We start from the raw sequence: 72089 nt of genomic DNA, 5'->3' as shown, positions 1-72089 counted from the left end.
TACAATACAGTTTATTTTTGTATAGCCCAAAATCACACAAGAAGTGCCGCAATGGGCTTTAACAGGCCCTGCCTCTTGACAGCCCCCCAGCCTTGACTCTCTAAGAAGAGAAGGAAAAACTCACAAAAAAAAAACGTTGTAGGGAAAAAATTGAAAGAAACCTCGGGAAAGGCAATTCACAACGAGACCCCTTTCCAGGTAAGTTGGGTGTGCAGTGGGTGTCAAAAAGAAGGGGGTCAATACAATACAATACACAGAACAGAACACAAGTAATCCTCAATACGATACAATAGTGCAATAGAAATATTACAAGTACAGAGCAGAATTCAACAGGAGATGATATTCCATAACACGATTTGGATTTGTTCAGAGAGTCCTGGAGAACTTGGCCATCAAGCTGCCTCCCCCCACTGGCCATTCCATAGCTGGGATAGCACTGGGCCAGCTAATCCGATGAAAGGGCCCCTCTGTGATCCCCCATCAGGGATGACTTTACCTTAGGCAGGCAGAACAACTTGGCAGGTGGGCCGCGGGCACCAAGTGTTACATTTGAGTACCGAGAAGAGACACAGAATAGGTGAGGGTTAGTAACAAATTCTGACTCTCATGTTACTTATGTTTTAGTGCTAATGACTGACAACAGAGATGCAGTCTGTACAGTTAATCAGCAGCTCTAGTCAGGGTGTGCTAAACTGAAGTAGTGAGGATTTAAAAGCTGAGACCGAAGGGGCATCTCTTATACTAGCAGGCAGACCATTCCACAGTTTAGGGGGTCCTGTAACTAAAAGCTTGACCTCCCACTGTTATTTTATTAATCCTTGGAATCACAAGCAGACTGGCATCTTGAGATCTTAACGTGCACTCTGGTTTGTAAGTCATGATAAGTTCAGACAAGTAAGCCGGACCTTTGCCATTTAAGGCTTTATATGTTAAAAGGAGGAAGTGATAGAAACAAAATAAATAAAGTGCATACCTTGATAGATGTGTAAACGATCTGATCACATTCGGTATCGGAAACGGTCGCCTTCTTCTTGCAAACGCACATCGACACGCCACTCCATATTGGCCAATGGGTTATTCCACACGCACGCGTCGTAGGGGTGTAGGGCTACAATTTCCTCTTCAGTGTTTCGCTGTAATTGTTCCAGTGTGCGGGGCTTGCTTTTGTACACGCTCCCCAAAGGACGAAAGGGAGAATAAACATTGTCGTGCTTCCTACGTGAATATAAACAGGTTCGGGGTCTCACAGTGTCAGAAGTGCTCAGATCTGTCGAAGGCCTAAAACTGCGGGATACTTTTCCAAATGTGGCCCTTACGCCAAGTTCACTTTCACCCTTTACTTACTGATTGGCATGTTTCTAAATCTATAAATCAGCAAACACGAAGCCTTATCGTGCCAATGAGCTTTAACTCAACAGGTGGATCGTGTACGTGAAAACATCCAAAAGGAGGTGAACGCTCTTTACAGACAGCTGTAGCAGCTCCTTCTTTTCCTTATCCTTGCGTTTGATTCCCTGAATTATTCTGTTGATTTATGTCACTTTCTGTTTCTTTTTCAGCCACTGAAGAAGATGGCAGACAGGATCAGAAAGTACCAAATTTTAAACAACGAGATCTTTGCCATCCTGAACAAGTACATGAAAGCGGTGGAGACGGACAGCTCGACGGTGGAGCACGTGCGTTGCTTCCAGCCTCCGATTCACCAGTCGCTGGCCACCACCTGCTGAGACGTGGCACCGAGCACCCAGCGCTCCTGTGGATCATCGACTGACTGCACCGGGTTTTTCTGAAAGCTGGCATCGGAGTTCTGCATTTGCCCTGCGCACACCGGCTGACGACGTGGGCCTGTTTGACTTGCGCGGTCGATCAAGACGTTTAGTTTGAATTACGCATGCACCTGTTAAATACATTCCAAAAGTTTACACTGGATCTGGAGGCGGTGGGCAAAAAATCGGGCATAAAAAGTCAACGCTAAGTCACCTCTTTGTTTTGGATGTTACCTGCTGGTGGGCCTGCAGTCGATTCAGGGCGGCGTGGTAAAGTCTGTTCATTCCTAAGTTGACTTGTGCGCCGCCTCGTTTCTTTACCCCCACATTGACTCGAGTTTACATCGATGTACACAAGTATCGATGCTGTTATCAACTGCTCCACCATTTCAAAGTCTTTTGTTTTAAGACAAGCATTATAGGAGAACGCAAGCACCTTGTCCTTCCCGCTCTGCACTCGTCTCATGCTGCCTTAAAAATGCCTTTAGCGGCCAGTTTCCTGTATACAGACGCGTGTTGATTAGCGTATGGTTTGGCATTTATATGCAGTAAAAAATGTTTCCACTTCCCTCAAAATATGCAGGTGAGAATAAAACGTAGTCTTAGATGTATGTTGAAATGTGAAAACTGATGTTACCTTGAGCTGGGATAGTCACCTAATTCGACTGAAAGCAATTTTCATTTTTAAAATTACGGTTAGGTGTCTACCGGTCTGTACAATTCCTACATTTGCACGTCTCCCACACACTCGTGTACCACACATGAGACACAAGATATTAAGCATGCCCTCCCATGGAGATGGCGGCAACGGCTTTCATTTGTCAACCTTGATGGAAAGAGTATTGTCTTGGGAGGATCAGAAGGTAAGACCCCCCCCCCCCCCCCCCCCACTTGTCTGTTGCCGATGGTGGTATCAATAGCACATTTAATGATGGAGGCCGGTCAAACAAGGACTACCACAGGGGGACCGATGGGTGCAGAGTCAATTTCTGCCAGGTGCCCGCTGAGTGACCATGCTCATGCGAGATTGAAGACCATTTTCTCAATGGTTGGACGCGTCTTTGAGTTCACCCTGTGACATTTGGCTTTGTTTCCTGCCCTCCACCCTGGTACTGGTGGGCCAGACACTCTAAATTGGCAATGCCTGTGCATTTGTGTGTCACGGTGGGTTTTTCTTCCAAGCTCTCCAGTTTCGTTTCACATCCCAAAGACAATCGGATTTGACGCCCGGCTTGGTGTACGTCTTCATCAAGTGTGAAGAACTGGTGTCCTGTTCCTGTGGCGTTCCCATCAGCTTGTGCTTCCGCTCCGTTTAACTCTCTACTGATAATAACCGTAGAAAACTGATGTATCGATCGTTCACACTGCTTTTCTCCCACATTTAAATTTTTAGATCAGGGCGGCGTAGTGAGGTTGTGGGATCAGATCCCACTACTGACACCAGTGTCAGTGTGTGATCGTGTGCAAGTCACTTGACCTGCCTGTGCTCCCACAAAAGAAATGGACCCAGTCGTATCTCAGATGTCGTAACTCTCCTTGGATGAAGGTGTCAGCCCGATAAATGATCATAGATCAATGTGACATCTTTAAAGGCTTACTGTTCAAATGAATCCTTCCTCCGTTTTGTAACTCACTTGCAGCATTGCAGGGTTGATGAGAGGTTTATCCCACAATGCAAGAGCCAGCACTTGGTGGGCCACCAGAATGGCAGAAGGCATGCAGACCACAATCCAATGTAAAGTCACCACAAACGTGAGATGAAGGAAGAAACTGAAGGTACCTGGATGAACCCCCCGACTCACACACACACCCACAGGGAGAACATTCAAGCTGTACATCCTTAGTGAGCAGGCTGGGAATTGAACCAGTGTCCTCAGAGCTGTCAGGCAGCAGCACTCACCTCTGTACCCCGTGTCACCCCATTGACATATCCAGCAGCTTAAAATTAGTAGGTCAGGGGAAAGAAAAGAAAGATGGCATTGTTGGATTTTTCAAGTGTGGTGTAGATGGCACAGCAAATGAAGACAAGCGGCCATTAATTCAATACTCCACCCAGAAATGATATTTTTTTGTTTTATGTTTTTTACTCCATGTAGTTTGTAGTGATAGCTGAGAAACATTTTTAATATTATGTTTCCACTGGCTGCACAACCTGTCTAAGATGAGCTGAAGCCCAAGTAGTCAACATGGACCTCAACATTAACATTAGCAGTGCACCATGCAATGCCCTGTGTCTTTGTAATATACCATTTGGTGTGGGATTCATAAAAACAGTGCTAAAGTTTGTGATGCGCCATCTGTTGAAATGGAAAATGCAATGTGCCTCTCTCTGTTATATGCCACTTGGCATGGGATTTGAATATCTCTCTGTTATATGCCATTTGGCATGGGATTCCTAAAAGAGGTGTTAATGTTTGTGATGCGGCATCTGTTGGAATGACAAATGCAATGTGCATCTCCCTGTTATATGCCACTTGGCATGGGATTTGCATATCTCTCTGTTTCTAAAAGCAATGTTATTGTTTGTAATGCACCATCTGTTGGAATGACAAATGCAGTGCATATGTATCTGTTGTATGCCGTTTGGTATGGGATGTGTAAAAGCAGTTAGTATTGGAATGAAAACTGTCGTGTGTATCACTTTTATATATTCAGTTTTGCAATGGATGCATAAAAGCAGTGTTAATGTTTGGGATGCGCCATCTGTTGGAATGAAAACTGCAATGCATTTTGCTAGTCAAACAGTTTATTGTGCGCCATCTTTTGGAATGACAGAGGCATAGCAACCAGATGGATACACAGACAGACACTTATCTTTTTATTAATTTGTATGAAGAAAGGAGATAACAAAGTTTCTAATCATTGGACTCTTGACCAGTGAATGAGGGATGAGACAGATCTTCAATTCCAAAATACATTCCAGTGTAAAAAATTTCTACACGGGCGTTTTTATGTGTTTGCTGTTAGTCTCCATAGGCACCCATTCTATCATAAACTTCATTATGTCTATTCTGCATGATAATAGAGGTTATACTATAAACAACATATAAAAAATATAATTCTGGGAGGAGTATTCCTTAAAGCAATTCATATAGAAGCAGATTCTTCTAAAATTTGTTCTTGATTAGCATAATTAAAAGTTCTTATGACTTAGGGACATGTCACTCACTGTTTTGTCAAACCAAATAACAAAGGTAGTATTATTAATAATGTATATGTATATACTGGAGGTGCACCATTGATGCCATAAACAACCATAGCCTGCTCTAAGTGAACGGTCCTGAAAGTGAATAATTTAGATTAGTAAAATGTCCCCTTTTTCTTTTTATGCATTCTTTATTATTGTCACTAATTGCAGTGATTGATCAGCTTGGCCAGGTCATCACATAAGACGTGGGCATTGTACGTACTCCTGATATGCTGCTAAATGGTGGAGCCCCAGCGGCCCACCCTTTGTGCTGACAGATTATGATGTAAACGTTCCCACATTTCAAATGACAAAGCCAATACCGGTTTTACCTCATTTTGGTGACACACTAAAGACTGCAATCAGCCTGATCAGTTTTCCCCCCATGGATTCCTAACTTCTGACAGAAGGTGAAAGGTTCTCTGAAGTGAGATGCCTTCACTGTTTCATCATGCTTTTAAAATCTCGTTTCTGTGTGTTAGAGGCCTTTGACATGAAAACATTCAAACAAAGGGGGGCAGTGAGAGAAGATGGGCCCCTCCAGGACAGTACAAGCTGCTGCTGCCGCCGCCATGTTCAGAATCAAAGTGGTAATTGAATTTACCACTTTGTTTACTTTATATATGTGCATTTTAAACACAAGTACACTTGTATAAGATGAGGAAATGTGTGAGTACAATATATTTATATTAATATATATAGTTTTACTGTCAAATAATGCAAAGAGTATGCGACATATGCTTCGCCCTAATTCTGGGCTCATCAGGCGTACACACTCACTGCACCCCCATACAATCAGATTGTGGTTCAGACTACGAATGTGACTTTATGTATATATGTTTATATATATATATATATATATATATTCGGGGTGAGTCAAAATTATGTTAACACTAATGGTACTGCTACTGTATATATAGACTTATATACAATTTTTGTGCCACATATGAAGTATTGAGACATTCCTGTAAATCAACTTGCACATATCAAGTATGTTGAGTGAATAAATTGTTTCTGCCATTCAAATGTTAACATAATTTTCACTCACCCTGTGTGTGTATATATATATATATATATATATATATATATATATATATATATATATATATATATATATGCAGTATATATATATATTTATATTTATATATATATATATATATATATATACTGCTGCGGTGGGTTGGCACCCTGCCCAGGATTGGTTCCTGCCTTGTGCCCTGTGTTGGCTGGGATTGGCTCCAGCAGACCCCCGTGACCCTGTAGTTAGGATTCAGCGGGTTGGAAAATGGATGGATGGATATATATATTGTATATATACAGATACACATGAGTATATATATATATATATATATATATATATATATATATACACAGGGTGGGCCATAAGTTTCCATACATAGGAAAATAAACATTTTTTTCATGAAAATCCATTTTTATTTTTATAATATGCTCTATATGACTGCCGTTGTTTTGAAAACACATTTCAATACGTGTCTGCCACTGCTGATGAACACGTGTTAGCACAGCTGGAGTTATGCTTGTAATGGCGTTGGTGATATGTTTGTTCCCTAAGATGATTTATGTTTCGTATCTTTTCCTGATACACCATGGCCTTCAAATGCCCCAAAGATAAAAATCAAGTAGGCCAACAGTATGATTTCAATTTGTTGCTCTTTATTCAAACGCATTTTTTAGGGCATCTGAAATATAAAAAATAAAATGTTAAAAACCATATGTATGGAAACTTTAGGCTCACTATATATATATATTATTGCAATTGAAAGAGGGCACTGTGGCAGACCAACCACAAGCGTTACCTGGACCACACAATTCAGGTCGTTGAGACTCAGACTATGAATGCAATGAATATATATATATATATATATATATATATATATATATATATATATATATATATATATATATATATATATATTTATATATATATATATATATATATATATATATATCATGTCATTTTCTAACCCACTTAATCCAGACCAGGGTTGCTTGGAGAGCTGGAGCCTATCCCTGCTGGCATAGGGCACAAAGCAAGGAACAAACCCCAGTCTATTGCAGGGTGAACACACATCCACACACCAAAAACACACTAGGGCCAATTTAGCAAGGAAGACTCGGGACACAAACCCTGGGCTTGTAATTTTAAGGCAGAAGTGTGTGTATGTATATATATATATATATATATATATATACAGTATATATATAGGGTGGCACGGTGCCACAGTGGGTAGCTCTGCTGCCTCAAAGGAGACCTGGGTTTGCATCCCGGATCCCCCCTGTGTGGAGTTGGCATGTTCTCCCCGTGTCTGCGTGGGTTTCCTCCCACAGTCCAAAGACATGCAGTTTAGGTGGATTGACAATCCAAAATCACAAAAGCAGACACCACAGACATCAAAAAAGGTTTGGGGCAGCCACCCGTATATTGTGCCCACAAATGGGTTAAATTGGTAGTGATGTTCACAGGTTTGAGTCCAAAACAGAACTGATTGTAAAATGAAAAGATGGCGGCTTTAAAGCCCGATACAGGAAGTGATGTCATCACTGGTGCCAGGACCTAGTGAGATTTCGTGTGGATGGTCTGCAGAAGATTGAGAAAGAGAGTTGGTGCAGCTTGCCACCCCCTGGTCTGGCGTGGTAGTACTTTTCTTAAGGCCTTTCAGCTGTCTCCCAATCGCATGTGTGTGACAAGATATATATATATATATATATACACACATACAGTATATACTGTTTATATATACATATCCAGATGGATAGAATTGCATGACTCACTTTAAAATGTTGGGTCACTGTGCCCAATTAATAGGCTTAATCAAACAAACAAAATCTGTGCTCGATGGCATCAGTTAGTTGGCAAGTTCAACCAAAAAGAGTCCTTAGCGAGGTTCAGAACTAGAGTAGGAGTTGGCAGCAGGGTCCAAAAAGCCGTTGACCTCATTTGGGGGCTGTCGTCTTTTTTTTTTTTTTTTTAGTATAGCATCCTTCCAGAAGGGCACGGAGGTCCAGCTCTGAGCATTTCGGTCAGATCAGTTGCCCTCTCCTGGTGGCTTCTAGGAACTGCGATTAGAAAGGGAGAGACAGCTACACAGTGAGTGCCCCCTTTGGTCTTATCATGGTACTAATTTATCACAGCAGAGACAGGAAGGTGATCTCCAGGCACACATGCGTGACATTGTATTGTATTTATATTGTAAAATAAATGAAGCATTAAATTAAGAAATCCTGGTTTAGTGTCCCATTTGTAGAAAGGAATTTTTGAAATTGGCACGATGGGCCAGTCTTGAGTTACAAGAATTCAGAAGTTCAGGAGCAAAGTGTCCTTCTTTGACGCTGGCTCTCAGTAGGGCATCCGTTTTAATGGACCCCCTAAAAGGGTGGGGCTTGTCAAATATGGGTCGAAGTGATCAGGGGTCTTCCTGTGGCTTCTCCTCCATTCTAAACAAAAAGCCTGGTTATGTTGCATTCATTCACATGCTAGCCTTGAGTTGTGCTGCTTTCGTCCTGGTTGGACTATTCAGAGAAGCGTGAGGTTGCTGTGAACTTATTAGACAATCTGCAAAAAAAATAAAATAAAAAAGCATTAATCATGTTATCCTGGTTCTGGGAGCAATGCACCAAACCTAAGAAATCCTTCCTTCTGTATGACATAGGTGGTCACCGATATTGGGGATTGTCTGGAAAGAAGCTTTCATAAGTTGACACAGCGAATATCCTAGCTGATGGGTGTGCCATGATGGGTGGGCATATATTCTTTGTGTGCCAGCAGTAAATATAATATCTTATGTATAAAACACTGAATATGGATTCTTGTGTGCGTCGGTCAACAACTGTGCCACCCAGCTCTCGGTTTCCTACATCAGCAGAACATTGAAAATTCTCCCTTGACATGTTCTATAGAATGCCAAAAATGGGATGTCAAAGTATGAAACGATTAAAACTGCAAACATTTCCTAGGTATTCTATGCAATGTCAAAAGGCAAACCGGAAAGTCATTCTGTATAATGCCTAATTCTATAGAATGCCTGCTTTTTACACATTGTCGGTAACATATAGGGTGGCCCAGATCTAATTATACAATTTTCATTGCGCTATAACGTATTAAGTTTATTACATAGAGAATTCACAGCACCTGCCCTGCACATGGAGATTTCACTTAAAATTCGTTTTGTTGCCGATAGATGGCAGCACCTGCCCTGCATTCCAAAATGGCGGGGAGACGGTTGTCAGTCGAACAGTTGCATAATTAGATCTGGACCACCCTGTATGTACAGCATATGGTGCCCCGTACAATGCCACTGTCACACACTTTCAGACTCTGGGCATCCTGGACCCATAACCGAACAACTAGGGGATGGCACCATGAGTGCTGCACTTGGTTTACTCCTCCTTAAATCTGTGTGAATTGACACTGTAGGTTCCTGATCCATCCGCTGCTCGTTTGCCTCCTGGGCAGAGATAAACAGCCTCAAAAGTGCTTCCCTGGTACTGGTGGCATCACCTCTGGGTGGGACTGCACCTGTGTCGACTCCCTGTAAGGGACTACAAGTTGTCTTTTAAGGGCCATACTGTACGAGAAAGAAATTTTGTCTTTGTGCTCAAAATAAAACAATGTGCATTTCTCTCTCCCCAGCTTGAGATCCCACTGCTGCCACCAATTAGCAGTATATATACTACAAGTTGTCTTTTAAGGGCCATACTGTACAAGAAAAGAAATTCTGTCTGTCTGTGCTCAAAATAAAACAATGCGCATCTCTCTCTCCCCAGCTTTAGATCCCACCGCTGCCACCAATTAGCAGTATATATACTACAAGTTGTCTGTTAAGGGCCATGCTGTACAAGAAAGAAATTCTGTCTTTGTGCTCAAAATAAAACAATGCACATCTCTCTCCCCAGCTTCAGATCCCACTGCCGCCACCAATTAGCAGTATATATACTACAAGTTGTCTTTTAAGAGCCATACTGTACAAGAAAGAAATTCTGTCTTTCTCTGTGCTCAAAATAAAACAATGCACATCTCTCTCTCCCCAGCTTTAGATCCCACCGCTGCCACCATTTAGCAGTATATATACTACAAGTTGTCTTTTAAGGGCCATACTGTACAAGAAAGAAATTCTGTCTTTGTCTGTGCTCAAAATAAAACAATGTGCATTTCTCTCTCCCCAGCTTGAGATCCCACCTCTGCCACCATTTAGCAGTATATATACTACAAGTTGTCTTTTAAGGGCCATACTGTACAAGAAAGAAATTCTGTCTTTGTCTGTGCTCAAAATAAAACAATGTGCATTTCTCTCTCCCCAGCTTGAGATCTCACCGCTGCCACCAATTAGCAATATATATACTACAAGTTGTCTTTTAAGGGCCATACTGTACAAGAAAGAAATTCTGTCTTTGTCTGTGCTCAAAATAAAACAATGCACATCTCTCTCTCCCCAGCTTTAGATCCCACCGCTGCCACCGTTTAGCAGTATATATACTACAAGTTTTAGATCCCACCGCTGCCACCAATTAGCAGTATAAATACTACAAGTTGTCTGTTAAGGGCCATACTGTACAAGAAAGAAATTCTGTCTTTGTCTGTGCTCAAAATAAAACAATGCGCATCTCTCTCTCTCCCCAGCTTTAGATCCCACCGCTGCCACCAATTAGCAGTATATATACTACAAGTTGTCTTTTAAGGGCCATACTGTACAAGAAAGAAATTCTGTCTTTGTCAGTGTTCAAAATAAAACAATGCGCATCTCTCTCTCCCCAGCTTTAGATCCCACCACTGCCACCATTTAGCAGTATATATACTACAAGTTTTAGATCCCACTGCTGCCACCAATTAGCAGTATATATACTACAAGTTGTCTTTTAAGGGCCATACTGTACAAGAAAGAAATTCTGTCTTTGTGCTCAAAATAAAACAATGTGCATCTCTCTCCCCTGCTTGAGATCCCACCGCTGCCACCATTTAGCAGTATATATATAGAACATAATTAAGTACCATTCATTCTAATGGGCACCATTGTATCACAGGGCTTTGGTGTGGCTGCTCCCTTGTGCTCAGACTGATTCACTTCCCTTACACCACAGCGTTGACGTTTGTCTTCATACGTTCTTTTTATTTACACCGAATTCGGTGTACAGTCTACGGTATGATCCCCCAAACCCAAATGAATGAAGGTTTCCCTGCGGTCTCCTGCTTGCTGGCAGGTCTCCTTTGTCTTCCTCAGATCGTTGCTGCTTTTGGTGCCCAACAGGAGGGATACTTCACATTGCATTCGGTAATACGGTATATCATTTATTTTATTTTTGTCATTGTTTTTATATTACGTTACAACTTACAGTGCAGATGCATGGCAATTTCTGATGTCGAGGCTTGTTTTTGTTTTATATGAATGCAATTTTGTTTTTTTTGTTCTGTATATCATTTACCACTCACGTAACATCATTTTAGTTTTGAAAATATTTATTTGCTTTTGAAACTGACTGCTTATCTGAGTTTATTGTATTATGTTTCAGTAAATAGTTGTTTGAACTGTTGAAAAAATTGTATTTATTGTTACATCGATCTGCTGGATTGTGACGGGCAGGCTGGACATGTTAGTTAGCAACATGTCCCCTTAAAGGACAGCATGGCGGGCGGAATTTATTGTTACTCTGGTTCTCTCTGTGGCAAACAGTCATGTTTATGATAATGTTGTGTACGTGACTTATTTTTCTCTTTTCTTAAAATCTTCAAGGATCAAATGAAGCAAATGTCGTATTTCCGTGAAATAAATGGAATTTAATCAACGGTGGAATGATGTGGTATACTGTTGTGTCCTTTTTTCAGATGAAGGCTTTTGTCCCCATATGAGGACATTTGCACTGCTCAAAACAACTAAAGGAACTCTCTGAAAACACATCAGATCTCAATCCTGCTGGCTCTCTCTCCTGCTATGGACTGATGTGGTGATGTGTTAGGAACAAAAGGATGGAAATGAAAATGATGAACTGACAAGAGGGCTGAAGTCAAAGACAACCCGGAAATCAAAGGGAAAAAATGATCAGGCAGGCAGGTGAGTCCATTTGGCCGAAATGTCATGGCAGCAACTCCAAATCGTACTCAGTACCCACCGTGCTTGTATGTATGCCTGACGACGTCCTAATGAGACAACAAATGGTGTCCTGGAGGATCTCCTCCCAGATCTGAACCAGGGTATCACTGAGCTCCTGGATAGTCTGAGGTGTCGGATGGACTGACACATAATGTCCCACCCAGAGGTGTTCTATTGGATTGAGGTCAGGCGAGTGAGCGTGAGGGTCAGTCAATGGTATCAATGCCTTCATCCTCTCGCCACATGATGCCGGGCATTGTGGTAAACCAGGAGGAACCTAATGAGACAATGAATGGTGTCCTGAAGGATCTCTTCCCAGATCTGAACCAGGGTATCACTGAGCTCCTGGACAGTCTGAGGTATCAGATGGACTGACACATAATGTCCCACCCAGAGGTGTTCTATTGGATTGCGGTCAGGCGAGTGAGCATGGGGGCCAGTCAATGGTATCAATTCCTTCATCCTCTCGCCACAAGATGCCGGGCATTGTGGTAAACCATTAGGAACCCAGGAGCCACTGCACCAACATAAGGTCTGCCAATGGGTCCAAGGATTTCAGCCCAATACCTAATGGCAGTCAATGTGCCATTGTCTAGCCTGTAGAGGTCTGTGTGTCCCTCCATGGATATACCATCACTGACCCACCACCAAACCAGTCATGCTGAACGATGTTACAGGCAGCATAACGTTCTCCATGACTTCTCCAGACCCGTTCACGTCTGTCACATATGCTCAGGGTGAACCAGCTCTCATCTGTGAAAAGCACAGGGCGGCAAATCTGCTATTCTATGGCAAATGCCAAATCGAGCGCCATGGTGCCCACTAGAGGACGTCGGGCCCTCAGGCCACCCTCATGAAGTCTGTTTCTGATTGTACAGCAAATGATTTATGAGGATAGATAGATAGATAGATAGATAGATAGATAGATAGATAGATAGATAGATAGATAGATAGATAGATAGATAGATAGATAGATAGATAGATATGAAAGGCACTATATAATAGATAGATAGATAGATAGATAGATAGATAGATAGATAGATAGATAGATAGATAGATAGATAGATAGATAGATATGAAAGGCACTATATAATAGATAGACAGATAGATATGAAAGGCACTATATAATAGATAGATAGATAGATAGATAGATAGATAGATAGATAGATAGATAGATAGATAGATAGATAGATAGATAGATAGATAGATATGAAAGGCACTATATAATAGATAGATAGATAGATAGATAGATAGATAGATAGATAGATAGATAGATAGATAGATAGATAGATAGATAGATAGATAGATAGATAGATAGATACTTTATTAATTCCAAGGGGAAATTCACAAGAAATTCACTGAGCCTTTACAGTTTAAGCGAAAGAAGATTAAGAAGAGACCTGACTGAAGTGTTTAAAATTATGAAGGGAATTAGTCAAGTGGATCAAGACGGTGACTTTAAAATGAGTTCATTAAGAACACGGGGACACACATTGGAAACTTGTTAAGGGGAATTTCACACAACATTAGAAAATTTTTCTTTACACAAAGAACGACAGACACTTGGAATAAGCGACCAAGTAGTGTGGTAGACAGTAAGACTTTAGGGACTTTCAAAACTCGACTTGATGTCTTTTTGGAAGAAATAAGTGGAGAGGACTGGCGAGCTTTGTTGGGCTGACTGGCCTGTTCTCATCTTGAGTATTGTAATGTAATGTTTGCACAGAGACATTCACGCCAACGTTCTGCCTCCCTGCTGGAGGTCATTTTGTAGGTTCTGCTAGTGCTCATCCTGTTCTTCTTTGCCCAAAGGAGCAGACACCGGTGGGTCCTGCTGATGGTTAAGGACTTTCTACGAGGGGTCCTGTCCAGCTCTCCTAGAGTAACTGCCTGTCTGTCTCCTGGAATCTCCTCCATGCCCGTGAGACTGTGCTGGGAGACACAGCAAACCTTCTGGCAATGCCACGTATTGATGTGCCATCCTGGAGAAGTTGGTCTACCTGTACCACCTCTGTAGGGTCCAGGTATGGCCTCATTCTCCCAGCAGTGACACTGACCGTAGCTAAATGCAAAACGAGTGACAAAACAGATGAGGAGGGAAAAATGTCAGTGGCCTCCCCCCACCTGTTAAACCATTCATTCCTGTTTTGGGGGTCATCTCATTGTTGCCCCCCTAGTGCACCAAAGCAGCTGAAACTGATGAACAAGCCCCTCTGCTACTTCACTGACCAGATCAATAGCCCAGAAGTGTCATTGACTTGATGCTGTACTCTCATTAAAAAGAGTTCCTTTCATTTTTTGAGCAGTTTATAGTACCAGGGCTGGATCTGCTGTGAAACTAATGAAGCTTAAGGTGTGGGGGATCTGTAATCCCGGAAGGGCCCCAAGACGTGACTTTAGCCCACATTACTTAAACAGTTTGGGTGTCTAATGTATGAGAAGAGATTTAAAAAGTAATAATAATAATAATAATGGGAGGCACGGTGGCGCAGTGGGTAGCGCTGCTGCCTCGCAGTAAGGGGGTTCACTTCCCGGGTCCTCCCTGCATGGAGTTTGCATGTTCTCTTCGTGTCTGCGTGAGTTTCCTCCCACAGTCCAAAGACATGCAGGTAAGGTGATGTGGCGATCCTATATTGTCCCTAGTGTGTGCTTGGTGTGTGTGTGTGTGTGTGTGTGTGCCCTGCGGTGGGCTGGCGCCCTGCCCGGGGTTTGTTTTTCTGCCTTGCACCCTGTGTTGGCTGGGATTGGCTCCAGCAGACCCCCATTACCCTGTAGTTAGGATATAGCGGGTTGGATAATGGATGGATAATAATAATAATATAGCCTAATTCAGTACAGCAATTTTAATCAAAATCTGAGATGTAGTGGTTACATTTTTAAAATAATTTGTGGTGATCTGACAGGGAAGAGGATAACAGTGGTTACCAAGAATGCTTTCCTGGTTGTGATGGGGCCCCCATAACAGTTGAAGCTTCAGGGTCCCAAAAATGTAGATGTGCTACTGGCTCGATAGTAAGAATAATCATTTTATAGCCAATCAGGTCAGGTTGGGGATATGCACTGGTACAGCGCGTTGTCGCACCCAACACACTCCCAGGCAGACCCGCGATTTCCTGAATAAGACGCAGCACTGAAGGAGTCCAGTCTTCGTCTCAGGTCACTGGATAGCGTCCATGTCTCAAAACAGGGAGCACCAGGACTCTAAAGACTTGGACCTTCATCCTTTTGCAGAGATATCAGGAGCGCCACACACCCCTTTTCCAGTGACATCATGACCCCTTCATACTCCCCCCATGTATATTTACAGCAGCTCTGACCCAAACATACACAACATTTAGGAGAAACTAGGAAGTGACGACACCCTTGATCAAGTAGAGAAATGCAACCATTCCAGCCAAATAATGACTCGCACGTATAATAATTCTGATTACGGAGTCGTTATTATAATGTGCATTAATGTGACAAACATACTACACCTCAAAAATCAAATCATATCAAGAATGAATGTGATTCACAGACTTTATTTTTGTTCCCTTTTAAGAGGTCAGGTCAAGTTGGGGAGCATACACACACACCCAATACGATGAAATAGCTCAGGATCCCGGTTTGCACCCCGTCCCAGGCAGACAGGCAGTCCAGTCTCACCCCACCAGAAATGACCCTCTATCTGCCGCAGTCCAGTGTTACGTGGGCCTCCCCTTGGCCTGGTCCAGCAGCACGGGCCCTTAACAATGAGGATTCTGCGAGCCGGATCACTCTCGGGTACTCGCGCCACATGGCCGTAATGCCGTAACTGACACACCCTCGCAATTCAGGTCATGTGCCTCATTTGGGACTCTGTGAGCAACACAAAGTCTAACCAGTGGTACCCAAGGACCCTCCACAGAGACACAGCACTGATGGAGTCCAGTCTTCATCTCAGGTTACTGGATAGCGTCCAGGTCTCAAAACAGGGACTCTAAAGACTTGGACCTTCGTCCTTTTGCAGATATCAGGAGTGCCCTTTCTAGCGACATCATGACCCCTCCATACTCCCCCTATGTATATTTACGGCAGCTCTGACCCAAACATACACAACATTTAGGAGAAACTAGGAAGTGACGACACCCTTGATCAAGTAGAGAAATGCAGCCATTCCAGCTAAATAATGACTCGCGCATATAATAATTCTGATCACTGAGTCGTTATTATAATGTGCGTTAATGTGACAAACATACTACACCTCAAAAATCGAATCATATCAAAAATGAATATGTTCCCTTTTAAGAGGTCAGGTCAAGTTGGGGACCATACACACACACCCCATACGATGAAATGAACAATGAGCATACAATATAATACAATTTATTTTTGTATAGCCCAAAATCACACAAGAAGTGCCGCAATGGGCTTTAAAAGGCCCTGCCTCTTGACAGCACCCCCAGCCTTGACTCTCTAAGAAGACAAGGAAAAACTCCTAAAAAAAAACATTGTAGGGAAAAAAATGGAAGAAACCTCAGGAAAGGGCAGTTCAAAGAGAGACCCCTTTCCAGGTAGGTTGGGTGTACAGTGGGTGTCAAAAGAAGGGGGTCAATACAATACAATACAATACACAGAACAGAACAAATCCTCAATACATCCATCCATTATCCAACCCGCTATATCCTAACTACAGGGTCACGGGGGTCTGCTGGAGCCAATCCCAGCCAACACGGGGCGCAAGGCAGGAAGCAAACCCCGGGCAGGGCGCCAGCCCACCGCAGGGCACAATTTAGAATCGCCAATGCACCTAACCTGCATGTCTTTTGATTGTGGGAGGAAACCCATGCAGACACGGGGAGAACATGCAAACTCCACGCAGGGAGGACCTGGGAAATGAACCCGGGTGTCCTAACTGCGAGGCAGCAGCGCTACCCACTGCGCCACTGTGCCGCCCTTATGACACATGTAACTGTGTATAATGTTTCATGAGCCTCTACACCAGTGGTCTCCAACTCTGGTTCTGGAGGGCTGTACTGGCTGCAGGCTTTCATTCTATATCATCCATCCATCCATTATCCAACCCGCTATATCCTAACTACAGGGTCACGGGGGTCTGCTGGAGCCAATCCCAGACAACACAGGGTGCAAGGCAGGAAACAAACCCCGGGCAGGGCGCTAGCCCACTGCAGGGCATACCCACACACCAAGCAAACACTAGGGACAATTTAGGATCGCCAATGCACCTAACCTGCGTGTATTTGGACTGTGGGAGGAAACCCACGCGGACACGGGGAGAACATGCAAACTCCACGCAAGGAGGACCCGGGAAGCGAACCCAGGTCTCCTAACTGCGAGGCAGCAGTACTACCCACTGCGCCACCGTGCCACCCATCCTCAATACAGTATAAAAATAAAAATTTTAGAAGTACGGAGCAGAATTTAACAGTAGATGATATCACATAATAGGATTTGGATATATTAGGGTTAGGGTTAGGGTTAGGGTTAGGGAGTTAGAGTTCTGGAGACCTCATCCATCAAGCTGCCTCCCCCATTTGGTCATTCCACAGCTGAAACAGCACTGGGCCAGCCAATCCGATGAAAGGACCCCTCTTTCCTATGATTCCTGCGATCCTCCATCAGAGATGACTTTACCTTATGCAGGCAAAACAACTTGGCAGGTGGACCGTGGCACCAAATGCCACATTTGAGTACCGAGAAGAGAAACAGAATACGTGAGTGTTAGTATCCAGTTATAACTATCATGTTACTTATGTTTTAGTGCTAATGACCAACAACAGAGATGCAGTCTGTACAGTTAATCAGCAGCTCTAGTCTTGCAAGCCGGATCACCCTCGGGTAATCGCACCACTTGTCCATAGTAATGTGCCTCCATGAGCAACACAAAGTCAAACCAGTGGTACTGAAGGATTCTCCATAGAGACACAGTACTGAAAGAGTCGAGTCTTCATCTCAGGTCACTGGATAGCGTCCATATCTCACAACTGGGAGCACCAGGACTCTAAAGACTTGGACCTGCGTCCTTTTGCAGAGATATCAGGAGCACCACACACTCCTTTCCAGCGACTTCATGACCCCCCAACCCATCTACTGACTTCATAGGAAGAGTCACCAGAGTCATGAATGTCACCGCCGAGGTAAGTAAACCTCTCGACGAGGTCGACACTCTCTCCGCAGACAGACACAGTGCTGATGGCCGTGCTCAAGGGGTCATTTAAGGCCTGGATGTTGGTTTTTATCAGGACACTCGTAAGCCCAGACATTTTATAACGTTCCTTTAAAACATCAAGGATTAGGGTTAGAATGCAGTACAGAAAAAGCACAACAAACATACATCATTAAGTAAAAGTGCAGAAGTATGTTAACATCCTGGCTCGGCAGGAAACAGATCATTTTTTGAGTTGAACCAGGAGATGCGTGCATAAGGCAGTAACAAAACTACTAAAAAATAAACAAAGCGACTGAAATCCAGTGAGAGAGGGGCAAATATTATAGAGCCAATAACTCTAAAGAGAGAGTTTGCATTAAAGTTTTAAAGGATTTATCCATAGGTTGGATAAAGCTTGGTGCAGTCGCTGACCTTTTATCTCATCGTGCTGATGAACTCGAGGTCGCAACCCCAGAGACCACGCCCCTAGAAACGGGGGATGCAGCCCTACCGATGGTAACACAAAATCCGTGAACCTCGGGGGGGGATTGAGGTTCACACACATCACTGCAGGTCTCCGCATTTTTACAGGAGGCAGGACCAAGAAACATTAAAAACGTTGACAGACGAGAGGAGACCATTCAGCCTATCAAGCCTGTTTGTTTAGCTAATAGCTAAGCTGTCCCAACATCTCCTCCAGATTCTTCTTCAAGATTGTCAAGGTTTCTGCTTCCACTCCTTGATTTGGTATTCCATGAAGCCCCATTCATTCAGCTGCCACTCAAGCATGAAGCCCTGCCCAGTATACTGCCACTCAAATGACTAGCCCCACCCACCCCACTGTCATTGAAGTGCTTCGTCTCGTCCAGCTGCTGCTTTTCTGGAACATAAGAAATTTAACAGACAAGAGGAGACCATTCAGTCCATCAAAAGTTGTTTGTTCAGCTAATAGCTAAGCTGCCCCAACATCTCCTCCAGATTCTTCTTCAAGGTTGTCAAAGTTTCTACTTCAGCTCCATGTCCTTCCAGGTTCTGACTAATCATCCATCCATTATCCAACCTGCTATATCCTAACTACAGGGTCACGGGGGTCTGCTGGAGCCAATCCCAGCCAACACAGGGCATAAGGCAGGAAACAAACCCTGGGCAGGGCGCCAGCCCACCGCAGGGCACACCCACACAACAAGCACACACCAGGGACAATTTAGGATCGCCAATGCACCTAACCTGCATGTCTTTGGATTGTGGGAGGAAACCCACGCAGACACGGGGAGAACATACAAACTCCACACAGGGAGGACCCAGGAAGCGGGTAACTGCGAAGCAGCAATGCTACCCACTGCACCACCGTGCCGGCCCTCTGACTAATCAGTGTATACAAAATCTAATTTTTGCTGATGATATTGTAATGATAGCAGATACCCTAAAACAAAGACCAGGGATCTGTAAACATCTGGAACATGCAAAGGTGGAACAGATTGGGATGCTTATGAAAAACACATGAAAGGCAAGTGATGTTTGTAAGAAAAGAATGGATAGACTCACCCATGGAACCCAGCAGGGTCGTCTCACAGGAGATTGCCATCTAGTGTGATCAGGGAACAAATAGTCCATGCAGGTGGTCTCCAACTGTCCTTCCATTATGCTCAGGTATGGATCCTTGAACCATCCCAGACAGGATGCCAGCCAATGCTGGGTGTCAATGACAGTATGAACCAACCATAACAGCATGTCCTTCTAATCCAGTGGGGGGGAGGGGGTGCGTGAAGATGTGAAAAAAAGAAAACAAGAATCAAAAATATGAAAAATACATCTATTGAAACCAAAACGAATTAACTTAAACTACATTCTGATACTATAAAAATAAATATAGAGTTATCTATCTATCTATCTATCTATCTATCTATCTATCTATCTATCTATCTATCTATCTATCTATCTATCTATCTATTATATAGTGCCTTTCATATCTATCTATCTGTCTGTCTGTCTGTCTATCATATAGTGCCTTATCTATCTATCTATCTATCTATCTATCTATTATATAGTGCCTTTCATATCTATCTATCTGTCTGTCTGTCTGTCTATCATATAGTGCCTTATCTATCTATCTATCTATCTATCTATCTATCTATCTATCTATCTATCTATCTATCTATCTATCTATTATATAGTGCCTTTCATATCTATCTATCTATCTATCTATCTATCTATCTATCTATCTATCTATCTATCTATCTGTCTGTCTGTCTGTCTGTGTATCATATAGTGCCTTATCTATCTATCTATCTATCTATCTATCTATCTATCTATCTATCTATCTATTATACAGCAGGTTTCATATCTATCTTTTATATAGTGCCTTTCATATCTATCTATCTATCTATCTATCTATCTATCTATCTATCTATCTATCTATCTGTCTGTCTGTCTGTCTGTCTGTCTGTCTGTCTGTGTATCATATAGTGCCTTATCTATCTATCTATCTATCTATCTATCTATCTATCTATCTATCTGTCTGTCTGTCTGTCTGTGTATCATATAGTGCCTTATCTATCTATCTATCTATCTATCTATCTATCTATCTATCTATCTATCTATCTATCTATTATATAGTGCCTTTCATATCTATCTATCTATCTATCTATCTATCTATCTATCTATCTATCTATCTATCTGTCTGTCTGTCTGTGTATCATATAGTGCCTTATCTATCTATCTATCTATCTATCTATCTATCTATCTATCTATCTATCTATCTATCTATTATACAGCAGGTTTCATATCTATCTTTTATATAGTGCCTTTCATATCTATCTATCTATCTATCTATCTATCTATCTATCTATCTATCTATCTATCTATCTATCTATCTATCTATCTGTCTGTCTGTCTGTCTGTCTGTCTGTGTATCATATAGTGCCTTATCTATCTATCTATCTATCTATCTATCTATCTATCTATCTATCTATCTATCTATCTATCTATCTATCTATCTATCTATCTATTATATAGTGCCTTTCATATCTATCTATCTATCTATCTATCTATCTATCTATCTATCTATCTATCTATCTATCTATCTGTCTGTCTGTCTGTGTATCATATAGTGCCTTATCTATCTATCTATCTATCTATCTATCTATCTATCTATCTATCTATCTATCTATCTATCTATCTATTGTACAGCAGCTTTCATATCTATCTTTTATATAGTGCCTTTCATATCTATCTATCTATCTATCTATCTATCTATCTATCTATCTATCTATCTATCTATCTATCTATCTATCTATCTATTCAATACATTTGTTCTGCTTTCCACAAAGTGTTATCTTTTTTTTCAGACCAAGTAACAAATCAATATCGATTTCGTAAGTTTTCCAGATAGTCCAACCGGAAATCCACATGAACGCACTGAAGCGGGAAGGTGAAACGTCACACCTTGGAGCGCCGTATAATATTTACTTGAGGGAAATAATCCGAGAGCACGTGAACAGTGAGAGGAAGGGTGACTGGAGCAGGTGACGTCAAAACCAGTGCACACCGGGATCATTCGTGCAGTATGCGGTTCGGAAGGCAAATGCGTGGTTAATTAATTTTATGATTTCTACCCTTTTTTTATTTAATCGTTTCAAATTGCTAATAACTGAAACCGTGAACAGAGAATCTGTATGGTGTCACTGTAACTTACCATCAGAATGTCACATTCGCCTGATGTCCCTAACATTTGCCATAACTGAATTGCTTTGGAAGTCCCATTTCATAAAAATGATGACGGCTGGTGTTCTGTTGAATTGTGTTGCTTTGTCGAAATTCGCTACATGTGCAAATATTTACATATTTAAAAATCAAAACGTTAAAATAAACATTAGATTTTTATGGTATTATATTCAGCCAAGGATTATTTTCTAAGGTTACACAAACCAATCATGTTCGGCTTTCAATCACAAGACAAAAAAAAAAACATATTAAAACGTGAAAGGCGTTTCATAGATACTTTGAATACGTTTGATCCTAATTGCCTGAACGACAAATAATACTTTTAGCAGGGTCTGTTTACATTAATTTAATTTAATTGATTCATTTATTTTTTGGCGGTTGTTTTACAGTAATTGTATACTGGGCATGCGGAGGAGCACATCTCGATAGGTTGAATGATTCGATACAACACCGGACCTGCTCAAGCATTCATTACCATTTTTTTTACTTTATGTTAATTGGCCAATGCAAATAGTCTCTGGGTGTGAACATGGGGAGTGTGTGTGTGTTTGCGTGTGTTTGTGTGTATGTGTGTGTGAGAGAGTGAGAGCGGTCCCATCCTGGTCTGTTTTCAGCCTTTTGCCAGATCCTGCTGAGATAGCCGTGGACCCCCACAACCCTGAAATAGGTTGAGAAGGTTTTAGAACTCCCCTGCAGTGCCTGCACTGCCCTCAAACGCCCCTGAATGTTATGCCATGTGTATATTTTCGGACTTGTTTACAGATGGTCTTCTCTCATCCGTGTTATTGAAGTGGAGCCTCATGAGTTTTCCGACTATCCAGCTTCGATCCTTTAGGGACAATGTTTGTCCAATGATAAGCGCAACTTCTAAAGGGTGACTTCATCTTGCCTTCTGGCGCCATCACAGCCCTGCATAACTGGCTTAACTGGTCCTGTGGGGTGTGTGAGGAGAAGTGAAGAACTTGCAGGTTTTGCTCTCTAAACATCCCAGTTTAAAGTTGAACTTAACACCTCAAACTCAAGTTGTTAGGCAGGATGGCTATTTAAAGACAAATTTATTTTTTCTATTAGAATATTTCAGAAAGTATTCATGGGAGTCGGTGATGGGAACAGAGACCTGAGGGCTCATCGATATGCAAGTTGAATTAAAAACATGGGGCAGTGCTCTGGCACAGTGGCTAACATTACTGCTTCATAACCCAGAGATTTGGGTTCAATGCCAGGAGTACAGCATCCTGAAGCAATGTGAACGACACACTGGGTGTGAAAGAGCTTCGTATTTGTGAAGTGCTCTGGCACACCACACTATGTGGTAAAAAGTATGAGGACACCCCTCGAAACTGTGTTCACGTGTGTCATTGTTAAAATGAAGCACACAACTATGCAATCTCTATTGAGAAAGAGCAGCAGGCCATGCTGGAGAGCTAAGTCACTTGAAACATGCCATTGTCATAGGATGCCACCTTTGCTACAACTCAGTGCATGACATGTCTGCTCTGCTCAAGTTTTATTGTTGCAAAGTAGAAGGAACAAAGAGGAATAACAGCTCAGTCATAAAGTGGCAGACCACGCAAACTCACAAAGAGGGGCAAACAACTGCTGAAGCACAAAGTGCGTGTTACCTTCCTCCAAACTGAACACATGACTTTCTTTTAACACCTTTCTATTAAATTGGGCCTTTCATATCTATCTATCTATCTATCTATCTATCTATCTATCTATCTATCTATCTATCTATCTATCTATCTATCTATCTATCTATCTATCTATCTATCTATCTATCTTATATAGCGCCTTTCCTATCTATCTATCTATCTATCTATCTATCTATCTATCTATCTATCTATCTATCTATCTATCTATCTATCTTATATAGCGCCTTTCCTATCTATCTATCTATCTATCTATCTATCTATCTATCTATCTATCTATCTATCTATCTATCTATCTATCTATCTATTATATAGCACCTTTCATATCTATCTATCTATCTATCTATCTATCTATCTATCTATCTATTATATAGCACCTTTCCTATCTATCTATCTATCTATCTATCTATCTATCTATCTATTTTCCAACCCGCTGAATCCGAACACAGGGTCACGGGGGTCTGCTGGAGCCAATCCCAGCCAACACAGGGCACAAGGCAGGAACCAATCCCGGGCAGGGTGCCAACCCACCGCAGGACACACACAAACACACCCACACACCAAGCGCACACTAGGGCCAATTTAGCACCTTATATTATAGCACCTTTCATATCTATCTATCTATCTATCTATCTATCTATCTATCTATCTATCTATCTATCTATCTATCTATCTATCTATCGTGGACACCAGGGGGTGCTCCAGCTCCCCATACACCCAACACATGCAGGCTCAGACACAAGTTACAGTAAATGTCCAAAGAGTCTTTATTCTTGGGAAATTCTTCCCTATAAACATTTCCCATCACAACCTTAAGTATAAGTAGCACACAAGCACAATTATACTTTGTTTCTTCCTTTTCTTTTTATCACTGCCTCCTCCACTCCTCCTCTCAAGCTTCGTCGTCCTCCTCCTCCAGACTCTGGCTGTTGGACCTGAGGCAGGCAGCTCCTTTTATCTATCACCCAGAAGTACCTCCAGTGCTCTGCAGACATGATCTGAAAGCACTTCCAGGTGAAGTGCCATGAAGTAGGTCTCCCCAGTCCCTGCAGCACCCCCTGGTGGCACCCATGGTTGACAAACCCCAAATCCCACGATGCCCTGTGGGAATCCATGGCTCTGCTGCAACCCAGACGGGCTGCCATCTAATGTTCTGGGGGAGACAATGTCCTGTTTATGTTGTCTCCCCATATCTTTCCATCTTGAAGGCATCCCAGCTGGGTAAGAACGCTGGCTGTCAATCATGCTGTCTATGTTGTATGTAGTGCCTTTCATGTCTGTTTATCATCTGTCTATCCTGTATGTAACTGCAACCCCTCAGCGTCTTTCACCTCCCAACCCCCATAGTCCTTAACAGAGCACAAGGGGTTGCTGTGGCACACACTGTGTGACCTCGGTGGCAGTACACTGAGCCCAACTCTGTGCCATCCTATGGGGATTAGTAAAATAAGTGTTGCATAAATCACAAAAAGAAACTCATTCCCCTGCCCAACGTGACCTTCTCATCGAAGCAGAAAGACATTGCTAAGACAAATCCATCATATGGCGCCTTTCCTGCTGCCATCACAAGATCTGATTTCGTTTAAGCCGTGATCACAGATATCAAATGCTGCACCTCTTGAAAGTGCAGAGCTGTTGGGATTAGGTGTGGAGCCTAATGTTTATTCTCCTTTACCTTCGGCATGATTCCAGGGACTCAGTGTCTCCAAAAGTAAAAATTCCGGTTTTCTCACATTCCTGAGCCTCATTACTCACCTGACAGGCCTTTTCTTTTAGATTCAGCTGGTAGACCAACAGGATCTCAAACAACAACTAAGATCTGTCAAGGAAATGAAAAGGTGACGGGGTCAGCGGTCTCTGGAGGCAACCAGAAACACACCCCCCCCCCACACCCCCCAAGCTTCCTTTCGTAGTCTGGAATGGTGACTTGTGTTTCCTGTGGCTTTAACTTTGGGAATGTGATTCATCATCCATCCATCCATCCATCCAATGTCTAAACCCCACTTTATCATAAGCAGTGGTGTGGAGAAGCTGGAGCCTATCCTGGCACGCATAGGGGACAAGGCAGGAACGATCCCTGCAGCATTGTTAAATAAGAGTGTCCAGTTTCAGGTTGAAGTCTCATTCGGTGTGTGTGTGTGTCTCGGCTTTTCCACTTCAATGCTCGATATTCTTGAAGTGGCAACCACTACGTGCAGCTTAGCACAATATTCTACCTATTTGTTTTTCCTCCTCCTGTGTGGCTGCACTCAGGTCCCAATCTAGGGTCCTGAGGTGGTTTGTCATGTGGTGGGTTCGGCAACACGCTGTATCAGTGCATGCTCCTAACCTCCTCCTCTGTCTTCTCCTTCTTTGTCTTCATATTCTTGTTCTTCTTTCCACATTTCTATGTGGTGTACATTCCTTGTGTTTTGGGAGTGGTGCCCCAGGAGACAGGGTCACCCTGTCTTTCCTGCTGCTGCTGGATTCTTCTTCTGGTTTGATAAGTCAGCCAGAAAGAGAAACCAGCAAGGGAGCATTGAGTTAGACTACACCTTCTTCTTCTTCTTCTTCTTCTTCTTCTTCGTCTTCGTCTTCTTCTTCTCCTTCTTCATCTTCTTCTTCTTCGTCTTCTTCTTCTCCTTCTTCATCTTCTTCTTCTTCGTCTTGCTTCTTTCCACATTTCTATGTGGTGTACATTCCTTGTGTTTTGGGAGTGGTGCCCCAGGAGATGGGGTCACCCTGACTTTCCTGCTGCTGCTGGATCCTTCTTCTGGTTTGATAAGTCAGCCAAAAAGAGAAACCAGCAAGGGAGCATTGAGTTAGACTCCACCTTCTTCTTTGTCTTCTTCTTTGTCTTCTTCTTCTTCGTCTTCTTCATCTTGTTCTTCTTTCCACATTTCTATGTGGTGTACATTGCTTGTGTTTTGGGAGTTGTGGCCCAGGAGACGGGGTCACCCTGACTTTCCTGCTGCTGCTGGATTCATCTTCTGGTTTGATAAGTCAGCCAGAAAGAGAAACCAGCAAGGGAGCATTGAGTTAGACTCCACCTTCTTCGTCTTCTTCTTGTTCTCCTTCTTCGTCTTCATCTTCTTCTTCTTTGTCTTCTTCTTCTTCGTCTTCTTCTTCTCCTTCTTCGTCTTCTTCTTCTTCTCCTTCTTTGTCTTGTTCTTCTTTCCACATTTCTATGTGGTGTACATTCCTTGTGTTTTGGGAGTGGTGCCCCAGGAGACGGGGTCACCCTGACTTTCCTGCTGCTGCTGGATCCTTCTTCTGGTTTGATAAGTCAGCCAGAAAGAGAAACCAGCAAGGGAGCATTGAGTTAGACTCCACCTTCTTCTTTGTCTTCTTCTTTGTCTTCTTCTTCTTCGTCTTCTTCATCTTGTTCTTCTTTCCACATTTCTATGTGGTGTACATTGCTTGTGTTTTGGGAGTTGTGGCCCAGGAGACGGGGTCACCCTGACTTTCCTGCTGCTGCTGGATTCATCTTCTGGTTTGATAAGTCAGCCAGAAAGAGAAACCAGCAAGGGAGCATTGAGTTAGACTCCACCTTCTTCGTCTTCTTCTTGTTCTCCTTCTTCGTCTTCATCTTCTTCTTCTTTGTCTTCTTCTTCTTCGTCTTCTTCTTCTCCTTCTTCGTCTTCTTCTTCTTCTCCTTCTTTGTCTTGTTCTTCTTTCCACATTTCTATGTGGTGTACATTCCTTGTGTTTTGGGAGTGGTGCCCCAGGAGACGGGGTCACCCTGACTTTCCTGCTGCTGCTGGATCCTTCTTCTGGTTTGATAAGTCAGCCAGAAAGAGAAACCAGCAAGGGAGCATTGAGTTAGACTCCACCTTCTTCTTCTTCTTCTCCTTCTTCGTCTTCTTCTTCTTCTTCTTTTCCAACTACTTTGAATGTTACGATTATCACCACCCTTATCCCTGGGTAGTAAGATACACTGCTGTGTTCTCCAGAGGTTTGTCATGTGTTGGGTTCGGCAACACACTGTATCAGTGCATGCTCCTAACCTCCTCCTCCTCCTCCGTCTTCTCCTTCTTTGTCTTCTTCTTCTTCTTTCCACATTTCTATGTAGTGTCCATTCCTTGTGTTTTGGGAGTGGTGCCCCAGGAGGTGGGACCACCCTGAATTCCCTGCTGCTGCTGAATCCTTCTTCTGGTTTGATAAGTCAGCCAGAAAGAGAAACCAGCAAGGGAGCATTGAGTTAGACTCCACCTTCTTCGTTTTCTTCTTGTTCTCCTTCTTCGTCTTCATCTTCTTCTTCTTTGTCTTCATCTTCTTCGTCTTCTTCTTCTCCTTCTTCGTCTTCTTCTTCTTCTCCTTCTTCATCTTGTTCTTCTTTCCACATTTCTCGCACTGGAACTACTTTGAATGTTACGATTATCACCATCCTTATCCCAGGGTAGTAAGATACACTGCTGTATTCTCCAGAGGTCAACCAGACCTCTCTGGCATTGAAGTCAGCTTGTTGTTCAACTGAGGACTCTTTAAGAATGAGGGCTGCGCTGAGGACTGTGATCTCCTGGATCTCTTTTCATGTTGACTCTAAGTGGATGTTTGTCCAGCTGATCTTGGAACTCTTGCAAGTCTTGACGGTTTCCAGTGCGCCTACTACCACTGGATCCACTCCAGTCCTTGTGTTTCACATGCATCTGACTTTGATCTCAAAGTCTTTATACTTGACAGTCTTCTGCCCAGGATGTTGTTCTAATCCAGGATTAGGGCTGCCAACCGTCCTCATTTTCCCGGATGTGTCATTTAAGAGGCTTGACGTATTCAAAATTTTTAATGGCTTATTAGTTTACCAGGGACTGTGACTGTGGCCAGCTTCTTATATAATAATTATATTATAATAATAAGGGTGGAGTGGTGGCTCTGAGTCTAGGGATCTGCACTGGCAATCAGAAAGTTGCCGGTTCGAATCCCGTAAATACCAATAGGGACTCTGCTCTATTGGGCCCTTGAGCAAGGCCTTTAATCTGCAATTGCTGAGCGCTTTGAGTAGTGAGAAAAACACTTTATAAATGCAAAAAATTATTAAAAAAAAATTATTATTATTATAATACGCTACAGTTTCTGTTTGTTTGTCTGTACAGGATTTAAATCACCTGTAGCTCACAAACTGTTTGACCGATTGACCTCAAATTTGGTACACCTATACTACGTGATGTCTACTGTCTGCTTTTGGGGTGATGATTTTTATTCCTCTTTTTATTTTTATTTCATTCTATTGTAGAATCAACTCTTGGCAGCAGGGTGGCCTTGCGGCACATGCGTAAGGGCGCCGTTCTCATCCCTACCACCTTTACTGTCACTTCCTCTACCTCTTCATATCTTAAATCATTCTTGAGGCAGATTGAAGACTTAAGTGTCACAGGTGTCTGCTCACACTCACAGGTAATCTAACTTTGTCACCATTAAAACATCCAACTAAGCCACCCAGTTTTATTAGGAGACTGGGAACTCCTGAAATTTACCAATAATAGCACACAGGTTTCTTTAAATTGGGCGGTGAGTAAACACACAATGAAAGACACCACAGTAATTTCAGAAAAAAAACAACAGTAAGTTCTATTGTTCAAGACAATATAAGGTACATTAAAAAGATAAACGAACATAACAGAACCTAAACATATCAGGAATTAACTTCCTTTTTTTAAAAGGAAAATACACAGTCCACACTCTAAAAGTCCGTAAAAACAAGAATTGGAGGATACAACCTTTAGTGGTGCAGAGTCCGGTTTGGGCACTGTGTTACCCCAACACTTAATTGTTCATGGATGCACTCTGTTCCCCGGCAGAAGTTGTGTCAAATTGTTGACTCCCTGTCAGCATCTCTTGGTTGTTCCTTTTTCTTCCACTCTGGGCTCCTTGTGTTGCTGGGACCTAGGCACGCCTCATTCCTCGTCTGTCCGCTTCGCTTGGTCCTCTCATGCGGCTTCCCTCTTTCGCTGGACCCACAACTGGCGTCTCCTTGTGGAGCTGTCTCTTCCTTCCTGGAAGTGTTGCCGTCCTTGTGCCTCACGTCGTGCCAGCCAGGTACCCTTGTCTGCCTGCGAGCCCCTGTGCCCTGACCGAGTGTCTTGGCAGCGTTTCCTGTGGACTCTCCCTTCTGCCTTCTGCTGGCCAGGAGTTTATATTTACTTCAGTCCCTGCTGTTGTCAGTCCTGGACAAACAGTTTAATCAATGGCACATCTAAATTGCCTGGGTTTAACAATTAATAAAAACACAAGTTAACAAAATGTATGGTTATCAAACATTAATAAGTACAGATATGCTGATTAGGAACCAATATTTCCAAGCCAGGTAAATACAGGCATTCTTCTAAGGTCAAACTTCAAAACAGTGACTCCCTTGCAGGACAGCAAATACCATTAATAAGTACAGACAGCCTTTTAACTTCTCACCCCCCAGTCCCAACAGTGGGTGCCTAATGGAACCACCCAGTGCACAAAAAAATGTAAAAGTGTCCCCCTCTGACATAAGGGCCAGCTTAAGTGAAAAATTAAAGAAAACGTACTGAGTAATTACAACACAAACACTGACTTAATCAGTTTTAACGTGAAAAGATGCCAACAAAAGAAGAGGAGCAGCAGGCTGCTAGGGTGGAGAAAAGATGAGCTGCTCAGGAAGCAGCAAGCGCATCAACCTCTGAGCAAACGAATGATAAACGTACAGAGAAAGAGGAGGAAAACTATAAGTCAAGAGTATTCGCTGCACGTTATCATGCAGTCTGCCGTTACTGGTCATATCATAATTACAGTGCTAAACTGCTACTAAAGGTTTCTGTCATTTTAAAAAACCGTCAGACAATATAAAGGCGTATGGTATAAGAATGAGTCATAGACGTCGTTAAGGTTTCCGGCAGCCACCCGTATATTGTTTTCCTGCCTGCAAAAGTTGATTTGAAATAAGCGTGATGTGCATAGAACAGAGTCCAAAACAGAACTGACTGGCCTGGAGACAAAATGGCCATTTTAAGCAAGAGCTGAGGAAGTGACATCACTGGCGCCAGAACCGGAAGTGATGTCTTCATGACCGGAAGTGACCTCTTCACTGGCCCTGGAAATGATGTCATCAGTGGTGCTGGAATCAAGCGGGATTTCCCAGGAATGGTCTGAAAGAGACTGAGAAAGACAGTCAGCACACTCTGCTGTTCCCTGGTTTGGCCTAGAAATATTATTGTTTAGGCCCTTTAGCTGTTTCCCATGCAGACGTGTGTGACACATTTTATGGCATCGTAGGGAAAGGCGTCCTCCAAAGTCCTCATTTTTGTTCTCATTTCCAGAGAAAGAGAGTTGGCTGCCCTATCTAGGACGGTTACATCGATGAATGCACACAACTTCCTCTTCTTACTGTGGAACACATGATTTCCAGCCTGTCGGTGGTGATGATAAAAGTCTGTGGGAACGGCCATGTCCTAAATGACAGTACAGTCAACAGAAACAACATTTATTTCTATAGCACATTTTCATACAGATGATGTAGCTCAAAGTGCTTTACACGATGAAGAAAGAGAAAGAAGACAAAATAAATAAGAAAATAGAATGAGGGAACACTAAAATAAAAGTAAGGCCAATGGCCAGAGAGAACAGAAAAAACAAAACAAAAAAAAAACTCCAGACGGCTGGAGAAAAAAAAATCTGCAGGGGTCCAAAGGCCATGAGACCACCCAGCCCCCTATAAGCATTCTACCTAACATCAATGACCTCAATCAGTCCTCATTGTATTCAGGGTTCACATGGAAGAACTTGATGATGACGGTCGTGTGGACTTCTGGCCTTTAATCCATCAATGAAGGAACATCACGGTGCTTTGATCAGGTGGTGGTGGCGCAGATCACAACAATACAGAAAACTGGAAAAAGAACAGCAGTGAAAGTAGGGGTTAGTATGGATTATGGAGCCATCAGGAATGATAATGATAATTAATAGCATTTACAAAGTATGAGGATTAAACTAAAATGAAGCTATGAGAAAGCTGTGTTACAATAATGAGTTTTCAGCAGTTTTTTAAAGTGCTCCACGGTATTAACCTGGTGAATTTCTATCGGTCAGCTATTCCAGATTTGAGGTGCATAACAGCAGAAGGCTGCCTCACCACCTCTTTTAAGTTTAGCTCTTGGAATTCTAATCAGACCCTCATTTGAAGATCTAAGGTTATGATTTGGAGTTCAGAGATATAGAATGGAGCAGATAATTGAAGGCTTTGTACACCATTAGCAATATTTTAAAGTCAATTCTAAATGACACCAGTAACCAGTGTAGTGACGCTAAGACTGGTGTGATGTGCGCAGATTTTCTTTTCCTAGTTAGGATTCTGTCATTCTGCACTTGTTGCAATCAATTGATGTCTTTTTTGGATGGTCCTGAGAGGAGTGCATTACAGTAATCTAACCGACTGAAAACAAAAGTCTCCAGAGTCAATGACCGCATCGGCTGGATGCTCATACTACTTGTCTGCCATTAGAATGCCAAGCTGTTGGTAGAATGCCCAGTGCGCTTACTGTACACACGAACCTTGTTGTAACGTTCAAGATATTCCAGTACATGTTACTGGACGTTACGTGGCTGATGGTCTCCTCAGCTTCACCACATAGATCGAGTTTACCCATGACCCACTTCTGGCGGTACTGGGTGTTTGAGATCTGGGGGCTCATTTATAAAGCTGGAGGCTTGAAATGTGCGCACGAAACTTTGCACGCAAACATTGGGAGTTATAAAAGAAAACTTGACAGGGGAACGTGTGTATATTTACGGCAGCTCTGACCCCTACATACGCAACATTTAGGAGAAGCTGGGAAGTGACGACACCCTTGATCAAATAGAGAAATGCAACCATTCCTGCTTAATAATGACTCACACGTATAATAATAAACACCTATCACTACCGTATGTACACAGATGAACAGGAAATAATACCGGTATTTTGACCCCCCCGACAAGATGAGTGCACAAAGAAAGAGCTATTCTGTCGAGTACAAGAAAGGAATTGTGGAGGAGTCCCAGGGCAAAACTCTTACTGCTTTCTGCAAAGAGAAGAAGTTGGATATCCGAATGCACTACGAGCAGGATACATGGACAAGAGGTGCTCAATTAAGGAAAGCTCTATTGCTAGACATGAGAGATTGGGGCTAATATTTCTAAAAGAAATGGAGTCGCAAGAAATTCATAATGGAATTCGGGGTTTGGAGAGTTATGATGATGTTCCAGAAGATGATGACATGACTGTATTTGAATAAATGTCGATTTTTGTTCGAGAATACTAGGGGATTTTGCCCCCGGATCGCTTCACTCGCGCCACTTCACGTCTCTGCTGGCAGGGCTGAACACACGCTAAAGAGACGCGGTCGGATCAGCCGCTGTCTTACTGCTGTCATGCTGCGTGTTCTGCTTGTCGCGCTGCGTGTCGATCATTTAAAAGCCTGTGCAGCAGCTGTCCTTTTGTCTCACTGCCTTGTCTTGTGGGTCATTAAAGTGTCTCCAAGAAAATCACGTATCATCTCCTTCCGAGCCATTCAAGATTTTTTTTTTATAATAGAGAGAAATGTAGATTTTTGTTCATGGAAAAACAAGACATCCCCTGAAAATAAGCCCTAGCGCGTCTTTTGTTGGAAAAATTAATATAAGACCCTGTCTTATTTTCAGGGAAACACGGTACACCTCGAAAACAATGAATATGATTCACAGAGAGTATTTTTGTACTCTTTTAAGTGGTCAGGTCAGGTCGGTCAGGTTGTGGTGCAGACACACACCTACCACATGACGAAACAGCTCGGGATCCTGGTTGGCAAGCCCCCATCCCAAGGCAGACAGGCGGTCCAGTCCAAAGGAAATGACTATCTTTCTGCTGCAGCCCGTTATTACATGGGTAACGCCTTGGCCTGGTCCAGCCACTCGAGTCATTAACAATGAGGATCCAGTGAGCCGGATCACCCTCGGGTAATCGCGCCACATGGCCGTAGTGCCGTAACTGACGCTCCCTCACAATGCAGGTCATGTGCCTCATTCAGGACTCCATGAGCAACACAAAGTCGAACCAGTGGGACCGAAGGATTCTCTGAAGAGACACAGTACTGAGGGAGTCCAGTCTTCATCTCAGGTCACTGGATAGCGTCCATGTCTCACAACCATAGAGCAAAACAGGAGGCACCAGGACTCTAAAGACTTGGACCTTCTTCCTTTTGCAGAGATATTGGGGGGCGCCACACACAATCCTTTCCAGCGACCTCATGACCCCCCATGCTTTCCCAATCCGTCTACTGACTTTTCTGATGATAGGGGGCGTTGTCGCTCCTCCAAACCTGCAGACAACACGTCCAGACACCAGGTAGAAGTATCAGAAGTAATTTTAATTTCTACAATACTGTGCACAAAGCACCTCCACCTCCACAATACTCAATAATCACAAATAATATTAATAAATCAACAATAATCAATCCTCCACTCCACCCAGCAGCTCTGTCACACTCCCTCCCAACTCCTGGCTCAGTCTGCTGGGTATCCCACAGTCCTTTTTATAGTCCTCGACCCAGAAGTGCTTCTGTCCCTCAGTCCATGTGATTCCATAGTACTTCCGGGTCAAATGAAAACTCTTCTTTTTCTTCAGCCCGGAAATACTTCATTTCTTCCTTCCGCGTGACTAGGGGATACTTTATGGAAAATATAAATCCCTGTGCCTCCCTGCAGCGTCCTCTGGCAGCCCCCATGGTATCCAGCAGGGCTGTGATGGCGAACTCCATTGTCCATGATGCACTGTGGGAATTCTGGGCACCTCCATGTTGCAGGGAAGACTCCATCTAGTGGCCTGGGGGTATTGGCCAGGATAAACTGTCGGCCATCTCTCACACTTCATAGGAAGAGTCACCAGAGACATGAATGTCACTACCGAGGTAAGTAAACCTCTCGATGAGGTCGACACTCGCTCCGCAGACAGACACACTGCTGATGGCTGTGCCCAAGAAGTCATTAAAGGCTTGGCCAGGGCCCATAATAATCAAGCATCTCAGAAGGGGATGCTCACGTAACACCCAACTGCAGCAGATAGATAGTCATTTTGCAGAGGGTGGGACTGGACCAGGTATCAACGTGGGGGGTTGCCAACCGAGACCCCGAGCTGTTTCATTGTGTGGTGAGTGTGGCAACATGCTGTACCAGTGCCTGCTCCCCAACCCGACCTGAACCTAGTCAGTGCAGGCAAGAGGGGTCACAACCACCAGGATCACAGCATTTGGACGCTGTTTGATCTTCATCCTTCTACTCCTTTAACACAGGGTCACCCATCACAGTCCAGAGGCAATAAATGGCAAGTATGAATGAGATTGATGTGGTATGTGTCCACTGGTGCCCCCTACATGACTACTTTCTTTCTAACCCCCTGCCTGATACCAATTCTGGATACCCCATTGGAAATGAAGGGACAGACAAACCTCAAAGTGAGTCATATGAGATGTGCAGACGTCAATGTCACTTCTCTCGATGCAGGTAGCTTGTCACAGGTCACATTTGGTTTGTCACAAATGATATGCCTGACAACAGTTGCCTCCCAACCTTCCAAAAGAACATCAAAAGAGCTGTGGTTGACAGGGTGAGCACTTCGGCCACTGGGTTTCTTAACTCCCAAAAACAAACAAAAAAAGAAAAGGGAAACAAACAAACCAAAATGAAAGGTTGGTGGTCCCCTCCTGCTGGAATACAAGTGAGCATTTTAAGCAATCAGGGGATCAATTGTCTCCTTCTCCTTCTTCATTTGGCTGCTCCCGTTAGGGGTTACCACAGCGGATCATCTTCTTCCATATCTTTCTTTCCTCATCATCTTGCTCTGTCACACCCATCACCTGCATGTCCTCTCTCATCACATCCATAAACCTTCTCTTAGGCCTTCCTCTTCTCCCCTTACCTAGCAGCTCTATCATTAGCACCCTTCTCCCAATATACACAGCATCTCTCCTCTGCACATGTCCAAACCAACGCAATCTCACCTGTCTGACTTTGTCTCCCAACCGTTCCAAGTGAGCTGACTCTCTAATGTCCTCATTTCTGATCCTGTCCATCCTCGTCACACCCAATGCAAATCTTAGCATCTTTAACTCTTCTACCTCCAGCTCTGTCCCCTGCTTTCTGGTCAGCGCCACCGTCTCCAACCCATATAACATAGCTGGTCTCACTACCGTCCTGTAGACCTTCCCTTTCACTCTTGCTGATATCTGTCTATCACAAATCACTCCTGACACTCTTCTCCACCCGCTCCACCCTGCCTGCACTCTCTTTTTCACCTCACTTTCACAATCCCCATTACTCTGTACTGTTGATCCCAAGTATTTAAACTCCTACACCTTCGTCAACTCTACTCCCTGCATCCTCACTATTCCTCTGACCTCCCTCTCAATCACACACATGTATTCTGTCTTGGCGGTCCTACTGACCTTCATTCTTTTCCTCTATTATCTCCACCTCTCCAGGGTCTCCTCAACCTGCTCCCTACTCTCACTACAGATCACAATGTCATCAGCAAACATCACAGTCCACGGGGGACTCCTGTCTAATCTCGTCTGTCAACCTGTCCATCACCATTGCAAATAAGAAAGAGCTCAGAGCCAATCCCTGATGTAATCCCACCTCCGTCACTCCTACCGCAGACCTCACCACTGTCACACTTCCCTCGTACATATCCTGTACCACTCTTACGTACTTCTCTGCCACTCCCGACTTTCTCATACAATACCACAGCTCCTCTCGAGGCACCCTGTCATATGCTTTCTCCAGGTCCACAAAGACGCAATGCAACTCCTTCTGGCCTTCTCTAAACTTCTCCATCAACACCCTCAGAAAACATTGCATCTATGGTGCTCATTCCTGGCATGAAACCATACTGCTGCTCACTAATCATCACCTCACTTCTTAACTGAGCTTCCACTACACTTTCCCATAACTCCATGCTGTGGCTCATCAATTTTATCCCCCTGTAGTTACTGCAGTCCAGCACATCGCACTGATTCTTAAATATCGGCACCAGTACACTTCTTATCCACTCCTCAGGCATCCTCTCACTTTCCAAGATTCCATTAAACAATCTGGTTACAAACTCCACTGCCATCTCTCCTAAACACCTCCATGCTTCCATAGGTATGTCATCTGGACCAACAGCCTTTCCATTTTTCATTCTCTTCATAGCTGTCCTTACTTCCTCCTTACTAATCCGTTGCACTTCCTGATTCACTATCTCCACATCATCCAACCTTCTCTCTCTCCTGTTCTCTTCATTCATAAGCCTCTCAAAGTACTCTTTCCATCTACTCAACACACTCTCCTCGCTTGTGAGTATGTTTCCATCTTTATGCTTTATCACCCTAACCTGCTGCACATCTTTCCCAGCTCTGTCCCTGTCTGTCTAGCCAGTCGGTCATTTTCTCCCTCCTTAGTGTCCAACCTCTCATACAACTCATCATACGCCTTTTCTTTAGCCTTCTCCACCTCTCTCTTCACCTTGCACCTTATCTCCTTGTACTCTTGTCTGCTTTCTGCATCTCTTTGACTATCCCACTTCTTCTTTGCCATCCTCTTCCTCTGTATACTCTCCTGTATTTCCCCATTCCACCACCAGGTTTCCTTTTCCTCCTTCCTCTGTCCAGATGTCACACCAACCACCCTTCATGCTGTTACTCTTACTACTTCTGCTGTAGTTGCCCAGCTGTCTTCACTGCCACCCAGTGCCTGTCTCACCTCCTCCCTAAACTTAACCTTGCAGTCTTCCTTTTTCAACTTCCACCATTTAATCCTTGGCTCTGCCCTCACTCTCTTCCTCTTCTTGATCTCCAACGTCATCCTACAGACCACCATCCTATGCTGCTTAACTACACTTTCCCCTGCCACCACTTTGCAGTCTTCAGTCTCCTTCAGATTGACTCTTCTGCACAGGATGTAATCTACCTCTGTGCATCTTCCTCCACTCTTGTACGTCACTCTGTGTTCCTATCAGTTATCTCCTATTTGGGGTTAATTCCTGCCTTGTACTCAGTATAAGCGAGATAGACAACACTGCAAAGTTAGACCTTTTCTAATACTGCAAAATGCTGAGAAATCAATTCACGCTTTAGTTTTTAGTAATGCACTCCTTACTGGTCCACCTAAGGATGACTTCAGTCAGTTGCAGTAAGTCCAGAATGTAGCAGCAGAAATCTTAACCAGAACAAGGAAATTTGAGCTCATTACACCAGTTTTAGTGTTGTTACATTGGCTACCAGTGTCTATTAGGATTGACTTTAAAATACTACTAATTATGTATAAAGCATTTGTGACCACCAGGGGTCTCCACTGACCTCCCAAACCCCAAGCACTACTAAACAAAAACAGTTACGGGTGTAAATAATTGTTTTTAATTTACCAAAAATACCTTTTACAGGTTTCTTTTTTTTAAGTACAGATGACCCCCGAAATTCACAGGGGTTACGTTCCTAGAGCATCGGCAAATTGTGAAAAACCGCAAATTTTGAATGTGGTCAAAAAAATGCCTATAAATGCCTATTTTTATAGTTTAAACCCTAAATATGCCCCCAAAACACTTTAATTTAATTTCAAAGTCAGCTTAATACATTGCTGTTACCCCTATATACTGTATACTGTAATTCATGCAAGTGCGTTTTCTTTGGTATAAGTAGGGTAAATACATAATAATTGAATTTAATTTAATTTAATAAAAACACAGTAAAATGTATGGGTACTCACCAATAATGAATGAAATTGATTGAAGATGATGATGATGATGAATTAATTGTGCATACGATGAAGGTCAGTCAGTCATTCAGTCATTTTCCAACCCGCTATATACTAACACAGGGTCACGGGGGTCTGCTGGAACCAATCCCAGCCAACACAGGGAGCAAGGCAGGAAACAAACCCTGGGCAGAGCGCCAGCCCTCCGCAGGGCACACACACACACACACACACACACACACACACACTAGGGACAATTTACGATCACCAATGCACCTAACCTACATGTCTTTGGACTGTGGGAGGAAACCCACTCAGACACGAGGAGAACATGCAAACTCCACGCAGTGAGGACCCTGGAAGCAAACCCGGGGCTCCTAACTTGTGAGGCAGCAGCACTACCCACTGCGCCACTGTGCCGCCCGCGTCTGTATATTTTATTTTTTTTCTCTTTGCAGCAGCAAACCACCAATATCTTGCTGCTAACCTTAAAGACTTTAGTCAAGGACACTGACATGAGGTGATGACAAGCCCAGGAAAGTGTGTTTGTAAGAAACAGTGCCATTGTCTTGGAGACACAGCTGTCTAGACCTCTAGCCTTGAGGGAAGTGTGTGTGCAACAAGAAACTATTCATTTGAGCGGCCCAGTATCTTATGTGAGGGTCCGCCCGATTCCAACTTTCTGGTGGGAATCGATCAATAAGCAGGTCTCAGACACCTGCACAGGATAAGAAGTACTGTTGGAAAGTTTCAGTCAGATGATGGACATAGGGTTAGGTGATGGGCATCATTATGTAATGGTGAAGACCTGCCAAGTGGGCGTGATGAGCAGGACAAAGCACTATTCTCATTAGGCTGGAAAGTTTGGTGGAACTAATTGGAGGCAGATCCAAAGCTACAAGATGATTGGGAGTCAGATGAGGATGAGTAAAGGGTACTATGATAAGAACTTGAATAAAAATAGGGTCTGGCCATCCTTGGGCGCTCGTTTCATTTGAATTGAGACCATGTGGACATCATGCAATAAAGCTTGACTCTGCCTGCACATCCTGAGGTCTCCGAGTGCCTTCTTTGAGCAGCGTGTTTCTGCCACAACAATCCCGACATGCCCTAAGAGTATCTGTGTGGGAGGTCCAACACAGGGAGACTGCCACCTGGTGTACTGGGGGAGAAAATGTTCAGCAGTGTTCCTCCTTTCTCCCCCAGTCCTTCTGCTGCACTGGCTTCCTGGCTGGGTAAGGATCCCGGTCAGGATTCCAGTCCATGTGTGCCATCCATTACACCTTAAATAATCGTACTCCTTCCTGTATTTTGCAGTGTTTATTCCCCTTACGCTCCAAGTTGTAACCTTAGCTTTTCTAATAGCAGCCTGCTTGTAATTCCAACAGCTAAACTTAAAAGAAGTGGTGAGGTGACCTTCTGCTGTTATGCACCAAAAATCTGTATAATAGAGATATTCCAGGCTAACACTGTAGATTATTTTAAGAAACTTTTAAAACCCCACTTTTTAAATTTTGCTTTTTCATTGCTTCAATTAAGTTCTACCTTCTATAAACTAGATATGCACAGAATTATCATTCTCTTCAGTTATTCTGCAAACTGTATAAACCCTTACTTCTTTCTGTTTACTTTTTCAGTTCTTCATTCTATGGCACCACCACCACCTGATCAAAGTCCTGGGCAGCTACCTGTGATGCCTGAATAAAGGCAGGGACCCCAGTTTATCACAAGACCCCCTGCATCAAATCCTCTAAGACAAAGCCTAAAAATAGATAGATAGATAGATAGATAGATAGATAGATAGATAGATAGATAGATAGATAGATAGATAGATAGATAGATAGATAGATAGATAGATAGATATGAAAGGCACTATATGAAAGATAGATAGATAGATAGATAGATAGATAGATAGATAGATAGATAGATAGATAGATAGATAGATATGAAAGGCACTATATGATAGATAGATAGATAGATAGATAGATAGATAGATAGATAGATAGATAGATAGATAGATAGATAGATAGGAAAGGCACTATATAATAGATAGATAGATAGATAGATAGATAGATAGATAGATAGATAGATAGATAGATAGATAGATAGATAGATAGATAGGAAAGGCACTATATAATAGATAGATAGATAGATAGATAGATAGATAGATAGATAGATAGATAGATAGATAGATAGATAGATAGATAGATAGATAGATAGATATGAAAGGCACTATATGATAGATAGATAGATAGATAGATAGATAGATAGATAGATAGATAGATAGATAGATAGATAGATAGATAGATAGATAGATAGATATGAAAGGCACTATATGATAGATAGATAGATAGATAGATAGATAGATAGATAGATAGATAGATAGATAGATAGATAGATAGATAGATAGATATGAAAGGCACTATATGATAGATAGATAGATAGATAGATAGATAGATAGATAGATAGATAGATAGATAGATATGAAAGGCACTATATGATAGATAGATAGATAGATAGATAGATAGATAGATAGATAGATAGATAGATAGATAGATAGATAGATAGATAGATAGATAGATAGATAGATAGATAGAAGCCAAAAACTTAAGAACATTTATGTTAGGTAGAATGTCCAGTGGGGGTCTGGGTGGTCTTTTGGCCTGGAACCCCCACACATTTTTTTTTTTACTTCAGCTTTACTGGAGTTTTATTTGTCTGCCCACCCTGACCAATTAACTTTTTAGATCATTGCACTGCCAGTTCAAAGCTTAAACATTTCTGTATTTTAAGGACTCTGTTTCTCTTAATTACATATTTCTTATTTAAGTATACATATTCATTAATGCTCTTATCTAAATTTAATTTGTTTTTCTTTTGCATGTAACTACTACCCCACATGAGGTGCCCTCTTATTATTTCAATCACTAAAGATAAAAGACAAAGTATAGAAAATATAAACGCAAAGTGGTATCTAATAACATATAATGGCACCAAATAGAAGAAAATATAATTAAAAATAATACAGATACCAAAGTGTGGATAGAAAATCGTACTGAAAATTAAAAAAGTCAAGGGGTTGATGTTGTCCTGGGTGACTTCTGAATTATCAGTCGGTATTATTCATAGCTCATGTTCTCCAACGTTCCGACGAAATGGTCACGTGTCTCCATCTCTGATGTCACTTCCTCTCTTGCTGCCCTTCTGTCCCGTGTAACACGCATGTGCATGAGAGGCAGCTTAAGGGCTCAGATGGTGGTCTATTCTCTAGCAATCCAGGGGGTGGCGCTCTCTCTTTTCCTCCCTCTGCAGACCGGAAGACTGACAGCTCTCCTTCAATGATGTCACTTCCTGTGTCCACTCACCTGGACCTTCCAGCCATATGTACTGAAGACCTGCCATCATGGACAGTCTGAACAGGACTCTGGTCTGAGAAGACTCGATTTTGTGTTTTTGTAAACATAGCTGTTCCAATTGTACAGGGTTTGCCCGTGGGCGCCCCAACACTCTCAATGTCTCTTTTGATCTTATTACACCTGTTTTTGGTCCCCATATTTATGTTAAAATACACATGTGGACATTCGGGACATGTGACCTTGCATGCTTTTTTTTGGCTGTCTTGTCCTGGTGACGAATGACTCTGATCAGAGTGTTTGATCTTTTAAGTTCCTCTGCACTCCTTCCTTTCTCAAGCTGTAAACTAATTCTGTAATTCCTTATCTTATGGCATCCATCCATTTCCAGTTTATAAATTAATTCAAACCAGTTCAGTGGCATCTGTGTTTATTTCCTATTCCCAGGTCATAAACTCATTAAAAAAGAAACCGACTGGAACAGATGCATGAATTACTGGTAGAAAACAAAACGGCTGTACAAGATGCTTGGAATGCATTTAATTAAAGTTCTTCCCGGTTCATTTAAACAAAATATTTCAAGATTTTCTGTACCAGGATAAATGGGCAAACCAGGAGATGTACGTAGGACAGAAAAAAATTTCAAAACTGGGATATCAAAAGTCAGTCAGTCAGTCATTGTCCTAACCCGCTATATCGTAACACAGGGTCACGGGGGTCTGCTGGAGCCAATCCCAGCCAACACAGGGTGCAAGGCAGGAATAAATCCCGGGCAGGGCACCAGCCCACCGCAGAGCACACACACTAGGGACAATTTAGGATCGCCAAAGCACTGTAAGAAAGGCGCTATATTGCGCCCGACCCAGTACAGACTTGACACAGGAGGCACGTATAAAATAAAAAGACTTTTATTTTTCTTCAGCTGGAGGGCATGTCTTCCCTGTAATCCCTCCAGCCACAACACAGTCCCAAGCACTGAAACTACACACAAAAGCACTTTTCTCTTCCACCACTCATCCTTCACAAGCTTAGTCTTCCTCCTCCTGACTCTGGCCGCTGAGTGGTGGTCACTGGCCCCCTTTTATCAGGCACCCGAAAGTGCTCCAGGTGGTTGATTGCCGACATCCGGCTGCACTTCCGGGTGTGGCGAAACCAGTGCCCAAAAGGTGCCAGCCGCTCCTGTTGCAGCACCCCCTGGCGGTGCCTGCGGAAACCCACAGAGCTGCACAGAACTACAACCCCCATAAAGCCCTGGGGGAGTCCGAGGCACTGCTGCAACCCAGGGAGGCTGCCATCTAGCATCCAGGGGGAGGTACTGGGCTTCTCACCCTTGTCCCTCTGGCAGATGTGGTGAAGGGGCATCCCGGCCAGGCATGGGCCCCGGTCATCCGTCACAGCACCTATCCTGCATGTCTTTGGACTGTGGGAGGTAACCCACGCAGACAGGCGGAGTATTTAAAATGTGTCCGCCCTATTATTCTAAACCCAACGTGAAACACGCCTTGAATTTAAAACTAGCATTTTCATTCGTCAAAGTTGAGAGGGCAAAAAGTTTCAGCATCTTTTGAGCTTTTGGTAAAAAAAGCCAAAGCAGTGAGACAAACTCAGTCAATCATTGTCTAACCCGCTTTGTCCTGAGCAGGGTCACGGTGGTGCCGGAGCCTATCTCAGCTAGCATAGGGTACAAGGCAGGAACAAACCCTGGACGGGGGCGCCAGTCCAACACACAAAGACATGCATGGCAGGGTCAATTTTGGATCACCAATCCACCAAACCTTCATGTCTTTGGACTGTGAAAGTGAGGACCTGGGAAATGAACCTTGGTCTCCTTACTGTGAGGCAGCTGTGCAAAAACACAGTGAGTGGGGAGCCATCTTAACCACAACCACCAATGTGCAGCATCCACCTGGACGATGTGACGGCAGCCATTCTTACTCCAGTACGCTCACCACACATTAGCTGTTTGATGGTGACGGGGTGAGAGAAATAGTTGGGATCCACACACAGAGGACAGGGATAAGCACCACCTCATGGCCTCGCCAACATCTCTCCCAGCAGCATCCCCCCAGCCTTTTCTAGATGTTGTCCAATCCAAGTTCTGACAGAGGACAAACATACTCAGCTTTAAGCAGCTTATCTGATCTAAAATGTAGGTGGGATGGCTATTGGCATACCATACATTACACTGACATTACATACTACTTTTTTCTCACAGAAAATGGCATACAAGGCCTTACAATTGGGTCAAGCCCAGGTGTCCCCTCTCCCCTAAGTCCGCCCCTGGTGACAATCAATCGCTATCAATGGCGGTTTGCAATACAAATATTTCGTAATTGATCTGTGTGAAGAGCTTGTTTTTCACGCCTTTCCCGTGAGTGATACAGAGACACTTCAGATTTGAAGGTTTCAGGTATAGTTTCGATAGCCCGGCTGCCATCCTCCATAACCCCTCCCTCAATTCTTTAAGGAGGTCACATCCCGCACGTGCTCGCCGATTCATCGTTTTAGGGCGACCATAGTTTCTAAAATATCTGTTCACCTTTTATTCGGCCGACATAAAAAAAGAAAGCCCTTCGGGTAATTTAGGTAATTATAATATTGTGGAGGAACAAGTGCCGTTGGTTTCACCCCAATCTCGTATCGCTTCGCTTTTGGCCAACGATGCGGACCGCTGCGATTCAGTCACTTTCTGCCCAATTAAATGGAAAACTGAAGTAAACGTGTCCTTTGTGGCGTTGAATGAAGAGTAGTGACGGGGCGGGGCGAAACTGGGAGGAGAATAGAAGGGGCGTGGTCCGCGCGATCAGGTGCAGCTGCGGCAGGTTCGTTTGCTTTGTAATTATCAGTCGAGTAAACAGTTCAGTGTGTTGCGCGTGAAGCTTTACGAGGTCCTGCCTGCCTCTGTGTGTGTGTGTATATATATATGTTTTACACGTCTATAGGAAGAACGTCGTTTCTTTTTTTTTCTTTTATTTGGTTCTTGTTTCCAAGGCGGCTGGAAGTTTAGCCAACTTTTCTTTGCGGATTTTGTCTGCTACTGGAAGCCTGCTGTCTGAATGATCAGGATGATTTTTTAGCATTGACTTTTAAATCTGAAATCTTTTTGAGACAAGATGAGCTACTCCGTGCAAGTGTCCAATCATCCGTGCGTTAATGGTAAGTATTAAGTCGTCCTCTTTTGCGGTAACGTTTACGGCACACGTTTTCAAAAGTTTTTTTTTTTTTTTTCTTTTCGGGTTTCAGGCGCAAACCCTAACCGTAATCGCTGATCTAACAATGCGGCGTCAGGCCTGATCAAATATAAATTAATTCTGCTGAAAACAAGAAAGGGAAAAAAATATTGTTTCTAATTTAAATGCGCAGCTTTACTTTCTGGATATACAGCAGAGGACGTGATTCGGCGGTGTCGATATGTCGCTACTGAGGAAGATGCGCCGAAATTTGCGGTATTCGGCTTTCAAAGACAATTGACGTCCGCTAGGAAAATCGCAATCTAAAACGTGTAGCGTTTAACTTAATAATCAAACATGTGCGTCAAAAGAGGCGAAAATACTTAATGCGTGAGGGTTTCAATCTTAATTTGTGACAGCTTATGCACCCTCTTCATTCGATTGCTGTGAAAGGTCCTGTGTGCACTGTTTAAAGAAAAATTACTTCAGTGGCACTTTATCGTTCTTTACCGGGTTGTGTGGTTCCTTGACAAGGCACTATTTTGTTCTGGGGCGAATTCTTTGCATATGAAGTTGGTTGCTTGTTTGTGCTTTGAAAAACATCCTAATATGTAGAACAAAAAAGGTTACACTATACCTAGCAGGACATTAACAGATTCAAGAAAACCTGAGCTTAGCCTGTGTTATTGTAAGCAAGAGGCCCTTTCAAATCACGAAACCTTTGGTATTGTACAGATCTGCTGCCATCTATTCATGGTTATTCACTGTATGGAGTGTGTTACAGATCTAAATATATGTGGATGGGTTCCTCTGTGGCATCGTTCTGAACAGCCCCTCTGGCACCTTCATTTTTAAGATTGTAGAACGTCTTTGAATTGGTTTAAGACGATCTATTTTTGCTTTACAGAAAGGATTTCTTTCTTTCCTGTTTTTCTTCTTTATAGTCCAAACCTTGTCTTAAATCTAATTGCCTCGCCCTCCTTGATCTGACAATTCAGCCATGGGGACTGCAAAATTCGATTTGTTTTTTTGGAGATTTTCTGTCTTACTGTCTTAAACAGACTTCTCGCTTGACATGCTGTGAGGTAATATAGCGCCTTTCATAATAGATGAGTAAGCTCTGTACAAGGAAAATGTGGTTTTCCATTTACAGTATATTAAATCGGTTTCTACCTTCTTTGTGTGTTTTAACAAATGTTTAAATGTGTTAGTTCTGTATTTAGTAATTAGTATACTGAAATCTGTACTTGTATTTTTAACTGAGGAATTGTTCATAGTACTATGAAGGTGAGGCAGCTATTTAAAAATAAATAAATAAATAAAATATGTTTCAGAGGCGCGATATGTTTTGTGGTGACGTTTTTCATTAAGTTTCAACAAAAAATATATTGTCAAATTTTAGAAATCGTGAAGAAAGAAAGGTAAACTTGTGTGTGTATTGTGTATATGTACAAATAAAATACTAACGGCAACAAAACCTCGAACACACAATATGTTAGATCCGGACGGAAGATCAGGAAGGTCGCTACATTATAGATAAACCTTCCTGATCTGTCATCTCTAGATGTTCGATGTTCTGCTATTTTTCTGCTTTGTCGGTATTTCCTACCTTCTTGTTATGACTTGAAACAAGTTTTTTGTTTTTAAATAAATTTTGCATATTAATGGATTACCGACATGTAAGTGACATTGTTGAAGTTTAGCTAGAATGTATGCCACAGCAGACCGCGTGTCCTTTTATGTCACGTGGTGAGGGTCGTGAAATTCATGCACCCCCACACGTCCTGCGCGGTCCGGCCTGCCCGTTTGACTCTGGACTTGAGGCTCGTTCGGACGCATGCTGTGCTTTGTCTTGGGTCCGGGTGGTCCTTTCTTTTTCACGTGGCTGGCTGGCTTACCCGCCCGCGGCGTCAACGAAAACGTTCAAGTGCCGAGTGTAAATGTGGCCATCTCCTGGGTGACAAACTATTGACATGTTAAAACGAGGTGTGATCGCAAGTGCGACCACCCCCATTGTTTAGTGTCCAGCGTTTCTTGCTGCAGATTTTAGCAGCAGCATGTTACGTGGTGATCAGTGATTGCAGACCTGCCACCACACCAGCAGTCGTGCTTTTTTCTTCTTCTTCTTTCTTCTTCCCATTTTTGGTGGTATCGCGACCCACTTCCCAATCCCCGTGTAAATTGTCATCGAGACAATGCTTGGCGAATGAAGCGCGATCATTAAAAGGCGGGGTAGGTAGACGGCCGCTCCCCTAAGGCCCCTCCCTTCTGGTGAATTTAGCGCCGGAATGGGAGGGGTAATCGAGCGCGATTCTCAGAGCCAATGGCCGACAGTGACCTACCTCATTCTAAACGACGCCAGTACCCGGAGTTTGAAAGTCACGCCTGGTTATTGTCTGTAGAAAGTCTATATTGATCTCCACGTTTCTGAGTAGGGTTTTTACTGCAGATATTCTGGTTTTAATGGCACCTCTCACAAAAAAATGTGGATCAATAGTTCACATATCAAAATGGTGGATACTCGGCTTAGCCGTACTCCGTGTCTCATTACTGGAACAGTTTGTTCCACAAAAACTCCCCGGCTTGCAGGGCTTGGTCAGATCCCATCCCATATTTACTGTACATTGTGCTTCTGCCTTGTTCAGCAAGTACAGGAAAACCCTGGAAAATCGTGCCCTCCCTTTCCTGACTGACAGCCTTAAATCAAAATGACCTCCAGTCTGAACAAAGATCACATCATGACATGCTGGGTAAGTGAAAAGAATGCTGGGCACAATACAATTTATTTTTGTATAGCCCAAAATCACCCAAGGGTGAGCACATACCACTTCAGACCTCTAGAACTCGATGCTATTTATATGGATTTTTTTTTTTTTTTGCATCTTTTAATATCTGTCTTGGTTTCTGTGGTTTCCTCCCATAGGATGCTTCACCATTTCTATCCTGGGACACACCTAAAATGTGCAGGTTAGGCTGCCTGGTTACTCTAAATTGTCCCAAAGTACACACACAGAGCAAATTATTAGGTACTCGATATGAAGGCTGGGTGACACGGTGGTGCAGCCACAAAAAGAACGGGGGGTCTGTGTCCCCAGCATGTTCTCCTCCCATAGTTTTGTAGGTTAGGTGAATTGGAGATGGTGAGTTTATTCGTTTTAATTGAATTGCTTTTTTTAAGATTTGTTTCCCTGAATTTCTTCATTGTTCCTCTCAGTTGCTTCATTTCTTTCCTTAAATGGCATCCAATCAGAAATGAAATGTCAAGTGAGTGAGCCAACAGAAGACCAACTAGAATAGAATGCCTTTTATTGTCACTATACACATGTACAATGAGATTAAAAGCAGCTCCTTCAATGCAGACATATATGTAGAACACAACAAGTAAATAAACAAATAATGGACATGCAGGTTAGGTGGACTGGCAATTCTAAATTGGCCCTAGTGTGTGCTTGGTGTGTGGGTGTGTTTGTGTGTGTCCTGCAGTGGGTTGGCACCCTGCCCAGGATTGGTTCCCTGCCTTGTGCCCTGTGTTGGCTGGGATTGGCTCCAGCAGACCCCCGTGACCCTGTGTTCGGATTCAGCGGGTTGGAAAATGGATGGATGGATGGTGCAAAAAGTTGCAAAAAAGGTCTGCGACACTATATACAATCAGGTCCATAAATATTTGGACAGACAGCTTTTTTCTAATTTTGATTCTGTACATTACCACAATGAATTTTAAATGAAACAACTCGGATGCAGTTGAAGTGCAGACTTTCAGCTTTAATTCAGTGGGGTGAACAAAACGATTGCATAAAAATGTGAGGCAACTAAAGCATTTTTTGAACACAATCCCTTCATTTCAGGGGCTCAAAAGTAATCGGACAATTGACTCAAACGCTATTTCATGGGCAGGTGTGGACAAGTCCGTCGTTATGTCATTATCAATTAAGCAGATAAAAGGCCTGGAGTTGATTTGAGGTGTGGTGCTCACATGTGGAAGATTTTGCTGTGAACAGACAACATGCCGTCAAAGGAGCTCTCCATGCAGGTGAAAGAAGCCATCCTTAAGCTGCGAAAACAGAAAAAACCCATCCGAGTAATTGCTACAATATTACGAGTGGCAAAATCTACAGTTTGGTACATCCTGAGAAAGAAAGCAAGCACTGGTGAACTCAACAACGCAAAAAGACCTGGTCGTCCACAGAAGACAACAGTGGTGGATGATCGCAGAATCATTTCCGTGGTGAAGAGAAACCCCTTCACAACAGCCAACCAAGTGAACAACACTCTCCAGGGGGTCGGCATATCGATATCCAAGTCTACCATAAAGAGAAGACTGCATGAAAGTAAATACAGAGGGTGCACTGCAAGGTGCAAGCCACTCATAAGCCTCAAGAATAGAAAGGCTAGATTGGACTTTGCTAAAGAACATCTAAAAAAGCCAGCACAGTTCTGGAAAAACATTCTTTGGACAGATGAAACTGAGATCAACCTCTACCAGAATGATGGCAAGAAAAAAGTATGGAGAAGGCGTGGAACAGCTCATTATCCAAAGCATAGCACATCATCTGTAAAACACGGCAGAGGCAGTGTGATGGCTTGGGTGTGAATGGCTGCCAGTGGCACTGGGACACTCATGTTTATTGATGATGTGACACAGGACAGAAGCAGCCGAATGAATTCTGAGGTGTTCAGAGACATACTGTCTGCTCAAATCCAGCTAAATACAGCTGTCAAATTGATTCATGATACAGATGGACAATGACCCAAACATACAGCCAAAGCAACCCAGGAGTTTATTAAAGCAAAGAAGTGGACAATTCTTGAATGGCCAAGTCAGTCACCTGATCTTAACCCAATTGAGCAGGCATTTCACTTGTTGAAGACTAAACTTCAGACAGAAAGGCCCACAAACAAACAGCAACTGAAAGCCGCTGCAGTAAAGGCCTGGCAGAGCATTAAAAAGGAGGAAACCCAACATCTGGTGATGTCCAGGAGTTCAAGACTTCAGGCTGTCATTGCCAGCAAAGGGTTTTCAACCAAGTATTAGAAATGAACATTTGATTTCCAGTTATTTAATTTGTCCAATTACTTTTGAGCCCCTGAAATGAAGGGATTGTGTTTAAAAAATGCTTTAGTTGCCTCACATTTTTATGCAATCGTTTTGTTCACCCCACTGAATTAAAACTGAAAGTCTGCACTTCAACTGCAGCGGAGTTGTTTCATTTCAAATTCATTGTGGTGACGTACAGAACCAAAATTAGAAAAATGTTATCTGTCCAAATATTTATGGACCTAACTGTACATATGGAAAGAATAACTATTGCACTATTGGGTTATTGCACATTATTTGAATATTTGCACAATAATGATGATCATGTGCAGTGAGTAGTGGATGTTGGACCCTGAGAGTAATGATATTGTACAGTATACAGATATTGCAGTTATTATCAGTACCATTTTAGATATTGAATATTGCACAGTTGATGGATAGAAGGAAGTCCGGGGGGTGGGGTGGGGTGGGGTGGGGTGGGGACTAGACTGTGTAGTCGGTGCATGTGAGTTTAGAATGGTTGTGGCTTTTGGGAAAAGTCAGGGCCTCAAACTTCAGCCAGTTTCACTCCAACCTGCTGCTCAATGAGGTGCTGATTCTTGTTGTTAGTTAAACCTGTTGGCTTGTTGCTGCTCTCGTGGTGCTTTAGCAGACATTTCCGAAATTGATCTTCTCTTTTGTTTTTTTGTTTTTTTTTTTTCTAAGAGCGCTGGTCAAATGTTTTGGGGACCTGAACACAGTGACATTCCTGAGACCTTTTGAACTCCGACCCCTTAATTAGCAGCCAAACAATAATAAGAAAAAATGAGCCAAAACAACTGGCATCCATCATACAATATCTGAAAATAAAGAAAAGAAGTTAATTAGCCGCAAAAATGGGTCACTCGTTAAGAAAAGGGTTAGAGTGAAAACCTGCAGTCCTCCAGGACTGGATTTGGTGACCCCTGAGGTAGGAAAAGCTTGGGTTTGTGTTGGTGATACCAGAAGGGGGCACTTACCCTGTGGACTGAATGTGGATTCCAGTGCCCCAATGCAGTGATGGGGATACTGTGCTGTAAAAATGGCACCGTCCACTGGATGAGATGTAAAGCCGAGGTCCTGACTCTCTGTGGTCATAAAAGATCCCTGGGTATCCTTTGTAAAGAGGAGGGTGTATCCCAATGTGCTGGCTAAATTGACCACCATGGTCTAGTCATTCTGGCCCCCTAATTATCCACTGCCTCTAATTGTGTGTGCGTCTCTCTCTACTTCACCACCTAATGTGTCATGTGTGGTGAACATACTGGCACAAAAATGGCTGCCGTCGCATTGTCCAGGTGGGTGCTGCACATTAGTGGAGGTTGAAGTGACTCCCCACTCACTATGTAAGGTGCGTTGAGTACTGAGAAAAGCGTCGGAGTAATGTTAATCCATTCTTGCCATTTGTCCATACCACCTTGATGTTTTTAGCCCCCTAGAAACTGAGACGGATGAACCAACCGAGTCGTATATTTTGGAAAATGCTTGCTCAACATTGAAGTGTGAATGAATGAAGAGTTTTGAATACGCGGACTCTAACTGCGCTCTGATTGGTTTGTGCTTGTTACGTGACCCTTCCCTGATTGGATGCCGCTTGTTACATCATCTCATGCCCTGATTGGTCACAGGCAGTGCTCCTGTTGGCACTGTAAAGTGTCTCTATACCTGCCCTGACATGACCGCCAGTCTGTGTTCTCCGCTGCTTTGCTCGCCTTATACTAGTGAGCCCGTCTCAGTTACAGTTTGATCTCGTCCATCCAAACAAAAGTTTTTTTGGTTTTTGCATTTTCGCCATTGCTAAATTGTTGGAATGTTTAGCATGGAGGACACTTCTTCTTCCTGTTTCCACCAATGAGCGCATACCCAGTGTACTTGAAAAGCTACATCATAGGCGTTTTTTTTGGTCATTGTCATGTGGCCGGAGATACTTTAATAAGTCATTGAAGATGCTGCTTTTAAATGTGGGTGAAGCTGTCTGCTCCTGGTTTTTACAGCTTCGTCCTATGCCAACTTGCTGGTTTCCAGATTGGCAGCATGAGTTGTTTTTTTATAGCAAGTTGCCTCACCCACCACACGACAGACCACCCAGATTGGGACCAGGGTGCAGTCCTATCTCACAACCGTACCTACATATAGCATGTGCCTTCTTACACTGCAAGTACAAGAAGATCCTGGAAAATATCACCCACGCCATCTACAGTGACCTCCTTTGCCTGACCTGACGGACGTCAAATCCAGAAGACCCTGACTCTTGGCTCCAAGAGACACCGAAAACAAACAAATTTCGAAATACGGGCTCACTGGAAGGACTTCTGGGTAGCACGTAACACCTCTGGTCTCCACAACATGATGCAGTCAGACAGGATTTTCTCAGTTTTTGACCTCTGGGCACAGCCAACCGTTTCCATGCTGGCCTAGGTTTGTGTGCTGTTTCTATTTATAAAGCAGGGGGGACATTCTTTCCCTGTGTTGTTTGTCACAAAGGTAACCAGGAAGTTCAACATATTGGTGATTGTAGTAAGAGGGCCTTCCATGGATGCTTGGTGGCCCTAAGCACTTCAAAGATTTTGGTGCCCCCAGATATATGTCTGTCTGCATGTGTCGACCTCGTCGAGAGGTTTACTTACCTCGGCAGTGACGTTCATGTCTCTGGTGACTCTTCCTATGAAGTCAGAAGACGGATTGGGAGAGTATGCAGGGTCATCCAGTGACCTGAGACAAAGACCTGGACTCCTTCGGTACTGTCTCTCTGAAGAATCCTTGGGTACCACTAGTTTGACTTTATGTTGCTCATGGAGTCCCAAATGAGGTACATGACCTGCCATGTGAGGCAGTGTCAGTTACAGCACTACTGCCATGTGGCACGATTTTCTTGAGGGTGATCCGGCTCACAGGATCCTCATTGTTGAGGACGTGAGTGGCTGGACCAGGCCAAGGGGAAGCCTACATAACAACTGGCTCTGGCAGATAGATGGATGGTCATTTCTGCGGGGTGGGACTGAGCCACATGTCTGCCAGGGGTTACCAAACTGGATCCTGAGCTGTTTAGTCATGTGGCAGATGTAGCAACGCACTGTACCAGAGCATGCTCCCCAACTTGACCTGACCGTATATATCTAATTCAAAATGTAAAAAAAATAATAAATCATAAAATTATATTTCTAGAAATGAAACACAGCTTATAGTAAGATGGAAGAAAATGTTTATTTTTGTGCACTTTCACTATTTATATCTGAAAAGTTTTTACTTTTTCTAATTGCAAAGTCTTTGATCAGATCCTCAAAACTATTCTTATGTCGCATATCTGCAGAAGCTCTGGACCGCACAGTGAAAAAAACTTGCGGGATAACCCTTATCTTGTACGCAAGTGAAAATATCTCGTACGTATCGGACATTTTCATGTATGTACGGGATACCCAAAGCGCACCTTTGTAATATATATATATTTTTTTAATCTAGTTTTATCTTGTACATACGTGAAACTATCCCATACATTCGTGAAAACCTCTCGTACATACATGATGGGGTTTATCCCATAATTCTTGTTTTGTGTAGTTTAGAGCTTCCATACAAATCTGCTTCACCATTGGCAATTTTGCACCATATGGTCCATGGTAAAATGGCAATGGATAATTTCTGTGGTGCCCCACTTTCCTTTGCTGTCCTAAGCACATATTGATTTTTGCTGAATGGTTAATTCGGCCCTGGCCTTGCGAACATCATCTATGAGGCAACTACTGTAGCAATTCAGTGGATTAAGGAACCCGATATAAAATTGTGTGAACTGCATCCCCCCCAGATGACAACCCCACCAGTGTTCTGATCAGTTTTCACTCTATACCATGTGCCTGCCATATGAGACATATAAAAATGTCCTCAAAATTGGGTGGGTTATGTTACTTGGGGTGTGACTGTGGTTGACAGGGTGATGGTCTGACACCATCCAGTGTTAGTTTATTCCTGCAACCTGCTCCAGCCCCCCATGATCCTGAATTGGGCAAAGTGAAATTTTGAATGGTGTATTTTTATAAATGCATTATTGAAAGAAAATTGCAAATGTTGATGATTGCCCATTCCCTTTTCCAGTTTTCTAACTGGAAGATGGTGCTTTGAAACAGTCTCTCTTTAAGCCCGTGTTTCCCAACCTTTTTACTTTCTCATGTACAAAATATAGGGAAAGTATTGGAATCGTCCACAAATTCGATTTGGACATTTTGATGAATCTCAATGTTTTAGACATCCCTGACCTTCTCATATCTGAAGTATAGGTAAAGAATTGGAATCGTCCAAAAATTCCATTTTGAGAATTTGATGAATCTCGAAGTTTTAGACCTCCCTGACTCCGAAAATACAATTTTTGGAATTGTGTGTGTGTGTGTGTAAACACGATAACTTGAGTACACTTTCACTTAGGCCTACCAAATTTTGAATACATGTATTAGGTACAAAACAAATTTCTATCAACTTTTGAACTATTTCTGCTAACTGGAAGTGGTGCTTTTTTATTCATGTCGCTGCAGAGTCCGATTTTATTCAACGTTACTTTTATAATTCTTCAATGTATTGATTTGTTGTTGATGGTTCTTTAATGTACATATATAGAAATATAATCATTGTCTTGCGGTTTACTCCTCAAGTATCCATCCCCATATCAGAGTACAGTGGAACCTTGGGTCACAAATGTCTCGGAATACGTACAAATCGGGTTATGAACAAAATAATGTAATCTCCTCTCCACCCAGTTTCCTGCTCATTTCCTTCATGCCAGAACTCGACTTATGCAAGGTTAGTTTTCTTGGTTGTTTATGGTTAGTTTTTGTATAAATTAAGGATTTTTCAAATTTTCATTTTTTTCCCTGTGCTTAAAACTCATTTTTAAAAAAAAAAAAAAAAAAAAAATGTGTACAGCGAGCGATTCCTAAGGCTGTAGCGTGAACTCCTGCAATGTTGGTTTTCTCTGTTCAAGGTTTTCTCAGTGTTTTTCAATGTTTTTACATTTTAGTTTACTATTACTGTGCATTCTATGGTATAATTAACTATTTTTGTGCTTAAAAATCTTACATACATACATACACAGTATATATATTTTATGTATGTATATGGTTGAAACAGTTTACTGTCAAATAATGCAAAGAGTACGTGACACGTGTTTCGCCCTAATTCTGGGCTCATCAGGCATACACACTCTACTGCACTCCCTCTCGGGAATCGAACCTTGGACGTCCGCGCCAGAGGCGAAGCCCCTAACGTTGCACCACGGCATGTGGTTCGTTTATTTGACCGCATGTAGATCAGGGTAATTACATTCATGGCATTTGTAGTCTGAATCACAATCTGATTGTATGGGTGGTTAACTACCAGGTAACACTTGTGGTTGGTCAGCAAGTCAACTATTTCAACCATTCTATGATCTGCTTCTCACAACTGAGGGCATCGTGGCGGATGTTAGCCGACTTGCTGACCAACCACAAGCGTTACCTGGTAGGTAACCACCCATACAATCAGATTGTGATTCAGACTACAAATGCCGTATGTAATGTATGTATGGATGGATGGATGGAATACAGTTCGTATGGTCTGGAATGGTTTAATTGTACATACAATCCTATGGGGGGAAATTACTTTGGGTTCCACTGGATTTCATGGGACACATGGGCACCAAAGCGGCTGTTCGTCTTTTTTACGGCGACGGGTGTGTACTGTGACAGGGGTTATAATGCCCATTTGCATCTTCGGATTGGGCTATCATGCTGTCAAATAAATTTCGAGATGTGTATTGGGGAATTTTCAGTCAGCTGTCTTAGTGTGAACAGCTATTCTGCAGTGAGCAGATTTTCTGATGTCGCTATTAAATTTTGGCAAATATTTAAAGCATTGGCATATAAACTTAAATGCAAATCTAAAATATATATGTGTGTGCTAACGCAGGGTGAGCCAAAAAATTACAACAATTCAAACGTTTATTCTCCAAAAACACTACAAGATAAACTAAATTTCATTATGACCAACAAAGTGTATACAGAATAGATTTTTTTTTTTTTTTTTTTTTTTTTTCCCCACTGTGTTTTTAAAATTGTCTTCAAAGTGGTGGCCATCATTAGCGATACACTCTTTGATACGATTTCTGAACGCTTGCATGACTCGTTTAGCCAACTCAAGGGGGGATAGCGGCGATTTCTTGGCAAACAGCGTCTTTGAGGGCTTCAAGGTTTTGAGGTCGGTGTGTGTCTACCTTCGACTTGAGAAGAAGAAATCACGCGGAGTGAGATCAGGTGAACGTGAAGGCCACCCAACATAACCGCACAGGGAGGTCAACTTCCCTGGAAACCTCTCGCGCAAAACTTGCCTGGATCTCCACACTGTATCGCCTGTTGCTCCATGCTGTTGAAACCAGACATCCACTACATCCATTCCCTAGTATTTCAATGTAATGTTCTGAATGCTGCTTCCCCCTTAAAACAAAAAAGTAATGCCAAATTCTGCAACGGTGCACCACATTATAACACACTCACTGTGCAGGGGTCTCTGATGAAGTTCACAAGGGTTGGTTTCAGGCCGATAGCAAAAGTTTTGCTTATTTATGCTACCATTCAAATGGAAATGTGTCTTGTTGCTACACATGACGGTGGCATCTCGATGAACGGTTTGCTGAATATTCGCGCACAACTCTTTATGGCTCTGCCAGTCTCGGTGAGTTCCTGCGCTGCCATCATTTTGTATGGATGGAAATTAAAGTCCTCATGCAAAATCCAAGATGTGCTGGAAATGTCTAAGGCAGAAGCAGGTTGGTGCGCTGAACGTCTAGGAGACGGCAAAATCGATGCCCTTACAGCTTGGATGTTTTCAGGTGGTCGTACAGTCTGAGGACGGCCTGGAGATTTTCTGTTCAACGTTGTACCCGTCTGTCTAAATTTAGCCACGATTCTGATTTGGAAAGTCACTGTCTGGAAGGCGCATTGTGTTGCGTAGTGTTGATGGACTTGTTGGTTTTGAAAAACACTTCAGACAGTAAAACTTTAGGGACTTGGTGGAGGTAGGGGAGGGAGCAGTGGAGGTCTTCCTTGGCCTACGAGTCCCTTTGTGATTACTGAGCTCGCCAGTGTGTTCTTTCTTCTTTATGATATTCCAGACATTTGATTTCGGTCAATCTAAGGTCTTACTAATGAGACTTTTATTTTAAAATAAGTTCATCAAGAACATGAGGACACAGTTAGAAACTTGTGAAGGGTAAATTCCGCACAAACATTTAGGAAGTTTTTCTTTACATAAAGAACGATAGACACTTGGAATAAGTGACCAAGTAGTGTGGTAGACAGTAAGACTTTTAGGGACTTTCAAAAATCGACTTAATCAGGAAAGCCAACCTTAATTCAACAGATATAAACTAACGAAAGCTTTAGGAAATTTCTTTAAAGACATACTGAATCTTTTAAATGAGGTCAGTGAGACGTGTTTAATGACTTTGTACTATAATTCAGGATAGGTTTCTCTGTTTTGGAATTTCAGCACAGACAAAACGATCGACATCATCAGGAGTTAATTTATTTTGCAAAGTAACCAATAAATGCACGTGAGGGTTTGGTAGGTAAATTTTGTGTAAAGTGCGATACTTTTGGACGTATGGATTTGTATCCATTATTGGCTGTAGAATTTTGAATCCGTCCAATCATTTAACTCTTTTGATTCTGTTTTGCATCGCTTCTCCGTGATCATAATGTTAAAATTTATAAGAGCTGAGAGAGCAGAAAAATGTGTCTGTCAAAAAACATTCACACAAAAGAGGCGAGAGTACCGTGTGCGTGGTTGTATATGGTTGAGAAGATGGAGGGACTTGAAAAAAATCTCAAGGCCAAGGTCTCAACTCACGGGACTTCCAAAAAGTCTTGTCATGTCACAGGTTTTTTTGTTGTTATAACAGAGAGATGGGCGGCACGGTGGCGCAGTGGGTAGCACTGCTGCCTCGCAGTTAGGAGACCCGGGTCCTCCCTGCGTGGAGTTTGCATGTTCTCCCCGCAATCCTAAATTGTCCCGTGTGTGTGCGCGCGTGCGCCCTGCCCAGGATTTGTTTCCTGCCATGTGCCCTGTGTTGGCTGGGATTGGCAGACCCCCATGACCCTGTAATTAGGATATAGCGGGTATATATTAACTAGGGGGCTTTGCTTGCATCTCTGACACTTGCATTGTGAAGAGGGGGGCTGAATGCACCCCCAAGGAGACACAGTCGCTCCTCTGACAGCCCCTCTTAAATAGTCATACAATGGGAAACAAATACTGTTTTTTAACCTCCTCTTTGTTCGATCAGCTGCTAGCTTGTGTCCATATATTTGATCGCTCTTCACTTTTACCTTTTTCATCAATATCACATTGAATTTTGATTCCATGTTTGGAATTACATTGTGACAAAGCAACGTATAACTGCCCGTGAGTGAATATCGTTTCTTTCTCTCTACAAGAAATGTGTCTGACAATAGCATTCACACATGAGAAATGATTGCTCTTGCGGGATTTCACTTTCACCAAACAACAAATCTTTTAATTCTCATTGATAGGCTTCTTCATTGGGAAGAAACGCTACTTTTTTTTTCCTCTTCCCACCCAATGGCAAAATGAATTAGACAATCTAAAAGTCTCCAACTTAGTTTAAATCCAAACAATATATTCGATCTCTCTTTGCTGTTCCGTTATTTCACAGAGTAATAATTCCCGTTTATTTGCACTAAGGCGATCTTTCCTATTTCTTTTTTTGAGACTTTCGAATTTTCGTACTTCCATTATCTCGAACCTGCTCTGCATGTGTATCGTGCCAATGTCTTTAAATTCTTTACAATGTTCTACTTTGTCATCTACTCTTTGTCTTTTATTTCTGGCCCTGGGCCTGGTTAAATCTCTTGGCACAAAGACTTGTCTCGCAGGACGTGAAAGTGTCTCTCTGAGAAAGTCATGTCTCATCTCCTTCCAACCTTCTAAGATTTTGTTTTTTATAATAGAGAGACACATATACAGTATATTTAATAATGTGATACATTTTCTTGTTCTCCCCTTTCTCTATAGGATCCCTTGTTGCTTTGTCCTGCCCATCAAGACAAGTCCTGTGCCAGATTGTAAATGAGATTGACGTTACGATCTCCCTGGACTACCGCAACGCATCAGTTGACCTGGCTACTTCAGGGCCCGGATGGCGAAGTGCTGAGTTCTGCATTGGCCTTTCCCTTGCCATTTTTTCATGCATGCTCATAGGAGGAAGTGTCATCCTAAAAAAGAAGGCTCTATTGAAACTGGCAAACACAGGAGGAACCAGAGCAGGTAACACTTCCTTTATTGAAAGGTCCTCCTGCTTAGTATGAGGTTTTTGATTCAAATGATTCTTTGTGCTCACGTTGACTTGATATATATATATATTTTTTTTTTATTTTATAAAGGTGATGGAGGTCATGGATACCTGAAGGACTGGTTGTGGTGGGCTGGCTTGCTTACAAGTAAGAATATTTAAGTAACTTGCTTTGGCATTGTGGCCAAGTGGTGTGTGTGCTGCTGCCTCGTGGATTCATCACCCTGGGTTCTAATCCCAGCAGTCTGTGCTGTTACGGCTAGTTTTAATTCTTGTCCTCTTTAGAGGAGACAATCTACTTCAGTTGTTTTCAGAAAGTAGCGTGTGTGTGTGAAGCTAACACATGTGCGGGCAAAAAGTGCAACAGATATACACCAACTACAAAATTGTCATCTGTAATATGTTACATGGCCAGATAACCGGGTTACTTGCGGAGAAATACACATGTCCACCTGGCTTCTGCGAGGCCAACATCTGGTTTGTGTAACTGAAATAAGAGTATACAAAGCATTTTAGAAAGTGCTGTATAAATATAATTAGTAACAATCTGTACATTAACCCTCTTTCCATGTGATGAGTTTAAATATTTGGTATCAACAGTACAGAGTAATGGGGACTGTGGAAGAGAAGTGAAAAAGAGTGCAGGCAGGGTGGTGCAGGTGAAGAAGAGTGTCAGGAGTGATTTGTGACAGACGGGTATCGGCAAGAGTGAAAGATAGATACTTTATTAATCCCAAGGGGAAATTCACATACTCCAGCAGCAGCATACTGATAAAGAACAATATTAAATTAAAGATTGATGATAATGCAGGTAAAAACAGACAATAACTTTGTATAATGTTAACGTGTACCCCCTCGGGTGGAATTGAAGAGTCGCATAGTGTGGTGGAGGAACGATCTCCTCAGTCTGTCAGTGGAGCAGGACGGTGACAGCAGTCTGTCGCTGAAGCTGCTCCTCTGTCTAGAGATGATCCTGTTTAGTGGATGCAGTGGATTTTCCATAATTGATAGGAGCCTGCTGAGCGCCCTTCGCTCTGTCACAGATGTCAAACTGTCCAGCTCCCTGCCAACAATAGAGCCTGCCTTCCTCACCAGGTTGTCCAGACGTGAGGCATCTTTCCTCTTAATGCTGCCTCCCCAGCACACCACTGTGTAGAAGAGGGCGCTCGCCACAACTGTCTGATAGAACATCTGCAGCATCTTATTGCAGATGTTGAAGGACGCCAGCCTTCTAAGGTAGTATAACCGGCTCTGTCCTTTCTTTCACAGCGCATCAGTATTGGCAGTCCAGTCTAATTTATCATCCAGCTGCACTCCCAGATATTTATAGGTCTGCACCATCTGCACACAGTCACCTTTGATGATCACTGGGTCTATGAGGGGTCTGGGCCTCCTAAAATCCACCACCAGCTCTTTGGTTTTGCTGGTGTTCAGGTGTAGGTGGTTTGAGTTGCACCATTTAACAAAGTCCTTGATTAGGTCCCTATACTCCTCCTCCTGCCCACTCCTGATGCAGCCCACGATAGCAGTGTCATCAGCGAACTTTTGCACGTGGCAGGACTCTGAGTTATATTGGAAGTCCGATTTATATAGGCTGAACAGGACCGGAGAAAGTACAGTCCCCTGTGGCGCTCCTGTGTTGCTGACCACAATGTCAGACGTGCAGTTCCCAAGACGCACATACTGAGGTCTGTCTTTAAGATAGTCCACGATCCATGCCACTAGGTATGAATCTAATCCCATCTCTGACAGCTTGTCCCTAAGGAGCAGAGGTTGGATTGTGTTGAAGGCGCTAGAGAAGTCCAGAAACCTAATTCTTACAGCACCACTGCCTCTGTCCAAGTGAGAGAGGGATCGGTGTAGCATATAGATGATGGCATCCTCTGCTCCCACCTTCTCCTGATATGCAAACTGCAGAGGGTCAAGAGCGTGTTGAACCTGTGGCCTAAGATGGTGAAGCAGCAGCCTCTCCATGGTCTTCATCACATGTGATGTCAGAGCAACAGGCCGAAAGTCATTCAGCTCACTAGGACGTGATACCTTTGGGACTGGGGTGATACAAGATGTTTTCCAAAGCCTCGGGACTCTCCCCTGTTCCAGGCTCAGGTTGAAGATGCGCTGTAGAGGACACCCCAACTCCGATGCACAGATCTGCACACAGTCACCTCTGATGATCACGGGGTCCTCCTAAAATCCACCACCAGCTCCTTGGTTTTGCTGGTGTTCAGGTGTAGGTGGTTTGAGTCGCACCATTTAACAAAGTCATTGATTAGGTTCCTATACCCCTCCTCCTGCCCACTCCTGATGCAGCCCACGATAGCAGTGTCGTCAGCGAACTTTTGCACGTGGCAGGACTCCGAGTTGTGTTGGAAGTCCGATGTATATAGGCTGAACAGGTCTACAGGACGGTAGTGAGACCAGCTATGTTATATGGGTTGGAGACGGTGGTACTGACCAGAAAGCAGGAGACCGAGCTGGAGGTGGCAGAGTTAAAGATGCTAAGATTTGTATTGGGTGTGACGAGGATGGACAGGATTAGAAATGAGGACATTAGAGGGTCCGCTCAGGTGGGACGGTTGGGAGACAGTCAGAGAGGTGAGATTGCGTTGGTTTGGACATGTGCAGAGGAGAGATGAGGGGTATACTGGGAGAAGGGTGCTAAGGATAGAGCTGCCAGGCAAGAGGAAAAGAGGAAGGCCTAAGAGAAGGTTTATGGATGTGGTGAGAGAGGACATGCAGGTGGTGGGTGTGACAGAACAAGATGACGAGGACAGAAAGATATGGAACAAGATGAAACGCTGTGGCAACCCCTAATGGGAGTCAGCTGAAAGAAGAAGATTCTTGGGACAGGATTAGAAATGAGGACATTAGAGGGTCTGCTCAGGTTGGACGGTTGGGAGACAGTCAGAGAGGTGAGATTGCGTTGGTTTGGACATGTGCAGAGGAGAGATGCTGGGTATATTGGGAGAAGGGTGCTAAAGATAGAGCTGCCAGGCAAGAGGAAAAGAGGAAGGCCTAAGAGAAGGTTTATGGAGGTGGTGAGAGAGGACATGCAGGTGATGGGTGTGACAGAGCAAGATGACAAGGACAGAAAGATTTGGAAGAAGATGAACCGCTGTGGCGACCCCTAACTGGATGATCCAAAAGAAGAACAACGGGCATTAACTTTCTGAAAGTTATGACATTTGATTGGCACCGTTTTTATTTCCTATATAGCAGCTTTCACCACTGGTACCATCATAGAATATATTACAGTGCAAGCAACATATTTGAGGGGAGTTTTAAATACACCATCAATGAGAACAGTTAGGCTAAAGAAATTTATAGAAGTGAGCTACTCTGTGCAAATGCCAGGCCTCCTCTAAACCTGCCCATGCATGGACCCCAGCTGTGGACTTGAGTGGTTAACCCGACATGTTTATGCCTGCATTCGGGTGGCTTATATTGCACTGGTACAGTCAAATAAAAGGGTAAAGAGAACTGCTGGTTGTGTTGGATCCTTATCTTGATGCTGTTTAGCTTATATTTTCTGTGGTTACAGTTTTTACCTGAGGTGAGGTTTATTTTTATGGCTGTTTGGTTTTTCTCTTTCCAGTGGGCGGAGGGGAAGCTTCTAATTTTGCTGCATACGTCTTTGCTCCAGCAACAGTAGTCACTCCACTTGGAGCCCTCAGCGTACTTATAAGGTGAGTAGTTAAATGTCACCCAAATATTGTAGGCATACATTTAGAGTAAGATGTGTGATTTTGTGACTGGGATTAAGAGAACTGAGCAGGCCTGCAGTCCAAGCATCAAATAGCCCCCTGAAGAAAAGAAATCCTCCTACCACGGGTGTGACTTGCTTTTTATTCTTGATGAGGAGTGCAGTGTGGTGTAGCAGTTAAGGCAGGGGTGTCAAACTCCGGTCATGGAGGGCCACAGTGGCAGCAGGTTTTCATTCTAACCATCTTCTTAATTAGTGACCAGTTTTTGCTGCTAATTAACTTCTTTTTGCCTTAGTTTTAACTAGCTGAAATACCCAGCATTGCCTGGGAGGAGAACAAAGCATTGTTTTTTTTGTTTATATTTTTCTCCAAAAAAAAAAAAAAAAACGTTAATAGTGGGTCTTCATTGTTTGTTAATGTGCTTGTCTTGTGGTCTTGTATGTATGTTATCGAGCTGACGCTCTGAACCAGCCAACTCTATTTAATTTGAAAAGCAACAGGCGGGCGCAGTGGTGGCGCTCAAACATAAAGAATGCTGGCAGTCACCTCCAGTTCGCCCTCTGGTGGTCATTCAGAGTGTCAAATGGATGATGACATGCACAGAAGACTGCAAGATCACCCCCGACCCATACCCAGGAAAGGGTGGGTTAGGGTTGATTTCACCCTACAGTATTTTTAGTCAACCAGTGAGAAACCTATGTTCCAAGTTTCATGGAAATCGCTCCAGCCGTTAGGAAGTGATGACTGAACACACATACATATATTGACTATTTTATATATAAACGATTACATCTTGCCTGAAGAAGGGGCCTGAGTTGACTTGAAAGCTTGCATATTGTAATCTTTTTTTTAATTGGCCAATAAAAAGATGGCATTTTGCATGAGTTATATTTGTAACATCCTTTTTACTTTTTTACGGGCTTCGTGGCTATAAGCAGTAAAGGGGGGAAAAAAAATGAGAGGTGTAAATAACCGAATGGATTTTGGACCTTGCCCTGATCCCTTGGGAAGGGAGTGCGCTAGTATAAGTTTCTGTGCATGCCCTGATCGTGAAACATCACAGATTTTGCGGTTTGAGTGACAATTTTGCCGGGGGGGGGGAACAATGGGGAATGAATTGGATACTTGCTCATCATAACATTGTAGATTAAAGAACCCCCAATGCATTCATTGCATATTTTCATTGTTATGCTTAAAAAGTGGCCCCATAAAAACACAACCCACAGAAGCCCAGTTTTTCAATCCCAAGGATGTTTTCTCTTTATGGTAGACTTGGATTTCGATATGCCTACCCCCTGGAGAGTGGTGTTCACTTGGTTTGCTGTTGTGAAGGGGTTTCTCTTCACCATGGAAATGATTCTGTGATCATCCACCACTGTTGTCTTCCGTGGATGTCCAGGTCTTTTTGCGTTGCTGACTTCACCAGTGCTTGCTTTCTTTCTCCGGATGTACCAAACTGTAGATTTTGCCACTCGTAATATTGTAGCAATTACTCGGGTGGGTTTTTTCTGTTTTCGTAGCTTAAGGATGGCTTCTTTCACCTGCATGGAGAGCTCCTTTGACCGCATGTTGTCTGTTCACAGCAAAATCTTCCATATGCAAGCACCACACCCAGGGCCGGATTTATATGAAAAGAGGCCCTAGGCTATTCCACTTATGAGGCCCTTTCACCTTCCATTTTTAAGTTTGTAAATTACATGAGAGATAATAAAATTCGTAATATGCGTTGATCTTAACCAATACATTTTTATGTTTATTAGTCATATGCGTAGAATTTCTCCTTATTTTCAGTTCAGTGTTTTAGTGTTCACTGTTTTTAGAATAGTGTAATTTTAATTTTGCTAACAATTTGAATGTAGGCCCCTCTTGATCTTGAGGCCCTAGGCTGAAGCCTAGTTAGCCTATAGGAAAATCCGGCCCTGACCACACCTCAAATCAACTCCAGGCCTTGTATCTGCTTAATTGATAATGACATAACGACGGACTTGTCCACACCTGCCCATGAAACAGCCTTTGAGTCAATTGTCCAATTATTTTTGATCCCCTGAAATGAAGGGATTGTGTTCAAAAAATGCTTTAGTAGCCTCACATTTTTATGCAATCGTTTTGTTCACCCCACTGAATTAAAGCTGAAAGTCTGTACTTCAACTGAATCCGAGTTGTTTCATTTCAAATTCATTGTGGTAATATACAGAAACAAAATGAGAAAAAAGTTTTGTCCAAATATTTATGGACCTAACTATGTATGAATGGATCATTTTTAGTTTTAACTTAAGTAATTGTTTTGTTTTTATTTTATTCTTGCATTGGAAAATTGCACCTAAATTGAAAAGTATGTGAATTTCCCCTTGGGATTAATAAAGTATCGATCTATTGATCTATCATTGTACAATGTCTCATTGCTACAATGACAATAAGACAATAAAGTCTTTTTTAGTGAATATTTGCCATTGTCGATCGCTGGCCAATCATCCACAGCATCCCTAGTGTGTACAGTACATGGTGCCAACAGATGGTTTTGTAACTATACAGTACAGTATGGCAGTGCACTTTTCATTTTTATGTTACATTTGCTAGTCCAATGTTTGAAAGCTAATTGTATCTCTTTTTTGCTATTTCATTTCAGTGCAATTCTGTCCTCTTATTTCCTTGGAGAGAGTTTGAATATGCTGGGGAAGCTGGGGTGTGTGCTAAGCATTTTGGGGAGCACTGTAATGGTCATCCATGCCCCAGAGGAGGAAGAAGTAACAACACTGAGTGAAATGACCTATAAACTCCTTGATCCTGGTAAGATCATCTATTGACCTAAATTTCTATTTTTCATTTTGGGAAAAAATTGTTCAATTACTGTATATACTCATGTATGAGTCGGGTCTTGAAACCTGAAAAATCGATCATAAAATCAGACCCTGATTTATACGCCCGTTCAAAAATACACTTACATTTTTATTTATTTATTTTTTTTTTACATCTTCTTGCCTCCTCAGTTTCTCAGACACATCGAATTTTGTTGCAGCAGTGCAGTTACCAATTTCTCTCACCACTTTGAATTTTTAATTTAAAACCAGCTTCCTATTTTCTTCTGATCGAACGCTCCAACGTAGATAAGGAATGCTCTTACGATAAAGGTGTATAAGGGTGTGAGATACAAAAAACCCAAAACAGTGCAAACGTCGCTTCGGAATAGTTTAGGTATTACCGTGTGGTCACGTAGGCACAATACATAGAAATAAAAAGGCCGTGTGCTCCGTGGTTACTCTCTCAGGTGGGTGTTAGCATATCGTAATCTCTTGAACCAATAGCGTGAGTTTTCCACATTTGACTTATATGACCAACATTTATAAAATACTAGAAATTCTACAGTAAAATTAAGCCCGAACTTCTCTGCAAGTATATACAATATATAAAATAAGTCCATCCTGTGATCCTGAATTGGATTACGTTGGATTATGAATGGGATATGCATGTGTTTCTCCCAAGAGTAATTTGGATTTTTGCAGAAGCTCGAACAAATACATAAATATTAGAAATAAATACACACAAATTACTAACAAATTATAAAATGTACGTATAGCATTAATATTTGGGTACATTTGAGGGCTGTGCAGGCTCTAGAGCCCTCAATTGTCGGAGTTCAGTATCTCGATCCATTTCAGGATTTTGGGCAGGGGTGTTCAAAGTCTGTCTCGCCAGGATTGGGCAAAAGACTGAAACCAGGTCTGTCACCGTGACCACTGTTACTCATGTGCCCCCCGATTATTCACACAAAGTGACAATTAGCAACTGACAATAACATAACCAAACCAAAAAACTCTTTGTAATGAAATCCTTTTTTCACTTGAACATGTCTGGTCATTGAAACTTTTGTAAAAAATGGAATCTGCAAAAGCTATTCAGTTATGATGACAACAATTTATTTCATAAGTCACATAAGGAATTACTCAATGGGCTTTGACAGGCCTTGTTTTTTGACCGTAAACCCCCACAACTCCTCAGCCAACAAGTCGCCTCCCACCATTGGCCATTCTACAGCTGAGTCAGTGCTTTATGTCCAGGAGGACCACTTCTTGTTAAAATTTTAATGTAGGTGATTAAATCCTACTGCAAGATCACAACTTTTCTGATGCTTTTGTCTCTTTTTCATTCCAGGTTTCATGGTCTTTGCAGTAGCCCTTCTTCTTTTGTGCTTGCTTCTGATCTTTTACTTCTCACCACGTTACGGACAAACGAACATCTTAATATACATCGCCATTTGTTCTATCCTTGGAGCTTTTACTGTGTCTTCAGTCAAGGGACTCGGAATTGCAATAAAAGGCCTGTTTACACACGAGCCAGTGGTGCAGCACCCACTGACCTGGATTTTAATCGTCTCGTTGGTGGTCTCTATTGTCACCCAAATCAACTATCTCAACAAGTCTCTCGATGTGTTTAACACTTCTTTGGTTTACCCGATCTACTATGTGTTTTTTACGACCGTCGTTCTGACCACCTCGGTAATTCTCTTTAAAGAGTGGAACGCAATGTCTCCGGTTGACATCGTGGGAACTATATGTGGATTTTTCACGATAATCTTGGGGGTGTTCATGCTCCACTCTTTCAAGGATCTTCAGTTCTCTTTCGACCACCTGCCGGCAACTATTCAGAAAAAAAGTGAGGACGATCAAGTGGCCGAGTTTATTAAAATGGACGATAAACACATTCTCATCGACCGAATGGAGAACTCAGTATTTTTGGATGAATCGCCTCGCGTGTTTGTTATATATAGCTGAGGATGGGTCATCAATGTTTTAAATTGTAAATTGTTTTAATATAGCAACATATTTATATTATTTGCCATGGACGGAAGCCCCAATGATATGGCAAAAGTGAGGTATTCATTTGTTATGAGATTAATGTTCTTGTGAATGCATTGTACATTTTAAATGTGTAATTTACTGGAAGATTTTTAAAGTGTTGTGTTTTTTTTTTTTTTTTTTAAATACCACCCTAAAATCTGGTCTGTAAATAAAAAGCCAACATGTTCACTACTTTAGCGATTGTTCTTACCCAGTAACAAATATTTACCAATGGCCATCCAGCTATTGTGCTGCAAGTACAATCCGTTCAACTCTGAGTTAATATTTAAGTAGTGAAATGGCCTTTCCTAACCACCCTGTTTTAAAAGTCTGCCCCCTAGTGGGAGGCATGTTTTCTATGTTTAAATGCCAATCTGGTAACATACAAGTGCCAATAAAAAGTATTCAACATCATGGAAGTTTTTAACATTTTTATTGTAATACAACATTGAATCGCAGTGGATTTAATTTGGCTTTTTAGAAACGCAATGAAGAGACTCTTAAGGTCAAAATGGAAATGGATCTAGCAAAAGGGCTGTAAGATACTGACAAATATATATAAAGTCTGAACTGGCGCAAACCATTCTAATTTGGGGTTTTGAAAAATAACGATTTACTTCATGAGGCACATACGTAATAAACAAGAATAGTTGTGTCAAATATCTAAAAATATTAAATTGCATGCTTCAGCTTAAATGTTTACTCAGGCCTCCTCTGAATTAGAGTTTAGTGGGCTTAGGCCTACCCGCTTTCCTTACTTGCCTACCCTGTGGCTCAGATTTTTTTTTTTTTTTTCGTCAATTAGCCTAAACTGCATACATGCCTTTTAAATAACATCTCCATTGATTTAAATATCACTGGATTATGAATACATCAAAATCACCAGAGCAAACCTTCGCTCTAGAAAAGTTCATGAAGCATTTGGAAAATGCATACAGCATACGGATGGCAATTATACTGCATACATCTACATAAAGTTTAGAAAATAAAATTGACTTGTGTTGTTGGGCAAAGCTACACAAAATATGCGACGATAATGGGAGGCTATCGACTAGGAACTTACTGAAGTTAACACTCCCATTGAGCCAGGGTTGCCAGATGAAGGCGATTCCTCAGGTGGGTTTCATGGCTTCATAAGATACCTCTGCATGCTTCCATACCTTTTTGGAGTCTGGAGTTGTCATTGTTCAGCATGAGGGCAAGAGCTTTGCCAATGAAAGTCAAAGAAGCCATTATGAGGCTGAAACACAAGAACTGGAGTATATCACTTTTTTATTGGAACAATCGTGATGAGAACAGGCCATTCATCCCAACAAAGCTTGCCACTCCTATCCCCTCAATTCTTCTTAAAAAAAAAAAAAAAAACATCAAGTAGAGTTTTGAAGGTTCCTAAAGTCCTACTGTTTACCACACTACTTGGACACTTACTCCAAGTGTCTGTGGTTCTTTGTGTAAAGAAAAACTTCCTCATGTTTGTGTGAAATTTGCCCTTCACAAGTTTCCAACTGTGTCTCCGTGTTCAATGGTACCCTGACTGCCGACTGGAATGAAGGTTTAGGTTTATTTGTCATATATAGGTTAACACAGGGTCAACATACAATGAAATGTGTATGACGAGAAAAACAAGTCGCTCAGCCTAGATCCAATAAAGCTAAAAAATAATTTAAAAATAAAATGACAAGTTAAAAATAGAGTAGTCATATAAAATAAAATGTGTACGTTTAAAAAAAGTTATAGAGCACTAGGAGTTGAATGAGCAGCAAGTACAAATGAAAGTTATTGCACAGATAATGTTTTATAAGTCCATCCATCCATTTTCCAACCAGCTGAATCCGTACACAGGGTCACGGGGGGTCTGCTGGAGGCAATCCCAGCCAACATAGGGCACAAGGCAGGAACCAATCCTGGGCAGGGTGCCAACCCACCGCAGATGTTTTATAAGTACAGATGTATATTCCATAAAGTGCAGATGCATGTTCCAGTCAGTATTCAGAGTATGTGCAGGTACTGTTTGTGTGTGAGTAGTGCAATGTAGATGTAATGTAAGTGTTCAGGTGTTGCTGTTGAGGAGTCGAATGGCCTGGTGGTAAAAACTGTTCTTAAGTCTTGTAGTCCGAGCAGCCAGACTCCTGTATCGTTTGCCAGACGGTAACAAGGAGAACAGCTGGCGTGCTGGATGACTGTGGTCCTTTATGATGCTGCTTGTCTTACGCAAGCACCAATGGAGGTAAATATTCAATGGCAGGGAGACTCTTGCCCGTGATGTGCTCTGCTGCCTTCACCACTTCACCACTCTGCTGCTGGCAGAGCAGCTCCCATACCAGACAGTAATGCAGCCCGTCAGCAGACTCCCGACCACACTCCTGTAAAAGTTTGAGGTGATGCTGGCATTCATGCCAAACTTCCTCAGCCTCCTCAGGAAGTAGAGCCGCTGGCGAGCTTTCTTGACCACAGTGTCTATGTGAAGGGTCCACGAGAGATCCTCAGTGATGTTTACTCCAAGGAACTTGAAGCTGTTAACACTTTCAACTTCTGCGCCACTGATGTAGATGGCCTGGTGTTCTCTGCCTTGTTGTTTCCGATAGTCCATGATCATCTCCTTGGTTTTGCTGACGTTAAGAGACAAGTTGTTATCCAGGCACCAATTACTCAGTGCCAGCACCTCCTCTCTGTAGGCTGTCTCATCGTTGTCAGTGATAAGGCCTATGATGGTTGTGTTGTCTGCTAACTTGATGATGGTGTTTGTGCCGTGTTTTGCAACACAGTCATGAGTGAACAAGGAATACAAGAGGGGGCTAAGCACACAGCCCCGCGGCGCTCCTGTGTTTAAAATGAGTGATGAGGACGTGTGTTTGCAGACTCTCACCGCCTGGGGCCTGTTTGTGAGGAAAGAGAAAATCCATCTGCAGATGGTCGTCAAGCTTCAAGACGAGTTTTGAGGGGATGATGGTGTTGAATGCCGAGTTGTAATCTATGAACAGCATTCTTACATATGTATTTCCTCTTTCCAGGTGGGTGAGGGCAGTGTTTATTGTTAGCGCAATGGCATCCTCTGTCGATCTGTTTGCTCTGTAAGCAAATTGGAGAGGATCCAGCATGTCGGGGAGGGAGGAGCAGATGTAACCTTTGACCAGTTGCTCGAAGCACTTCATAATGTCCGCTGTCAGTGCAACCGGGCGATAGTCCTCAGAGCTGTTCTCCTCAATCTAGATGAGATTGTTCTGATGCTCTTGATCACTGTCTTTATCAACAAAATATTTTTCACAATGACATAACTACAGACTGTGTATTTATAACACTGTATTCCACAAACTTTTGCCACCAAAAAATAAATTGTGTCTATTCACTAGATGGCAGCACTATAGTGGGTAACTGAGACGAGGCAGCAAAGCAAAGCGGTTGCATACTAAGGTATGACTTCTCTCGTATGTCTCGCTTTGACAGGCTCAATAAACATTAGAACAATCCGGACAAGAACAGGTCATTCTGCCCAACATAGCTCGCCAGTCCTATCTACTTCATTCTTCTAAAAAAAACATCAAGTCGAGTTTTGAAAGTCCCTAAGGTCCTACTGTTCACCACACTACTTGTTCACTTATTCCATGTGTTTCTGTGTGTAAAGAAACACTTCTCAATGTCTGTGTGGAATTTACCCTTAAGTTTCAAACAGTGTCCCCATGTTCTTGATGAACTTATTTTAAAATAACAGTCTCATCAGTAAGACCTTAGATTGACCAAAATCAACTTTCTGGAATATCATGAAGAAGAAAGAACACACTGGTGGGCTAAGTAATCACAAAGGGATTCATAGGCCAAGGAGGACTTGCACTTCTGATGACAGAAGACTCCTCACTTTGATCAAGAAAAAGCCCCCAATGCCTGTGCGACAGATCAGAAGCAGTTGTCAGGAGACCTGCGTATGTGTCAGAGATGACTATCAGCAGAAGACTTCATGAACAGAAACACAGAGGCCACACTGTAAGATGCAAAACACAAAAACAGGGTGGCCAGAAGACAGTTTGTGACAAAGGACTTCAAAGAACCTGCAGAATTCTGGGAAAAAGGTCAGATGAGACAAAGTTGAACCTGCATCAGAGTGACAGCAACAGTAAAGTGTGAAGACAACAAAGAACTGCCCAAGACCCAAAGCAGACCACCTCATCTGCTAAAAATAATGCCGGGACTGTTATAGCTTGGGCAAGGAAAACCTCCACTGTTGATGACAGAAGAATCCTCACTATGATAAAGAAGAAGCCCCCAATGCCTGTGCGACAGATCAGAAGCAGTCTTCGGGGGCCGATGTGGACATGTCAGAGACGACTATCAGCAGAAGACTCCATGAACAGAAATACAGAGGACACGCTGCAAGATGCAAACCACAAAAACATAATGGCCAGATG

General features: G+C 42.7%; 2 protein-coding genes across 2 annotated transcripts in view; both read left to right on the top strand.

The window, feature by feature from the left end:
• cyfip2 (cytoplasmic FMR1 interacting protein 2) overlaps positions 1-5754 on the top strand; it is a 252229-nt gene extending 246475 nt beyond the window's left edge. The window contains exon 31 of the mRNA XM_051934205.1: positions 1560-5754. Within this exon, the coding sequence (XP_051790165.1) occupies positions 1560-1727 (168 nt within the window). The 3' untranslated portion in view covers positions 1728-5754. The remainder of the gene's footprint in view (positions 1-1559) is intronic.
• A 38672-nt stretch (positions 5755-44426) lies between these two features.
• nipal4 (NIPA like domain containing 4) lies at positions 44427-68103 on the top strand. The gene is made up of 6 exons (XM_028813086.2): positions 44427-44755; positions 58874-59125; positions 59242-59298; positions 62746-62836; positions 65481-65641; positions 67004-68103. Exons 1-6 carry the CDS (start codon positions 44713-44715, stop codon positions 67621-67623), a joined length of 1224 nt encoding a protein of 407 aa, XP_028668919.1. The 5' UTR covers positions 44427-44712; the 3' UTR covers positions 67624-68103.
• Positions 68104-72089: the final 3986 nt, after the last annotated feature.

The sequence above is a fragment of the Erpetoichthys calabaricus genome, chromosome 11 (assembly GCF_900747795.2).
Source record: "Erpetoichthys calabaricus chromosome 11, fErpCal1.3, whole genome shotgun sequence".
Lineage (NCBI taxonomy): Eukaryota > Metazoa > Chordata > Cladistia > Polypteriformes > Polypteridae > Erpetoichthys > Erpetoichthys calabaricus.
This window is presented reverse-complemented; position numbering and strand designations above follow the sequence as displayed.

Bases quoted from the DNA above. Each gene is read 5' to 3' on its own strand.
- nipal4 (XM_028813086.2), top strand. From the start codon at position 44,713: ATGAGCTACTCCGTGCAAGTGTCCAATCATCCGTGCGTTAATG. The intron at 59,126-59,241 runs GTAACACTTCCT...TATTTTATAAAG, and splicing joins CACAGGAGGAACCAGAGCAG to GTGATGGAGGTCATGGATAC. The intron at 59,299-62,745 runs GTAAGAATATTT...TTCTCTTTCCAG, and splicing joins GTGGGCTGGCTTGCTTACAA to TGGGCGGAGGGGAAGCTTCT.